Source organism: Epinephelus moara, chromosome 14, assembly GCF_006386435.1.
Source record: "Epinephelus moara isolate mb chromosome 14, YSFRI_EMoa_1.0, whole genome shotgun sequence".
Lineage (NCBI taxonomy): Eukaryota > Metazoa > Chordata > Actinopteri > Perciformes > Serranidae > Epinephelus > Epinephelus moara.
The window spans coordinates 16,044,287-16,116,375 of record NC_065519.1 but is presented as its reverse complement, the minus strand read 5'-3'; the positions used below and the strand labels follow the sequence as shown (position 1 = coordinate 16,116,375).

At 41.7% G+C, this 72,089-nt stretch overlaps 1 protein-coding gene across 1 annotated transcript; it reads left to right on the top strand.

The window, feature by feature from the left end:
• Positions 1-20,352: 20,352 nt before the first annotated feature.
• LOC126401530 (uncharacterized protein C14orf132) lies at positions 20,353-61,206 on the top strand. Its single transcript, XM_050062868.1, has 2 exons — positions 20,353-20,680; positions 60,808-61,206. The coding sequence occupies exons 1-2, from the start codon at positions 20,654-20,656 to the stop codon at positions 61,042-61,044; spliced, it is 264 nt and encodes an 87-aa protein (XP_049918825.1). The 5' UTR covers positions 20,353-20,653; the 3' UTR covers positions 61,045-61,206.
• The last annotated feature ends 10,883 nt before the right edge of the window (positions 61,207-72,089 follow it).

Genomic DNA, 72,089 nt, shown 5'->3' with positions numbered 1-72,089 from the left:
TAAATTATATATTGCAAGTTAGACAGTGTGCGGGAGTCCTTTTGCAACCCCCATAGTATTAAAAAAGGTTTTTGATATCTTTTTTCAAGGTTAGAAGTTAAAAATTCCAATATCTGGACAACACTTGGTTCTTTGGTTTTATACGGCGATGACTCCTCACTCCTCATACCCAGCCATCAGGAGCCGCAAGTAAACAACTGCCTCAGCTCATTTTAGGGACAACCTCGCTGTCAAGAGGGAGAACTTACGTGGTGGTCAAATAGATGTTTGAAGAAAATTTTGCTGCCATATCGCTTAAAATTTACATTTTATATTGCTGGCTTTTAGGAATTATTCCTGTCCAGATTTTCACACCTAAGAAAACTGTGGTTTGTAATCATTCAATCAAACATTACAGCAGTGGTCCTTAAAACATTTACAGTAATAATGGTAAATGGAATGGACCTGCATTTGTATAGTGCCTTTCTAGTCATCTAGTGACCACTCAAAGCGCTTTTTACACTACGAGTCACGTTCACCCATTCACACACACATTCATACACTGGTGGCCGAGGCTACCATACAAGGTGCCACCTGCATCAGTTTTAACACACTCACACACCGATGGAACAGCCATCGGGAGCAATTTGGGGTTCAGTATCTTGCTCAAGGATACTTCAACAAGCGGGATTGAACCTCTGATCTTTCGATTGGTGGACGACCCGCTCTACCTCTGAGCCACAGCCGCCCCATGTCAGCCAGCTGATGAAATGCCTTTGTCAGGTAACTCATCACTTATGTGGGTGATACACTGGGCAACTTTTTGGTCAGCATGACACAGCAATGTTCTTGCCGACAGTAATTATTGTACAATAAATACCCACATGCTCCCAGACACACCTGACGGATATCTGCACTCTAGTTCACTTTTTTAGTTGGACAGTATACTGCAATAGTCCTGCAGTGTTGTTGTGGAACTGTGGATTTTCAGTTGAAATGACCCATGTCAAATGACAAAAAAATTATGAATTAAAAAAGCTATACCACATGCAATACACACCCAGGAATGTATATGATTCATCTGGTCCTCAGTTTGACTTGAAGTTTTTCAATTTTTCAACTTTTTATTCATTTATTGCCAGCAGGCTGGTGGATTTCTTATCTCTACTTCTCCTACAGTAAAATAAATTATGTACTGGTCTATAATGGCACAAACAAAACCCCAACACCCTTACAACAGCCACTCGTGGTTTTTAACGACACGCTGGATGTTTCTGCATAAAATGCTTTTGTAATCTGGATGGTACAAAACTGTGGCTGGCACCATGGAAACCTCCAGAAGAGAGGGCTCTTTTTAGAGGAGTTAGACAAGTCACTTGTAACACCTCATTTACCGCTGACTCACTGACTATATTTACATGCACAAAATATCCTGTTTTTCCCTTGTTCAGAAAAAAGACAATATTCCTACTAAGCCGTTTGCATGGCTTGTGAAAAATGAATATTCTGCTAATACTTCTGTTTGCATGCAGTTGTGCATACTAAAATTAACATGCTGTTTATCATGTCAAAATGCAGAGAAGTGAAACAGCTGGATCCACATGTGCTGTTTGCTTCTTTGCATCAATATAGGAATTTCTCAAAGTTTCCACTGGTGGCAACTTGCTCGATGATGCAGCTCAGCCTCCCTCTTTCATACCTTTATTTTTACAGCCTATGATTTAACCACCTTGAAAAGGTCGTCGCTGCAATATCTGTGCATATTCAAAAACCTGGTGATCTCCAGGTCTTTCATTTAAGTAGGTATGTTTCTTCTTTCAACCAGAAACAGGCTTTTAATTTGGATGCGATTTCTACCCCGGCCTTGCAAACTGTTGACTAGTTTATTTGTGTATATCGTATCCATGACAATGCACAGAGCTGACCATAAACAGGTGAGAGGTTGAGTGTCACAAACTGCAGTAAAAACCCCAGATGAGATACATATTCTAAATGTGCTGTGTACATGTCCAAAGAATGCCCCCAAAACCTGAATAACACCAGCATATCCCACGACTGGAAAATATGGAAGATCTACATGAAGCTCAATTGGGAATCAGGAAGACGTTCTTTATGCTATATTCATTCACAATTCTCTCTCTATCCCACTCCCACCGCTTCCTCAAATCAGCTGCCAAAAAGTCTGTTCCCCTCTGTGCTCCTGTCAGCTGTCATTTTAGGCACAACTGTCTCACCCTCCTCCACCCCATTCACTTCCAGTCACCCTATCCAGAGCCCAAGACAAGCTTATCAAAGGCCGACTCCTCTTCACTTCCAAATCCTCAGCTCCCTCTTAATCTCATCTCGTCACATGAACACCATTTCCACCACCAGTGTCATAGACTTCATAGTGGGGGTTCCCTAATCTACTGCGTCTTTACTATGACATCACAATGGGGTCTAATCACCAAAGACTTTTCCCATTTCTCATACTTATGTGCACATGTAAATATATATATTCTTCTCTCTCAGAAAGAGTCGCTCCTGACTGAAATGGAATATGATGTTTACATGACTGGTATCAAATTCAGAATACTGTCATATAGGAATGGCAGTAGCTCAGTCTGTGGGGACTTGGCTTGGGAATCGGAGGGTCGTGGTTCAAAGTCTCCATATGGACTAAACATGGAGTGAAGGCTAGCTGCTGGAGAGGTGCCAGTTCGCCCCCTGGGCACTGCCGCCTTGAGCAATTATCCCCGAAACTGCTCCAGGGGCGCTGAATAATGGCTGACCCTGCGCTACCCCTCTGCTGTAATTGCATGTGTGTGTGTTGTGTGTAATAAGAGGGATATGTGAAAGTCATATTTCAACCGCCAACTGTCTCGTGTGGACAGACATAAAAAAAAAAAAACGGTGGAATATTAGTGTGCATGTTAATGATGTCAGTGTCATTTGTTGGTTTGTTATTAATAAATAAAAAAAATGTTCTATGTAATTTCTGTACTGACTTAAAATGCCAGTCATGTCCTGGTTCAATGTGACCCAAAGAGAGTCCAAAAAAGTCAATACCACACAAGCGTAGTAATTTTTGAGGGTGTAGTTTGTTGTATATTTTTTATTGTTATTACATTACAGTGTAAGGGGCTGTTTTACAGTGCCCACCCCTTTTTCAGTGGCTTTATTGGATATTTCATTGTAGAGATAAAACGAGGGGGTAGAGAAGGTGGGGGGGGGGGTGAAGAGGTGACATGCAACAATGATGCAAGGCCAGATCCACACGCCAAACATTCCAGCTACATGACATGCACCTGAGCCGACCGAGCCTCCAAGCTGTCTCAGTTGTCCAGTGTTCGGCGTTGCTCTCATTTCACACTTAAAAACGTTGTAAACACACGTACTGACATCCACAGAGGGAGGGAGGGAGGGAGGCAGGGAGGGAAAGCCAAAAAGGTCAGGGAGCTTTGCCCTGTATGTGCCGCAACAGTAAAAGTCAAACACATCGCCGCACACGAGCAGAGTGGCCCAGCAGAGTGGCAGAGTGGTTTTGGCATTCAAGCATGAGAGACTGTCTGAGTGGAGTGTTTGTGCGTCTGTGCACGCAACTGAACCTGTTGCAAAGCTTGTTGTCCTAATTTGTTTTGGTCCACTTTGGTTTGAATATATTACCACAAAGGACAAAAACAGTGAGTGCCAGGAAGAGCAGAAAAATGACGAGGACATTTGAAAGTCAATTTCAGTTGGGGGGGGGGGGGGGGGGGGGTGAGTTATGGCCTTGGGCTAAGATGAATGTCCCAGACGGACAAACCCAAAATTAATCAGGTGATCATGGAAGTAGGTTTTAGAGAGGCAGCTCATTTCAATTCATTTAGGATGGGTAAGAGCACATGGAGGACGAGGGAAGACAGCCAGGCCACAAAAAATAAAATAAAATAAATGAGTTTTGCTATGTCACATGGTTTCCCCAGGGTGAATATGTCATGAGCCGTGCATTACATGGAAGCAGATACTGTTTTAAATAATACACCAGGGGAAACGGGCAGATATTTCCCAAATGGCACGACAAAGATACACAGGTCAAAAGGGAGACATCCCCTCAAGCTGTGTTGATAGTTGGGTAATGGATCAATATTTATTGTCAGAGGGATATCACACAACATGCACAACGCAACATTTATTAAGTTATACTTTATTGATCCCCTGGAGGATTATTTTTCCTGCAGTTGATCCCTTTAAACAGTGTTTTAAAGCAATTTAGGGGGAGGAGGCAGCCACAGCACAACATCTTGGGGGCAGCTGCAGTGCTGAATCTTCAGCTGTTTGTTCTTCTTTTCACCAACAAAGATGGCATTTAAAGGCTTTTAAAAGGTCCAGTGTGTGAGATTTAGGGGGATATATTAGCAGAACTGGGATATAACATGTTTTCGTTGGTGTGTAATCACCTCAAAATAAGACTCATTGTGTTTTCGTCACCTTAGAATGAGCCATTTACATCTACGTAAAGAGTGGGTCCTTGTCCACAGAGTCCGCCATGTTTCTACAGAAGCCTAGAATGGACAAACCAAATACTAGCTCAAGAAAGGGTCATTCCTGTTTCACTTTAGCTACCGTAGTTAGCAGCCCCTCTATGATGAAAGCCTAGGAAAAACAATGTTTTTCGTGAAACTGCTTCATTCAGTGTTTTTTTTTTTTTTTTTTTTTTTTTTTTTTTACTGCTTTATATCACCAGGTCTGTTTGTTTGACAGAGACCTTGCACACTGATTCTGATGCGTTTTATTGTCCTGTTCATTGTAAAAATACGTGACAAAATTGAAAGACATATATCCAGTAGCGGATCCTGATATGGGCCTAATGGGCGGTTCGGCCCACTTGTCATGCTGCTGTGTTGTGCTATGGCCTATTTAAGTGCTGGAATTTGTTATTTACGTGACAACGCCTGAACGCAACACACACTCCACTCCATAGACTGTGTGCATAGTGCCGTGCTGCACTGCTGTGCGAGCAACGTGTTACACACTGTCCATAACAATAACTATGTCAGGGTTAGGCACCATAGGGGGGTGTTGCCCAGGGCGCCATATCGGCTAGAACCGCCACTGCATATATCCTCCTTTGCCTCTCTAAACTGGAGTTACCTATCTGGCTGTCACCACTCTCTCCCTGTCAAGCACAGACTCACTCCGAAGTCGTTGAAATCTGGCGCTTGGGCAGTGACTTGCGGCATCAGAAACCAGCAAAAAAAGGCATCATTAAACAGCGGCATAATACATTTCCCTTAAAGCTACAGTTGGTAATCCTGTTCAGAAACACTTCTTGTTATATTGGGTGAAATGGTCCTTCCATCCTGAGAGTAGTCAATACATAATGTGGCAGCTGCAGGCCTGTAAAAACTCTGACCAATCCCTGCCATTCGGTGCGAATGGAAAGAACCAATCAGATGCCTTCTTGTCTCGTCCTGCCCGAGCCCCCCTCTGTCCCTCCCTCCCTCCTCCCTGCGTGCACTCATCACGTGTCACCGTTGCCGGAAATATTCAGCACACTCCTCAGCAGAAATACCGAGTTAGCAGGAGTTTGCTGAACAATGGCAGAGAAAATGCAGCCAAAAGTATCACTTCCAGCGTTATTTGTAACGGCTCGCCCTGCTAAACAGGCTGAGAAAAGAAAGTCGGAGGCAGAAAAGGCTGCGACGAAAAAGGCTTTGGATAAAGTGAGAGGACAAACCAGATGTCAACATCGGTGCAGCTTTTGAACGGTGGAGACAACTGAGGGAGCTGAAGGGCCTGAAAAGTGATGCAGAGGTTGCTGTCTTTCTGTTGGACAGGTAATTATTTGTTTGCTTCAGGGGGATTTGTTATTTTATTCGGCTCTCCTCTGCCCTGCTGACTCCTACTGCAGGATGCGCATTCAAGTTCGTGTGGGGCCGTGGCTTTGGACGGAGCACTGACGGGAGGGGGAGGAGGGGGTGGAGCTTAGAGGAGGTGCCGCTTTCAAATCTTGCTAGCTCTCCAACATTACCAACTATAGCTTTAAGGGGGCGAAAGTCCGGGTGGGGTGGGTGGGAGGGGGAATGGATTGGTCCAACAATTGGTATTGATAACGACTGGTATGTAAACGTTAAATTTCCTGTGAAAACAGAAGTGTATCTCGAAAGAAGAGAACTTGACATGGTGTCCCAGAACGTTACGGTACCTTGCACGTCCTATGTGGACGTTGAAAGTCCATGACCAAAATGTCAGAATGTGACGAGGTTGAGGTGAGAAAGTGTTGCCCTGTTCTTCATTTGGCACCGTAGCTACATGAAGGGGCGGAGCTGTCCACCCTCTCAGTCTTCTGTGTGCGGTCCACATCCTCCTCCTCTTCATCATCATCCACCTGAATACTACTATCTGACCTGTTGAAAGTGAGCTATCTGAGTTATGAAATGATTCTGTGTGCCCCGTTCCTATGTCTTGTCGCAGCTGTGTCCTGCCACCACATTTTCTTCAGATTTCTTTCTGATTCTCGGTCAAACGTCTCTAAAGGCTGATGAAAGTGTGACTCAGCGTGCAGATGTGATTGACACAATGTGAAGTCATATTTATTTTTAGACGTGGAAATTTCTGATGAAAAAAACTGACTCAAAGACGTTTATACAAAGCTATATTCAATGTTCATTCATCTCCCAAAAACCTCCTGAACTATGAACACTAAACAAATTCTCACCAGGTGAAGTTTCAGCTGGTTGCAGTCTGCACTCCTCATTGCTAGATGCCACTAAATCCCCCTTAATGTTACAGACTGTTCCTTTGAGTGAGCAAATTAGTACATTATTAGGTGTGAAGGATGATGAAGGAAGGTCAAGGGGTGTGATGAAATGAGGTCAAGCATGAAATGCTGAACGGCAGGTCAAATGGGAATCAATGATGTGTCGGGAGGTGTAGTGGTGAGGAACCCAGGGAGTGAGACTTTCATCGTGCCCCCTGTGGTCCCTGTAATGAAAGAAGAAGAGAGGAAGTAGAAAAGGGGTTTGGACATGCCTAGGCATGGAAGATTGGATTAGAGTAGGGCACTGCCTTTGTTCCTGAACCTAAATTATAATGAGTTTCATTTGATGTGGCCTCAACGAGAGCACCCAAAGGACAACCAGAGAAGCAGAGAAAACAGGCAAACTCGCAGAGAGTGCTTTCGCTCTCTATCCACAAAGCCATTGAGCTGCCCAAGGCTGTTATACCTGAGCTATGAATATAACATACAGCCACATGAGCAGAAGCTAAAAGTGAGGAGTGACATGTTTGCCATGGGCTGCTTTTTCATATACTGTATTTGTTCATGATATATACCCATGGGCTTATTAGTCACAATAACAGGGAATGGATTCATTCTACTGCTACGAAATCGTCAGCGAACCATGCTTGACATCTTCAGGTCCTTTATGATGAAGTGACGGTGACAGTTCAAGCACGTGGTAGCACTTTTATGCGCACCGATTGGTCCGCTACCTGTCACCTCAGGGCTTTACAACTACAAAGACTGTCAAATCATCCTCTGCCTACTTTATCACTCACCTACTGTAGGGCAAAAAAAGGCTGAATGTGGGATAACAGATACAATCACCTGTAAAAATACTGTTTAAATGTGACAGAATAAGAACAGACGGACAGATTAGAAGCCAAGCTGCAATAATGGCGGCTGTTAGTTTGCTCCCAAATGGCTCAACTTGACATTTCCACCCCAGTCAGCTGAACCTTTTTCTGAAGGTTAGTAAAACAAATAATTGAATTTCCATGGATGCTGCAAACCCTTTCACATCAGCCTCTGTTGGAATGAATTCAAATCTATGTCTGTATCCGACCTTCTCGTCTTTGTGTAGTTGACAGGTTTGATTTTAGTTGATGGTGATGTACACAACCCATATTTCCAGCAGATTAAAGGCTAAAAGAGGTTTTAAACCACAATCTCACCCAGGTCAGGAATGTTTATGGGCGTTCTTGACCGTGAGTGCTTGTGTGTGTGTGTTCCTTATTCCAGCTGTCAAAGGCCATGGCTATACATATGGGACCTTGATTTTGTTGCAGCAGCAAAAGGAGTGTTTCTGGCAGGACTGATGCAATGAGAGCTGAAGGGTGAACGGACAGGGGTCAAACCACTCCTCCATCTAGATCTCAAGGAAATGAACACAAACATACATGCCCTTTCCACCAAGGCTTACTTAAGCGGTGTATATATAGACAGCAGGAAGTGTATTGGCCCTTGGCATAAACATTCAATTGCCCTGTAAAGCATCATGACTGTTATGAAGTTCCACGTAATAACTAATGGCGGAAATGACAAACCAATCGCTTCCCATTTCCCCCAGAGCCTAGCAGCTACCAACAACACAGGACACACTGGATGTTGTTTTCCACAGTTGCATCAGTTATTCCGCCGTCCACCATTTCCACTGCTGGGGATTGTAACCGATAGTTACGGTAGAAAACAAAAGCACAATTCTGGTTGACACACTTCCTTTGTGCTGTAAAATCGAAGCTTCATTTTCCCGTGACATCGTACTCTGTGGCAGACAGACTTGCATAGTGAAAGCAGGGCTTATTTGGAACCAATCTATACGCCAATGCTGTCATTATTATATAGTCTTTACAATGTGCAACCAATAATGACAAGTTAAAGCCAAAAAAAAAAAAGTCTATTTCAACTTTAAAATATACTTTCAAAAACTGCATTATGTTGTGCCACATAAATAAGTATTCTGGTCACATATGCATGTGGAAAGTTAAAGGATTCCCAGAGGTAATCCTCTAAGTAAAAGGGGAGAAACTCTGCTGCTCCCATCAGGTTGAGATTGGCAGTTGGGTCTTTTGATGTGACTGGTAATCTTCCCCATGCCTGAGAAGTTGCCTGGTAGCATTAAAGCGAAACAAAGCAGCAGTGGCACACAGGGTGCTCGGCTCACGGTGTTACGCAGATTCATTTTCTTCTAAAGTGAAAAAGGGCACAAAGTGTCTGCTCTCTTAGGACTCTACATACAACCTGAAACTAAAACATTTAGTCAGGATAGGTGCAGTAAGGACGCTCTGGACAAACACCGGCAGGATAGCTGTTGAATGGATTGTTGATATAGTATTAACATATGTCTGACAAAATTATAAAATGTGTTTGTTATTGTTAACAAATACAAAAATTACAGAAACTGTTTTGCTTTTTGTATTCATGACCTGTTTTCAAAGACTCCTATCTTTAGTGGGAACCAATGGGTTTGAGGCTGAGTGCCACCAGTGGGTTGGAGTTGATGAAAAATATTAAGGAAATAATTAAAGCACAGTTGCTTCTGGGGCAGTATTCACAAAGCTTCCTAGTACAAAGAGTTTCTCCAGGTGACAAAATTCTAAGAAAATTCTTAGAATTTATCCTTAAAGTTAAGACTAGGTCCTTGTAAAGATAAGTTATTCACTGAGCTTCTTAAGCCTTAAAAGAGCTCCTAAAGTGAAAAACTTTTAGGAGTAGGGAGGAGGACTTTTAAGAGGCTTAGGAGTTTCTTAATCAGAGGAAAAAAATGGCAAAAAAAAAAGAGGTTGGGGAAATATTCTCCAAACGCTGGATGACATTGAGTAAATTAAATGCTACACATTAGATCATGCAGGGATAATATGTGTGGTTGATGTCATTAGGGATACGCACACATTTCCCACCCAACGCTTTAACGCCAGAAATTAAATGATCACAACACAAATGCAACAGTGCAGCAGTAATGACTTGGGTCTGTCTCAACCTTCCATCAGCTGATTGACAACACTAACAATGACATCACTTTCACAGTAAGCATTTCATTTCATTTCCACTGGGTGTCCACACCTCGTAGGTTCACAAAAAGGGCGCAAATAGAATAGACAAGAATGCAACACGCCTAGCAACAGGGCCAAACACACCTCCTCACTAAGGTAAAAGTTTCTGTCCCTTCCTCGCTCCGAGTTGAGAACTTTCCTAAATCACTCCTAAGCTAGGACTCCTCGGCTCAGTTAGGAGCTCCCTGACAGTATTTTTGGTATGTCTGTGAATATGGCCCATTGTCTTTTAATGTGATTTTATTTATTTTTATTTTATTTTTTTTAACAATAACACAAATATAGAGTGACGCTATAGCCTAATTCTTTACAAGCATTTATGCTTCTCACTCTTGACTGTGCAGGATCCTCAAAAAAAGTTAATACTTGCTTATATTGTGGAAAAGAACTGCACGGCTGACTTGGATCTTTGAAGGAGAAACATTTTTTACTTTTGAGTCTCTCAATAGTAGGGTCAGAATTACAGACCGTCTTGCGATGGGATCAAACCAGCCGAAGTGCTGTGCTGCGACCTTTAAACAACTGTGGGCCAGGGGCATAAAGTGAACTTCCTACTTCCGGAGCCTTTGCTTTGACCACACCCATCTTCAAATTGGCCCTCATTGTGATCTCAGCTACACATCTGTACAGATTCGTGACTGCATCTTGCGTGGTTGTGACATTGTCGCAATGATAACATCTCTCTACAGACAGACAGACATGTAAACACCATGTGAAAACAGCTTCTGTGGTAGTTCTCACCACAATAGATGCTGCAAGACCACATTTTGCCACACACACACACACACTCCCAAGGTGAAAACAATACCAACCCTGCTGACAGCAGAATAAAAGGCCTAAAGCAACACATGAATGCCGACAAGTGTTTTTCGACATACAAAAAAAATATGTGATGTGGATATTTCAAGATGAAGGTATAATCACACACACTCTACATAGAGTAGATTTAGATAACACACACAAATATTGTGGAAATATACCCTGGCTTTCATTTACACACATCATATATGCATGAGTGCCACACACACACACACACACACACACACACACACACACACACACCTCTCTGTCACCTGTGGGCATTGAGAAATGTGCTTTATCACATCTGACTGCTCTATAACAGCCACAGTCAGAGACACAAAGCCAAAGAGGCTATTGCAATTTTGGACTGTAATATGGCTGAGATGCATTAATTTAGCCAGAGCAGATGTGGTGCGCAGATGCACAGAGAGGCTTCTCCATTTGCACCGTGGCTTGATGAAAATCAAACAGACTTGGCCAAGTGGAAACACAAAAAAAGGCACCTTGGTGATAGATGACTCTGGTCACATAGGGTGCAAGTAGAAAAACAACAACTCATAAGCTATCAGTTTCAAACGAGGGAGCGAAACTTGACTGAATGTCTGAAATATGAACTCGCAGGCGGCTCATGTGAGAAACGTGGAGAGAGGCATGGTGTGTAAAGCAATGTTAAGACTGCATCCCTGTGGATTACCCATGGTCAAACACACACATGATGAACTGATATATTCAGCTGAGCATTAATTATAAATCACCTGCCTTGTTGGCTATGCATCAGTTGAGGAGAGGCAAACTAAGGCGTACTGTACGGTGAGTGCATGAAGCCGAGAAAAAAAGAGCTTATACAGCACATAAAACGTGTGTGTTGCATGTTGTGGGAGGAGGAGCATGCATTTACTCACATCTCCTTTGACAAATAATAAACAGGTGTGTGTGTGTGGGAGGGATGTAGGGATCTCATTATATAATGTTTCGCTTGTGGTTTTGGCTCAAAATCCTCCTGCTTGATGCTCGATAGGTTGCTTTTTGATTGATTACACATACTGCTGTAATGCTATTCATAGGTTCTGACACGCAGCTGTCACAGCCAAAATTACAACAAAAGATTCAGGATATTTAGGATTAATCAAAGAGCATGACCGACCTCCCATGAATCCACAAACACACTCACACAGGGTATACATAAATACATAAAATCACACACATACAAACACGCACATTCTGGGCAATGTAGGTCCGGGTGACAGACCACATCAATCACACCACAGGCATTCATAAATGTTGAGCAGGCCAGCCTAGTAGGTGGCGTGGCATTATTCCAACTCATTACCATCAACCTGGAATATTGTAACATGACAAGACCCAGTTTGATGCTTGTTAATAATCTATTTTTACCGGGATTATACGTCTGTGAATTGGGGCCAGTGCATGCCCAGTGGCATGTCCATCACAAAATGAAAGAGGTTGCAGAACAAACAAGGTTTGTTACAGAGTATAGAACCACAGCGATGCACATCAGACTAAACTAAGTGTTACTGTAGCTGCAGTGTTCTTGCATTCAAAGCACATCAGTGGTGATGGAGCATGGCTGTGATGCTGTGTTTGAAGTCTTGTTTTTGTTGGTAGTTACAATATGCAGCAATATGTCGACTTATCCAGGCAACATGAACCTGAATGTAACATTTACCGATGTGATAAAGTGAAACCACATTGGCATGTCAACAGGTGAGACACACCTGAACCACACTTTTTCCTCTCGCAATGTTTTTAGTATTTTACCTCATGTTACTGTACAAATGGATATTCAATTTAAAAGGAACAGTGTGTAAGATTCAGGAGGGATTTAGTGGCATCTGGCAGCAAGGATTGCAGATTGGCACCAGCTGAATTCATTTAGAATTTTGTCAGTGTTCATTGTTCAGGAGGTTTTAACTAGGAGCCAAGTTATCAGAGGTCTCTTCCTTTCCAAAAATAAACCGACACAATGATTTAAACAGGTAAAAACACTGAATAAAGCAGTTCTGCGTTAAAAATAATCAGTGTTTTTCTGACACTCTTGTCATGAAGGGGCTGCTTACTACGGTGGCTGATCAAAAATGAGAATAGTCCTCTCCCGAGTTTGGTTTGTCCATTCTGAGCTACTTTGGAGGCATGACAGAGCAACATGGTGATCTCTGTGGACGAGGACCCACTGCCTGCAACCAACTGAAACTTCTTCAATGTGCCAAGCGTGTTGGAGAACTACAGTGGCTAATATAAAAATGCGAATAGCCCTACCTAGTGCCAGTGTTTGGTTTGTCAGTTCTGGGCTACAGCAGAAACAACATGGCAGACTCCTGTCCTTTTTTTAAATTTAACCCCTTTTTTTTTTTTTTTACCAGATAAGTCAACCATCTCTTTTTCAAGGGAGACCAGGCCAGGACAGAAGCGTATAAAAAACTTACAGCCAAGCAACACAATAAAAAACACAGGATATAACATGTAGATATATTAGAACACCTACGCACAATGACAAGAACCAAACTAATGATTCATCCTTGTACTTATGAGAGTGTTAAAATCAGACAGAGAGACCAATTCATGTGGATTAAACTCTTTTCAAAACATCATATCCTTCATTTGACGCATTAAAGAGACACTGTTTACTATGGTGTATTACAATTTAGTAACATGACGACTCAATATTAAATAAAATTTCTCAACACATTTCAAATAGCCTAACAACTGTGGTGAAAACTCAGACTCAAATGCAGAGAACACACAGGAGGCAGAGCAGGGTTGAAAAGAAGTACAGTCTTTACTTTAGTCCAAAAAGTATACACTAACAAGGAGTCCTAAAAAGCTAACAAAACAAACAGGAAGTAGGCAAAAATCATTAAATCCAAAACAGGCAAAGTCATAAAAAAATCCCGGCAATCACACGGAGATTACCAGAAAGCTATGGCACAAAGGAGCAAAGACAACCTGGCAGAGACATGATGAGCTGGTGGGTATATTACACAGGGATGGCTAAGAGGATAATCAGGGGCAGGTGAGTAAGTGGCAGCAGGTGTGGTTAATGAAAGGCAGGAAAACACAGGAAACTGCGATGACACATGAGGATAGTACTTCAAAATAAATACAGGAAATATCAGAACAAAATCCAGAATGTTACAACTTAATTCTCAAAATCTCAGGTGTCTTTTCCTAACCATGGCTCTATTATTCCATCAAAAAATAAAATATTTTACAAGTAAAGGTGCTAAAAAGCTTCTTTTGCTTCCATATCATTATTCACAAACTTGAACCGCCTAATTTTTTTTTTACTTTTAATGGTATATTTTGCAGGAATTGTCAGTTATTGGTCTTAAACAGTATCACCAGTGAATGTGGAAGCCAACCCCAGATTCACTTTCATTTGGGAACGTTCGCTTAAGCGGGGTACACACATAAGGATTTTATAAACCTTAAGAGATTTTTTTATCTGTGAGAGACCCCACACATGAAGATAAAAAATCATGGATTGAACAGTTTTGATCGTACTGTGTGTGGTGTGCTCCGATATTCTCAACACAGCACACCACACAGATAATGATTCTGTCCCACGACCGATCTAGAATTTGGAGTAGAGTTTGATGGAACAGGGAGATTACGCCTGTGTGGACGTATAGCTAGCAAGCTAGCTTTCTAGCTGGTTTAACGTTAGCTACTATGATTACACCACTGGCTGGAACAAGACTAGCTGTTAGCTAGCTAGCTAGCTATTAGCTTACCTGATAACTCCATGGCACTGGCAATTTCTTGCCAACTCTTGTCCTTGTCGTTCCTGTTGTGATAAAACTTGGCGGAGACATTATATTAGGGTGACCATATTTTGATTTCCAAAAAAGAGGACACTCGGCCCGGCCACGACATAGCCTACTTAAATGATACTCGCAGTTTACTCAAAGATGCCTTATAATTTTAATATATTTAAAATATATATGTATGGATAGAAAATTCAGTTATATTACAAAATAATATCTCTCAAAGACAGAAATTCAGATAGGCCCCAATAGGGGACACATAGCCTACACACACTAGACAAATAAATAAAATCCTATTGTCTGTCCTGTTTATTGCTTGGGCACTGTTATTTACGTGACAACACCTGAACATAACACACACAGACACACATTGGCTGTTTGTTTCTATCTCTCCCCTCGCTGCCCGCCAGCCTCCGCCTTGATTAAACGCTGAAAATGAAATTAAAGAGGGAGACAGGTTTTTCCTATTTTATCTTATTTTGTTTTATTTCTCCCTCTCCTCTCGCTAGAAGCATTGGACCTCCCGCCTCCCGCTCCCGTCTCAAACACGGAGGTCTCCCTCTCCGCTGAGCACACCCGGCCTGTTAAATAGCCTGTAACCGTAACAACTGTGTGACACAAAGTCAGTGTTTTGGTCATTAAATAATGTCGGGCTCGGTTCGGGTTCGGACAGAAATATGCGGCTCGTGCCGCACTCTAATACACACACACACACACAAACACACGGAAAACCGGACATTATCATCAGTTTATAAAAACCCCCCGGATGGGACGTGAAAAGTGGACATGTCCGGGCAAAAGAGAACGTTTGGTCAGCCTACATTATATAAACACTCTACTCTACGAGCTGGTCCTCCATTTCCGACGTCCACCTGACTTTGTGCTTCGGGTCGGCCATGCTTACTTCTTCATTTAGTATGTCTGCTTCCTTGTTCCTCAGTCAGCTCGCTTCTTGATTGGCTACATTCCGTTCCACGTCACAATTCACGGAGTCAGGACTCGGGAGTCATCGGCTTTCCTCACACACATGAGGATTTTTGATCGTAAATATTGAACAAGTTTAATATTTACGATTGTCAGCCCCAACCCTTTTCCGAGCAGATTATTGGGACAAATTGATTCTTAACACACCTTAACACACAGGATAATCTTATAGGATAATCTTATGAGACATAAGATAATCGGGTGTTTGCCACCCTTGGTCAGGAAGGGGGAAAATCGGGACAAAAGCAGCCCGATTATTTTTATGTGTGTACCCTGCTTTAGTGTTCACCTCACTGTATTTTTGTTTATTTTGGTGGTGTCTGCGATCTTTGAAGCTTCCTCTCAGATGCATGCGGCTACTGCCTGGTCAATACCTTGTTTATAAGGTCATGACCTCACCTGCGCACTAAGTCCAGGAAGGTCCTGAACCCAGTAAAATAAGAAGAAAATAAGAAAATACAGGCAGACTGCAAAGCTTCTGCAGATAAACACAGAGCCACACACTTCTGGTGGGTCATTAGTGATGACTGAGAGGGTTTATTTTTGTACGAGTCTATACATTGTTTTTAGAAAACCCCTACATAGTTTACCTTTTAAGTACTGTTGGAAAACTGCAAGTTTGGCTTAATGATCAGGTAATGATTTAGAAAAACAGACTCCACCATGCATTACACCAGTGCTGGATCATTATTCAGTCTAATTTCTATAAATAATTTTGCCGGTAAACTCAATCCCACAATACGTCTGCTAGTAATAAATCACAGCGTCAGTGGGGAATGTGGGTATGTGCTCTTTGCTAACTGGATGACTGAGTCACTCGAGGCGAAGTGTTCCACCGTCTGGTTCTAAGAAATCTGACAGTCCTCAAAGTGACACAGTATTACTGAGAACTCAACATCAGAATTCCTTGTCGGCTGAAACCTAAATGTCTGTTTTTCCGAGCAGAGCTATCTAAATGTTCCCCCATCATCTTGACTGCCTGTGTAACACAATGACAGTTTCTCAAAACCTATTGCAGCTTCCTGACACAGCTCAATTTTAAGCCCCCAACAATTATTTCCCAACATGGGAAGTGCACATGCCTTTCTGTTCTTCCAATAAAAAGGATCACAAACTTTGCTTTTCACAGTGTTCAGCTGACTTTAATTTAATACACAACTTGCTGCTCTCAGCGAGGATGTAGATGCAGTCATAAAACCGTATAAAGCGCTACTTTCCCTGGTAGCACATATAAAACATGTCTGTTGACTCTGTGAGCTTCCTGTTTGTGAAAAGAAGATTTATCCTTGTTTTTTGGAAAGCCTCAACGATTTCCCTTTTGGACTCTATTTAATCTCCGTGAGAAGCTGCAACACAGCACTAAGTTTATTGAGGTCGTGCTATGCAGGATTTTAAATGGTGGGAAACAACATTTTTAATAAGATCTTGGTTGAAAAACATTGAACCTAAGGGCTAATTTATGGTAACTGGGTGCTTAGAACTAAGCATGTTAACTGTGGAAGTCCCAGGAATTACAGTAATAACCCACTAAGTCATTTATATATTGTGTTTTCTTTGGAGAAAAAAAAAATGGCAAAAGGAACTGAAAATATCACCCTTAATGTAAGATCAACATAAATGTACTGATGCATGACAAACTAGAGGATGTGACGCAACTTATTTATGCTCTTTAATACAGACAGATTTCTTCTAAAGGAGCTGGAAGTGAAGCTGTGAACTGGAGCGAAGTGAAATCCCCCACACTGGAGGATCGGACTGGCTGTTATGTATGCCTGCTCAGCACAAAAAGTATCAGGAGGATGGAGTCTTAACTGCTGATCTAGGAGATCTGCTTCATCCCCTCAGTGGCAGAGGTTATGGTAAACCAACACGGGATCAAGCAAAGGATGTTAACATCCATCAGTGACTCCAGGGACACTCATCTTACTTGTTGCCAAATATTGTTTAATTTTAAGATTAAACAAATATTCTGAAATGTGTCTGTGATATCTGACCCTAAGAAAATTTAAGTTCAAGCTGCCTGACCAGCTCTTTGAGACTGCTTTGTATGTAGACTGTGGCGTTATTCAACCGAGGAATACGTTTTAGTATTCACAGTGAAGGCCGGGTCACCATTAAATGAATCACTCCACATACTGTAAGTAGAGCTTGTTAACTGGCTTTTTGAAGATACTCTCCAGTGAATAATAGCAGCATCCTTTACTCTGCAGGCCCAGTTAATTCAAGAATGTGTCATTAGTTTTAGGTCACAGGTTTTAAAGCCTCTGGAAGGGCTGCAGAGAGTGAAAACTCGAGTGCACACGCTCACAGCTTTGATATTTGTTCATCTATAGATTCAATTTACCCGTGGATGTCACAGTCACACACCTGTTGTGTTCCTGGGTGACTTTGGTGACCCGAGTGGGTTTAATTCTGCCTGTTAGTTGAGGTCAGGGACTGATGTTGGGTGAACAGCCCTGCTTTCACTCAGCATCAGTAACTTGATTTCAAAAGGCCAGTGATACACCATTGGATGGATTTTACACAGGCAAAAATGTCTTTTGCTCATAGGTCTACAGAAGTTTTGAATTTTTTCTTGCTATTTATCGAGCATTGGCAAGCAAGCAGAAAAAACAAATGAACAAAAAAATAAACTATCGCTCCTTTGACCTTTCCAGATGCACCCTGCCTCTATACCTACCTGGCTACTTTTATAAACCCAAGGTGCTTATATCGCTGCACAACTCTTACAAAGAAAACAAAGCCCTAGCAAAAGCAGATAAATAAATAAAACCCTAAAAAGAAATAATAAATGAGTGTTACAGGGACTAATGGACCTCAAACTTTTCTAACCATCTGGACAGGCTGTTCTCAGGCACTGTTCGCACATGTACAAACAAAAAGGTAATGCACCACAGTTCTTATATAACCCACCTAGTCATGAGCAAGTAATTTGTGTGTAACTCATGATGAAGGTAAAAAGATAAGTAATGTTAAGAGTGAAAGTCCGCGTAAGGAGGCAGGTTGCAGTGGTGGAGGGGTACAGCAACACCCACCCAGTCTCACTCCAAAGTCATCGATTTCGACACTTGTTGAGTGACTTCTGGTGTCAGACACCAACTAAAAAAGCCGTCCTTTCACATCGGCATGATACACGGCTGGTTGACATTATAGTTTAATGGTGCCCAGCAGTGTCAGGGGGAAACGCCACGGGACAAGAATGAAAGTTAAGGTGGCAAAGGTCCAAAAAGGGTGGACGGGAGAGGTGGTGGATGGGTCCAACAACCACCGACTTTCACCCGGGAGGAAGTGTTTGCTTCCTCGTTATGCATGTAACAGGCAGAACTTGACACGGTGTACCAGAACATCAATAACCAACGCATCCAGGGTACCTTTCACATCGTATCTAGAAGCGGCAAGTCCATGACCAAACGTCGATATATGACGAGGTCGGAGTGAAAATGCATTGACAGCACAGGACTTTCCCCAGGACACTGCTGTTCATAACAAGTGTGAAACCAAGCCAACCTTGAGTTATTTAAAGTAGGTCTTCACCATGTTTCGTTTGCTAAACCTAACCTACATAGCTTTACCTTCAGTATGTAACTTTACGTTTATAACATCTTTCTTTGAGTGCTATTTTGCAACTTATACAAACTGTTGTATATGCATCTTTGTAAGATATCCTACTGACCCTTGTATTGGGATACATTAATCTGTGGATGCTTTCAGACCTAGAGTTGTCTTGCTTTGGTCCGAATCAGGGACTAATTTTGTTACAAAGTTGTATAATTGCCTAGAGTTGGTTCATGTTCTCACGGCAGCATTTACAAGCGGACCAGATAAAATGCATTGTGCGAGAAAGCTGCTCTTGATTGGTCAGAATTTCCATGCGGGAAAAATCCTGGAAGTAAACAAAGCGTTGAAGAAGAGTACACTTGCAAGATAAATGTGACACTTTCTAATGTCACAATGGAGGGACAACTACGCAGGTTGATTTTAGCGCTGCTCATCGTGGACTATATTGCTGTCATTGTTCATTTTAGTCAAACCATACAGTTTGAAAACGAGGCGCGGCTCCAACTAGAAAACAATGTTTTGATGCATTGGATGTGCTGAATGTGCATATTAAGGCAGTACAGGAGGAGGTGCACATTAATAATCCTCCAGGACTGTAACATGCTCATGTTTAACCCAAACAATGTGTCATGTGACTGCAGTTGGTTCAGATCGAGGTCGGAACACGTTCTCACCACAAATGAACCACACCAGAGTTCGTTTGTAACCGGACTGAGTCCACCTCTTCAAGAAGGTCTCAATCCGGTTGTTTTGGTGCGCATTAGAATGTGAATGCTGTGTTCACATCTGCCCTAACGAACTGTACTTAGGGGGCAAATGAACTTGAGTTTGCTTGAAACAAACCAAACAGGGCAGGTGTGAAAGCACCCTGTATGAAAAATATTTAACTGGTTTCTAAAGTCACGTGTCTATTTTCGTAATTAAAAACAAACGGAGGCTGGAAATGACATATGTGCAGGCTTAATTTGTATTGTTAGCTTATGATTACTTATTAATACCGATGGTGATTTCTATTATTTTATATTTTCTTGCATAGATGTATTTATCTTAAATATTTTGCTCGTGCCATACCTTCAAGGCTACTTATTTTTTATTAACAAACAAAATAGACAGAAACAAAGAAAACAAATGCTCTGTGACTTGAATGTAGTAATGACAATAAAACATGACAGGCACAAATTGGGGCTGACTCAAAACTATGAAAAGCAGTACATGTGAGTACTTGTACATAAGTGTACACTGCATGTACCTCAAAATATAAGCAGTCTGTGAATGTAAAAAAAAAAAAAAAGCAGGTAGAATAGAGTAAAAGATGCTCAAGCAAAGAAGGAAGGAAATGCAAACAGAGAGAGAGAGAGAGAGACTTGCACCTCCTTCGTTACATGTGACAGTCCAGCAGCTCCACAGCCTCCTCCTCCGCCTCCCTCTCCGACTCTCATGCTGTCTCTCGCATCCACATCTCTTCATTTCTCCGTCTGCTCAGCTTCTGTTCCTGCTTCTTTTTTTGTCACATCCCTTCATTTTCTCCTCCTCCTTCCTTCTCTCTCCTTTTAAAAAAAAAAAAAAAAAAAAAATTGATTCTTCATCTGCGACATGCTCCTCACGTGAAGTCCGTCAACTTGCAGAGCACTGTGGATGCCCAGTTAAAAAACAAAACATAGAAAAGAAGGCAAATGCTCTGTCGGGGAATAAGAGGAAAAGCGCACGTTTGCATCTTTCACTGAGTGCCTTGGCTTGAACGGAGCAACAGTATGGATCTGTCATTCATGGCTGCGCAGGTGAGACGTCTTTCCTCTAATTTGCACACAGATGTTTGTCTCGACCGAACTTTCTTTTCCGTTTGTCCATCGATTTCATGGGCGTGGCCGGTCAACAAGTTCATGTGGCGCTTTGACAATATTACATTATCCATACGTCTCAACACTAATAATCAAGATGGATTACATAATAAATTTAGTTCCCTGCACTGCATAAATCAATACATATTTCCATAATATTGCTAATGGGAGTTTATGGTATTTATTTCCCTCCTACTGTGTGGTAATATTATTTTAGCAGTCTTTTAATTGAGAGCTGATGTAGTTACCCTTTGAGTTTATTAGGTTTAAGGTTTGTTGTAGTTAATAAGGTTATGTCTGACTTGGACATGTTGTACTTTTGTGGGACTGTGTGTTAGAGCCTAAAGCAAGGACTGTGTGTTACAAAATAACACCATTAAAACTCATTTCATTTTTATTCTAATTTACTGTGTTTTTGCGGTTAAATAACACCAGTTTGTCAGATCAAGCATCAGTTTGGACCCAGACCCTGTGGCATATTGCATTACTTGCACTCTGCATAGTAATACATTGGAAAATGTCAATTGATTTCGTCCTCATAGAGAACATGTGTTATCGCGCATCTTTACATGGACATGTGGTTTGTTTTCATTAGGAGCTGATATGGCAGGCTCCTCTTCCCTCCCCTCATCTCAGTGTCTGGCTGCTTATGGTTTGTCTGGCGCCATCTACTTTGCCATTTTCTGTGCAACTGCTATTAAAAGGGTTCAGAGCGTTATCTTTGCTGCCAGTGGCTGTTCTGCAGGCCAGACTATGAGCCAAATGCTCCCAAATCTTTTTAAATCAAGAACCCCCTAAATAGAAACGCATCGGAGCATGGAGCCATCCGAGAATACATTTTTTGTTCAATATGCCTGAAAGAAAGGTGGAGTAATAACAGCGGAAGGCATGAGACCTATCAATCAAACAGTCAGCATTGTTCTCTTTATCATCGGGAGAACTTTTAGAGAGGGAAGTGATCAAAAATCGGTGTGATAATTCACATCACACTGGTGAAACACTGTGTTCAAAGATGTGCTTATGTGTTTCAAGAAACTTTGGTTGGGTAGCAGTGTACAGGAATGAGGCTGACAGCAGCCGAGTGAAGGAGACAGACCACTATGAGCCTTTTATGTGGGCAGTCGGTTACTCATATTCACAACTGGGAATGGTTGAATAGCACAGTGTTTGAAACCACTCAGCTGGAGCTGGGGACTTTGCTGCAAATGTAGTATGTTTCTTCTGCCCCGGCTGTGAAGACGCACAGATGTGCAGCGAGCCTTACACTGTCAGTAAAGGTGACAGACGAAGAGCTGTCTTTGAAGTCATCACAAATCCGAAAAAGTAGATACCACAAACAAGATTTAGACCAAATGTGTTTTTAAAAAATAGTGCAGTAACAGTGAAACAACAGTTGGTTATCAAGATAAATGCAACACAACATGTAATGAATTGAGTAAACATGGAGTCAGCTACCAGTTATACTCTTGACTGATTCATTGTCTAGTCTATAAAACTAAATTATGAAACAGTTGCCAGTCTGAATCCTTCATAAGAAAACCAGAAAATGTCAAGTCGTAGTGAGATGGACTGAGAAAATGTTTGTCATTTTTACTATAAAAAAAATGGCTTCAATGACCAGTTTGTCGGATTTAGTGGGCTGTTGGCAGATATGGAATACAATATTCATAACCATGTTTTCATTAGAGTCAAATCACCCGAAACTGGGAATCATTGTGCTTTTGTAACCTTAGATCAAACCGTTTATATCTACAAAGAGAGTGGGTCCTTTTCCACAGAGTCCGCCATGTTGCACGGCTATGTTTCTACAGTAGTCCAGAATGAATAAATCAAACACTGGCCTCATGTTTTTATGTTAAAGTGGCAGCTTCACCTGCACCTGAAGCCACCATAGGTTCTCCTACAGGCTTGGAATGGAGGAGTATTAAGTTGGTTGCAATATATTGCTAACTGGACATGACAGATGGTTGTCTTGCTTTGGTCCGAATCAGGGACTAATTTTGTTACGAAGTTGCATAGCTGCCTAGAGTTGGTTCGTGTTCTCACGACAGCATTTAGAAGTGGACCAGATAAAATGCCTCACGTGAGAAAGCTGCTCTTGATTGGTCAGAATTTCCATGTGGTAAAAATCCAGGAAGTAAACAAAACGTTGAAGAAGAGTACACTTGCAAGATAAATGTGACACTTTCTAATGTCACAATGGAGGGACAACTACGCAGGTTGATTTTAGCGCTGCTCATCGTGGACTATATTGCTGTCATTGTTCATTTTAGTCAAACCATACAGTTTGAAAACGAGGCGCGGCTCCAACTAGAAAACAATGTTTTGATGCATTGGATGTGCTGAATGTGCATATTAAGGCAGTACAGGAGGAGGTGCACATTAATAATCCTCCAGGACTGTAACATGCTCATGTTTAACCCAAACAATGTGTCATGTGACTGCAGTTGGTTTGGATCGAGGTTGGAACAAGTTCTCACCACAAACGAATCGCACCAGAGTGCAATTATAACCGGACTGAGACCACCTCAGGGGGCAAACAAACTAGAGTTCGATTGAACTGAACCAAACAAGTGCAGGTGTGAAAGCACCCTGAGAAGCCGTCATGTAAACTGTCTGAATAACTGCGGACACTTTCAAAAATATTTGGCAGGTGATTGGACGAACCATCTGTCTTTCAATGTCTATCATGGACCAGTCAGGAGAGCCTTCACTGCTGTTCTTCGCTCTTCTTTCAAGCAGAAATACTCTCCAGTTCTGATGAAACTGATGCCATTGCAGCATATGCGTGATTCCTCAACCCTGCACGTCTTTGGTGAAACTGCTTTTAAAGTTTTTGCTCCCTCACCTTGGTGTCAGCTTCATAGTCAGCTTAACCTAGATTTCATTACAAGCACGTTTTTCATTACAAGCACGTTTGTTTGTGAATTTTTTATGCTGTTTGTTTTGACCTTTTGCTGCTGCTTTCTTAGTTTGTTTGTTCTTTATTGCTGTTCTCTTGGTCAGGACTCGCTTGCAAAAGAGATTTTAAATCTCAATGAAAACAATTCTGGTAAAATAAAGGGCAGGTATAATTTAACAACAACAACAACAACAACAACAACAACAACAACCTCTTTAGGAGACGCCATTGTTGTTTTGAACGGACACACACCTAAACCATGCATGTAGCTGCCACTAGCTCCTCATGGGATGCTGATTGGTCTACGCTACTGGTGGTGCAAACACAGATGCATTACTTAAAGCCTCACAATAGATTTTTGTCTAGTCCGTGTTCCAGTGATTCTCGCGTGATCTTGTGATATCCCGAAAATCCAGCAGCCATGCAGGGTAGATTACATTGCAACCCAGTGTTTATTGAATTGAAAGTTTGTTGGTTGATTGATTGAATAAACATACCATTGTAGCTCTACATGTAACCTTAGAATTCAGTGGACCAAAGGTAGAAAGAAGGAATGCACAACAGCAGGAAATAAACAGTGATTCAGGATCTTATCCTCAGGCAGCTATTTTAATGAGTTAATTAAGCAGTCAAAGTAATCCTATTAAATTACAAATAACAAACAAGTCTCAAATGAAAAAGGAGTACCTTCAGATAAAGCCCAACAAAGGCATTTTGAGAGTAGATTATTGCTGATATTTGTTTGGTCACAGATTTATAATAAAGGGTGGATGTACCAGAGTGTTTAACTGAAAATATCCACTGGTGGCAAAAAATGTAAAGAGTTAGCGCAGAGGGTGACAACGACTTAGCGCAGGGAGTCCTAATCAGGCTTAAATAAGGCTTTACTTCCAGTTCCCCATGGCCCCATTACATCATACTTATTTCCTGCTACTCTTCCTGTTCACCTTTTTTTCCCAAGGATCCATGCACCTCCTCTTCAAGAGTGCAGCCCTGTGAAAAAGCTAATGGCTAATTTTACTGAGGTGAAATTCATTCCAGTGCCCTGAGTCACTCTGTAATGGTGACTGTGAACGAAGTCAGGCAAATGTCCCTGGAGTCTTGAAGATTGACTTCACAATGGATGATTTTTTGCCCATCCATCTCAGCGTAGCTCTGCCGCCTGCAAATCATTGGACCTTCGCCATCACTTTGTCTCTAGAAGATGACGGATGCTGCCATAACTGTTCCCTCCTAAAGACAGGGAAAGTTTTTTAAAGAAGTCCAACTCAGATTAGCTGGTCAGATTTTTCTCCATGTGGCAAAGGATGAGGAATCAGCAGTTTGGAGGATGTAGTGGTTGGTAATGTTGCTGTGTATTTAAGGAGAGAACTCATTAAACTCATTTCTTTCACAGTATAATTTCCTGAAAAACCTAAGCCTGGCAATCAGCAAGGGCACTTACTCTAGGACAAGAACATGCATCATATGTGTACCATTACACAGAATACCACTCAGACTGGTAACATAATTGGCCATTGTATCTAATTATAGAATGGTTTTGTAGGATATCACAGAAACATGCTAAATAGCTCTCTTAAAACAATGTGTGCGCTTTTGTGTTCGGCGAATGATTTGCATTTGGCAGAGATGCCTCACTGGTTTGGAATGAAAAAGGGCATACTTCATTAGGCTGAAAGTGGTGGCATCCTCAAGCATTGCAAAACATGGATTAATAGGTGACAATCACAGTGAAGCTTCTGAATACTAAGCTGAGGGCAATGAGGCGATTCGTTCTTTTCACTTAGACTGAATTGAGAAATGTTTCAGATAACGTCCCTTAGCTCCTTAGGTATGGGCATTAAGTTTTATTTTTAATTTGCATTCACTCTCACTTCTTCTTCCAGACCAACTACCGTGATTGTTAATCACACCGTGTACATCTTTGCACCTTGTGCAGGTTTTCACTGTCGTAATTATTAAAATGGCAGATGTTAAGGCATAAAAAATGAGCCAGTGTGCTCCCTGGTTACTAACTGATGTTGAGGTCAAGTTTGATGTGTAACAGACAGGCTCCAGAGCCATCCCAGGCAATTTGCCAGTCTCAGACTTGCTTCAGCTGACAGATTTGCCACACAGGGCAGCAAAACCCTTAAGGCTCTGTCTATCCAGTACACAGTGACCCAGTGGCCTTGGCCTTTTACTCAATTTTGCATGTACACACGTTCATGCATGCCGAGACCTTTTTAAAAATTTACTACAATGGCAAAATTTGATCCCCATGCATAAGACAAAGGCCAACCCAAAAGCTACAGAAAATGTTGTCAGTACATCTCTGCATACCACAGATACACTGTATTTGCACATTATTTTTTAGCAGATACATTGACTTTTCATGTTTCAACAACCCTGTTGTTAATGTGGTTAGGTTTGGGCACAAAACCCACTTGGTTATGGTTAGGAAAAGTTTTGGCTTAAAATACCCAGTTTTCAGGGCACAATCACAGCAGGAAATACAGCAATGTCTTGGTAAAAAACAACAGCTTTTGTTGCACTTACTCTGCTGGAAACAACGATGGGTTGCCACAGAACACCCTTATTTGAACCATAAAAAGTCACTACAAACACACTAACTGGTTTCTACAAAACACCCATGTTTGGAGTCTAAAAAGCTGCTGGAAAAACAGACAGGTTGCTACAAAACACCCACATTTGGAACCTAAGAAGCAACTGAAAACACACTGACTGGTTGCTACAAAGCGATCACATTTTTAGCCCAAAAGGCCATTGGAGAAATACGCTATAACACACCTACATTTGGAACCTAAAAACCCAGTAGAAACACACTGACTGGTTGCTACAAAAAAAACCACCCAAAAGCTGCTGGAAAAACAGACAGGTCACTACAAAACACCCACATTTTGGAGCCTAAAAAGCCACCGGAAACACACTGGCTGGTTGCTACACAACACCTATTTTTGGAGCCTAAAAAGTTACTATACAAATAGACAGATCAGTCGGTTGCTACAAAAAACATACATGTTTGGAGCTTAAAATGCCACTGGAAACATATTGACTGGTTGCTATAAAATCACCCATGTTTGGAGCCTAAAAAGCTACTATACAAATAGACAGATCAGTCACTACAAAACACCTCCATTTTGGAGCCTTAAAAACCACTTGAAACACATTGACTGGTTGCTACAAAATCACCTGTGTTTGGAGCCTAAAGGGCAGCTGGAAAAACAGACCGGTCGCTACAAAACACCTCCATTTTGGAGCCTAAAAAGCCACTGGAAATACACTGACTGGTTGATACAAAAACACACATGTTTGGAGCCTAAAAAACTGTTAACTCACTTAAAAACACAACCGGTTTTGTTGTTTGGTCTTGAAAAGTGGTCTGCACGTTGGCAGGCATCTCGCTTAGACAGCATGTCATTCACTATCCCCTCCACCTCCCACTGACAAAGGCAGCTTATATATTACATCACCTGAGAAACATTGATTTGCATAAAATTTTAAGATGTAGCGTATTCATGTTCTGCAGAAATGCACTATGCCAACATTTTCCTTTGGCGACTGGACTGAAAAGGCACTGAAGGAATGTCAACACAGCAATCTGTACATGTATTTCCTCTCCATTATGTACATGTCTAGACAATTAACCCTTAGATGAAATGCTATAGGTGTGTTTCCATAGCCTCACCCCAGATTTATCTTTTCATGACAGGCCACCAGCAGTTCGCATTACTCGATTACTTATTCAGTGAGGCTGTGGCTCTGAGTCATTCTACCTGACAGGGTTGTCAATCTCTGCTCCTGTTACAGAGGACGGATGAGAGTGAATGGATGAGAATGGAGGGAGTGGTTTACAGCCTCGACACAAACAGAGCCATCTGTATTTACCCACAGCACCAGGACCAGGAACAGACAGGACTGGCAAATAGACATTTGGTTTACTTTGGTGCCAAGTGCTAGGACAATACAACAAGTGCCAGAAAGTCAATACAATCAGAGTAGATGATTTTAAAGTCGGTCAGTGTGTTCAACTGAATAGTCCTGATGCAGTCAGATCCACACGCTCTTATGCGGGTTACAACCAGCATTTATTTGTAATTATTTGCAAAAGCTACATCGATCACCACATCAAAATAAAACGATTGGACCAAATTAACTGTCATACAAGTGACGTGTGATCATAAAAAGACTGGCTGGAGGCGTAGTGAGAAGACACTGCCCTCTGTGCACCACCATCCCCTGATATGAAGCCAGATATGGGAAATCCAAGTTGAATAGTTCACAGATGTGGTTATTTTCCTATTAGACACATTTTGCGCAATAGCACCCGCCACAAGGCCTATATCAAGACCATCTTTGATCTCGATTGCATAAAAAATTCAATTACATAATCATGTTATCTCGCTGTGCATTCTTCACACCCGGACCGTCCCCTTTAAAGAATAAATCTCCTGGTCTCTATAGTGGATGCTTATTTGAAGTGTGTAATAATGGCACAGCAGCCTTTTCATCTCTAGGAGTTCATTTCCCCTCTGGTGTTTTGTCTGCCTTTTCAGCAATTGGTTTTATATGAAAGCTGTAGTCTTGAGATAGTGAAAACTTGCAGCAGCCCCAAATTTCAACTGTCTTCCACTTTTATGACCCTGCAGCGTTGTAAACAGGTTGAGAAAACAACAATCACCTAATTAAAGAAGGAGGCGTATGCACACGAATAATCAATGCTTTAAGTGCATGAAAGCAGGCGACTTTGTCTTTGCTAGGTCTGATGTCTATTTTTAGCAACTTTCGCAGGAAGAGCTATTGGAGGGTTTGAAGCCCTTTTCATTTTAGTGTCGTTCATACTTTTTTCCTGCATAGTTTTTCCTTCGTGTCTATATTCTATCATTGTTAATATAAATCAAACCTGAAATTGGCAGAATAATGTTAAAAAAGCAAACCACTGTGAGTTTAAATTAGTTTTTTTTTTGTGCATCTCTGTGTGCACAATATGAATGTGTGACTTCACACAGCCAGCAGGAGCATTCAAAGACATTTATAGGCTGCGAAGGGCCAGTGTGCAATGTTAAAAAGTAGACCCTTTTAATGAGGAGATCGGAGCAAAAGCCTTAAAGTGATGAAGATGTAACCTTGCTTTTCACAGCAGGGCCACTTCATGGCTTACTCTCACTTGATGGATGTACCGCATGCAGAGAGAGAACATAGAATACACTGGAGGCAGGAACATTCAGAACAAACAGAATGTGCTACATTTTGGTTGGAGGTTTGCTTTGGCTCAATGATTTTTACATCATCCTCCCCACAATCAAACCAAATACTCATAAAAAAAAATAAAATAATGATTCATGTTTTCTAGCTGGTCCTGATAGTGGTGAGAGTTGCTGTAGCTGCAGGTGGTCGTGTTAAATGAGCAGCCCACAGGTTCACTCTCCTCCTGTTAAAGTGAGAAATCTTAATGCTCTCATTGGGAACAATTGCCTAACCACCAGGAAGCTGCAGGTCTCTATTTTTGGCTCCAATAACTGTTGAAGCAGGCACCACACAGCCTTGTAAACAAATTGAACATTTGCTAAACCCCTCCCTGGAGTAGCAATTGTCCAATCATAACTTAGCAACCGTAACTAGGCACGGCAGGCCTGTCAAGCTTTAGATCTCTCTGAAAGTTGAAGCAAGGCACATGGGGTTGTTTGAACTTTGTATGTAAAAAATTTTGATGATGGTTTATTTCAGAATGTATTTTCCTCTCCAAATCCAAAAGTACAAAAGACAATGGATTAAACAGTGTTTGTCTTGTCATGTTAGCTGGAACCATACTTTAAAGGCTTACTCAGGCAGGGACAATATGTTCATCTCACGATTTGATACTGTCACAAGAAGAGGTCAACCGATTAATCTGCACTGATAACACTTTATATGATCTATTGTTAATGGTGGAACGGGGCGATAGTGTCCGATGGCTGTAACCTCCGCTTGTCGTGTGGGTACTGCCATAAGGCTTTTGCATAGAGTACCCCACATGCAAAGCCAAGATTACTTTATAGGGTTGTTGGTTATAGAATGAAATTATGTGCTTCTCTTTTTCGCTAGCAAGCATGGTCGGTATAATTTCACTAGAATTAAGTAGCAAGCCTAGCACTGGGAATGTGTGTGAAATTAATTTCTGATAATCTAAACGACCGTTAACTCATAATTACTTAGAGACCAGGAGGGGCCGGCACTCAGTGTGCTCCAGCCAATCACATTTTTCACCCTACATCAGATATAGTTCTCTCAGAAAGCAATCCCCACATTTCTCTGGTGATACAGAATGTGACTTTGTCCCAGGGAACAGCTGATTTTACCGTAAGGCTCTTTAGTGGCATTCATGTCATAACAGACCCGTAGTCAGTCACTTTCTCCCCACAGTAGTTGTGTCAGGTGTTATCGGCCAGTTAATCTGTGATTGTTTGTTTCCCTTCTTCAAATTATCGTTATTGTATCAGCCATTAAAATCCGATATCGGCCGACCTCTAGATACAAGACTTGGGTGCCGATTTGATATGTATTGCGATTATGTTTTTGGGTTGTAGACTGTCCGTACATGTACATCCCATACTCGTGAACACAATATCTCAAGACGGCCTTGAAGGTTTTCCTGAAATTTGGCACAAACATCCACTTTGAATTAAAGATCAAAGGTCACTGTGCCCTCACAAAAAGCCCTCACACAAATATCTCACAGAATAGAATTATGAAATGAAGTTATTTTGTATTCAAAGGGTCAAAGGTTACCTTGACACCATGATGTTCTGCAAGAACACTTACCTGGTCGTTGTTGATCGTCATATCTCAGGAACAGGAGGGAAGACATTTGGTCAGATACTGAATTGATGACACTAATTGTAGATGTCCATCTTTAAACTGTACTGATTGTATAGATTTATGTGCTGCAGGTTGAAGATGTGTGTGAAGCATCATGTTGTAGAATATGTAGCATCTTTGAAGCTACATCAATAATTCAAGCATTGTCTGCCATGGCTACATATGAATCTAGACAGACATGGGTGTAAATGTAACTACAACTTAGATGGTTTGTGGAGGCATGCAACCATGAGGTGGTAATTCCAGTTACTATTTGAAATGGTGAAATTCTCAAATCTTATTCAATTGTTGAGCCGCGTACAACGCAATGCTTCCCGCAGCCCCTCGCCCCTTTCTTTCTCTCTGTTTATCAGACCACAAATGACACAAAAGTTAGCGAGCTAGTGCACCCTGCATTCCCTCGGCCCCTTCCTGAAGACAACCTTCTGGAGCAGCTGTAGCAGCACCATGGGTCACAGTAGGCTGGGTCAAACCTGTGTTAAGGCAGCAACATAAAGTTTGCTGATGTGGCAAAGAGTTTGTCTTGACTGATTTCGAGTTGCTACAGCCACTATAGAAGGTTTGTGTCCTTGGATGATCTGCATTTCTCACTTTGACTTTGTTTTTCTTAAAATTTGATGTCATGTTACTCATTACCACAATATAAGAAGCAACTTCTTTCAGCTGCCTCATTTGAATTAAACTGATTTGGCATTAAGAAAACAATGTTTTTAATCATTTACGGGGTGCCCAGTAGCTCAGTGGATAGAGCAGGCGCCCCATGCACAAAGGCAATGTCCTTGCCGCAGCAGCCGTGGATTCAATTCCAGCATGTGGCTCCTTGCTTTATGTCGTCCTCCTTCATGCTTCAAACTATCCTGTCATTAAAGACAAAAAGCCCCCCAAAAAATAATTTGAAAAAAAAAATCTTGACACTTGAATCCATTTTTTTCCAACCCCTATAGCTTACTGATATTTCAGTCACTTGTTACTGGGGAGCAGCTGACAGAATACAGTGATTGAGGAAAATAATGCCACTCAGCTGCCATGTTACTGTACGTCATTTCCCAGTGTCTCTGTGCCATCGTAGCTTACGTGTTTGCACTGTAGACACAAACATCTCCCAGCTGTTTTGCACCTGAAGTGAGTGATTGCATATTGAAAGAAGTCCTGGGGAGAATGAAAGGGAGACTTAATGGGCTGTGACAGCCAAGTATGAAGTAATAACATCTTTTCCTGATAGACCTAACCCCCCTAACTGCATGATGCTTCCTATTTAACTGTGCCTCTGATATTCAGCAGGTATGAATTATGCATTCCTATATAAATAATCTATTCTTCACTCATCCTGAGATCATTTCAAAGCAGCTATATCCCGTGTATTGATATGCTTCCAAATAAAACCGCGCTATGATTTGGGGTGAAACTTTGATGAATATTGACTCAGCTTGTTCAACTTTAAAAAAAAAAGAAAAAAGCTCCACAGGGACATTTTTGCCATTGAAGCACGCATAAAATTAAAATCTGAATTCAGCTCATGAGCAGTTCTTGTAATGAAAAGGAAATATGGGCGAAAATTATGGGAGTTAAACAGTGTGTGGCTGCTTAGCTTTGGTGAAGGCTGGCAAAATGCTGAATGGCAGCAGCTGATTACACACCATCAAGGAGGAAGCAGAGATGAATTATGATTGTGGTTAATCATCACCACGGCTGCTGTAATTTATTTGGCTCATTATGATTTTTTTTTTCCAATCATTAGCATGCTAAACATAAAGTAATAAAACTATATGATCATGTTATGGAAAGAGTAAGTGTCAATTAAAATGTTTTCACCCCTGGGTGCAATTTTAGTAAATTACCCCTGTGCATATAAACAAAAGGAGCAAAGAAAGGATTATTTCTTCTTGGTTTATACACAAATTTCTCAGGCATAAGTGTTTTCCATTTTTGGACAGCAAAATATCTGGTGCAGCGTTTTCACAGTTTTCACCCCGAGCTTTAAAACCCTAGTGACTTCAAACAGAGCCTCTGTAAGAACACCAACAGCAAAACCTGCTTTTGATTTGATCTGTTTCACTGGGCCTTACTCTTTGAGTCTGACCTTGGGGTTTGTTCAAAGAAAGCTGCCCTGAAACTAATGACACAGTGTTCAGACAGGCCTTTCTCTCCTACTTTCCCTCTCACTCTCCTGTTGTTCAATCTGCAAAGCAGCTGAGGTAATAGCACACATAATGTACCTTCACTTCAATAAATGCTGTTGCCCTAAGAGAAAAATCTTTTAAGAAGTTTTTCTACTGCTGGAAAGATGGGGGGGGGGTTCAGCTTTTCATAAAACTGGGCTGTCTATGCAGTACAGAGATGCAAATGCTTTTGAAATTGGTGCTAAATGAACAGAGGAAATGGGCTTTGGCATTTGTCTTTACACGAAAGGTAGAAAGCCCATGGAGCCGTCACCCTGCGCGTCCATCACCTGCTGGGACAGGAAGCAGGGTTCTGTGCATTGTGTGCCAGGTGGCAGTCAGGATTGGGGCCCTGGAAGTGCTGATCCCTGGCATTTCGGTCGTGGGTGTTGGCCTCTGCCAGGGTTGTCCTTTGTCACCGATCCAGTTTGTGATATTCATGGACAGGATCTAGAGGCGCAGCTGGGGGTAGGAAGAAGTCCGGTTTGGGGTCCTCAGAATTGCATCTCTGCTTTTTGCAGATGATATGGTTCTGTTGGTTTCATAACACCGTGACCTCCAGCATGCACTGGGGCGGTTTGCAGCCGAGTGTGAAGCAGGTGGGATGAGAGTCAGCATTTCCAAATCTGAGGCCATGGTTCTCTGCCAGAAACCAGTGGATTTCCCCCTCCAGGTTGGGAGAGAATTACTGCCTCAGGCGAGGAAGTTCAAGTATCTCGGGGTCTTGTTCACGAGTGAGGGTAGAAAAGAGTGTGAGATGGATTGGCAGCGTGGTGTGTTTTCTGCAGTGATGCGGATGCTGCGTCGGACCATTGTGATGAAGAGTGAGCTGAGCGGATGCTGCGTCGGACCATTGTGATGAAGAGTGAGCTGAGCCAGAAGGCAAAGCTTTCGATTTACTGGTCCATCTACGTCCCAACCCTCACCTATGATCATGAATTCTAGGGAATGACCTAAATAATGAGCGGCTGAAATGAGTTTCCTTCATGGGATGGCTGGGCTCAGCCTTATAGATAGGGTAAGGGGCTTGGACATCCGTAGGGAGTTTGGAGTGGAGCCGCCTTAGTGTCAAAAGGGGTGAGTTGAGGTGGTTCGGGCATCTGATCAGGATGCCTCCTGGGCGCCTCTCGTTGGAGGTGTTCCAGGCACGTCCCACTGGTAGGAGGCCCTTGGGGGGAGCCAGAACACGCCGGAGGGATTACATACCTTGTCTGGCCTTGGAATGCCTTGGGGTCCCCCAGGAGGAGCTGGAAAGCGTCGCTGGAGAGAGGAACGTCTGGGGTACTTTGCTTGGCCTGCTGCCCCTGGAACCAGGGGATGGATGGATGGATGGATGGATGGATGGATGGATGGATGGATGGATGGAAACCTACAACCACCAGCATGCGCTGCGACACACTGGACCTATAAACTCTTCCACTGGTGACATAATGCAAGCTTGACGGTTTTTCCACAGGGAACGATATGTCGGGTGGCCGGTGTCAAACAATCTTGAAATACAGTACCTACTTCTTGTTCAATTTTAGTTCTTGTATATCAGCCAGGGTTTGAGAGAGAGCAAGAGGGAAAGAGAGAGAGGCGGATCTCTACCTTGATCCGCTTCTATATTCTTTGTGTCTGTGGTGGCAGACATACAAAAATGCAGAAGCACAATCTGTTGTTTGTGCAACAGCCTTAGAACCAGCAAAAATCTGCTGGTGGATGGAATTTGAGTTGGGAGATGAGCAGGGAGGTCTGGGCGTGAGGTCTGGGCGTAAGGTCTGGTAAGAGAGGGACGTTCGCCATAGTTAATTTACAAATACTACATACATTATTATGTTACACAGCTGATTGAAAATCAAAGTATCCCTTTAAGTTTGGATTCCAAGGCAGCTTTAAGGTCTCAGTATGTAGCCACAGCTCAGGAACAATCTGACTGTATCTACACAGTATCTCATTATCCTGGATTATGCGACACCCTTCCTATTAGAACTCAATTACTGTATTTCAGTCTCATAGCTCATTTGTGTCATATGCATCTGATTATTAGGCCACAAATGGACTAGTTTCAATTTCCCTGCTGATGGACTCCCCTCCTCTGTGCTGAACTACAATGTGTTGCTGCTGATATTTCACATCAGATTTATAGCAGCTATTTTTGTCATACAATACAAGCCTCGCTTAATGCTCCACGGCTCTTATTATGTTTTATATGAAGCACATCTGACTGCGACCTTCTCATTCCGGGTTCATGCAACTTTAATGCCCAGATGATGAATCAGGCACTTACGGTACAGTCAGTTGTATTACGTATGGAAATCATTTGGAATGCCCGCTGGTATGCATGAGTGGTGGAGAAGAACACTAACTTAGATTTTTCTTAAAATGTTGAATTTTTTATGGCACTTGCACAGAGTTGTGAATCAATTCGCAGCCAGAGCTTCAAGCTATTCTTTGCAGACGCTGTGATGTGTTTGAGCTAAATACCATACTGTTGTATTCACCAGAGTTTCAGTCTTAACACACCGATCTCAGTAGTGCATATGGATCTATGCTGTCTTTGTCTACCCCTGGGCTGTTTACAACACATCACTTTAAGATTTTTACTATGACCTTAGGCACTTTGCTGCAGTCAAAATGAGTATTAAGCTTCTCTGTGTTGCAACCTGCAGTGCAACCCTGGTGTGCAGTATGTATGTCACATTCATTTGGGCTTACAGCTACTCTGTAGGCATTACACAGCCCCTACAGGGTCGATGCCGTGTGGGATCACTTTACCCACCCGTGTCGGTGTGGGAAAAAAAACACATTCAACACTTGTATCATTTGGAAGCAATGATATTGTTTATTGGTGCAATTACTAATCAAAGGCTGTAAACACATTGTAATTGATTAATTTCACACCTGAGAGTCTTGTTGGCTTTTATGTGATGCTCCCAGTTTACACACAAACACACACATGCACAGGCAAGGCTGTGTGTCCTGACACCCACCTCATTGCCCCCTGTGATATATAGCTATCTCAGAGTGTGAGAGACACAGAAATCTATTTATTTATAGCTGTGATTTATGGACAGAAGGCCCCAAACAATGAATGCACCGCCTTAAAGAGCAAGTGTGTGTACGTGTAAATGCATGTAATCAGATGAATTCAGTTTTTTTTTCTTTGCAAAAGGAATAAATCAAGTTATTTGGCTGTTGCGTGCATGTGCTTTGTCACATTATCCATAAACTAACAAATACATCTTTCCTTGATGCCTCAAACTGAACGTGCACACATACATAAATACATGGACACACACATATTGCACACATCGTATTAATTCAAGACTGCGGGCATGCAGAGTGAGGGAGCACTCCCGACTGTTACAGTATCTGAAAACACTGTAACTAGGCCAACATGGCACTCGCGTGACAAATTCATAACACCCCCCACCCACCCCCTCATCCCACGGGGAAAATATATACAGCATCCATTCATAAATGCTGATGCCAACCTGGAGCGGTATATACAGTACTGTAGCAGCGACATCTCTTTTCATTTTACAGCAGTTGTGTCGTTGTGCTGAAGGCAATTAACACTAGAAACAATGCAGTTGATTGTGGCATCAACAAAGACAGAGGGCCTAATGCAAGACAGTTATTTACTCTTCTTATCCGAAACCTCTCACTTTGTTTCTGTGAGGTTCTTAGTCGGATTAAGGAGTAAATTTTTAACTGGATTCGTTGTTAGTTTCAGTGACTTTTTCATAAGGAGATGCGGGTTAGCAAGATTTTCCCCCTAAAACACAGTGAGCTTCAAGTCCTGCTTTTGAAAACCTGCAGACAAATGCTTAAGTAAGGTCTTTGTAAAGCAAAGCAGTTCATGACTTATACAGTACGAGAGGTAGTCATGTGACAAATATGAGAAGAGAGGGAATATTTTAGCCTACAGTAGGTGATGTTAACACTGTTGGTGCAGCAGAATGACACTGGACAGCAACCTGCATAAAGAAGACCCTGAGGCAGCTGTCAAAGTGAGAGAATTTCCCTAACTACTACTGAGAAAAGTATGTTTGTGCCAGAATATGGCAATAAAAATGATGAAATCTGAAAAATCCTCTCAGCAATTTGGCAAACCACAATGATCATGATATGGTGAATAGAATACTAATTTTGTTTTAAATTAAATTGCTTTTGTCAAAGACGCCCAGAGCATTTTCCTCCAAGCTCAGCAACGAGATGTTACCGGCTCAGCCTTTTAAGGGCGGTGGCCTCGTGGGTAACCTGTGAGCATGTCATGTGTGCTCCATGGTGTGTATGTGCAGGGAAGCAGCTCTTTCAGGGTGTCATGGTGAAGACAGCAGGTGGCAAAGAGTGATGATAGCAGTAGAATGAAGCATCTAGATGAGCTCAGGGCTACTGTTCAACCTCATGAGAAAGCCATGTTTATTGTTTTGTGGTGAAGACTGCAATAAAGCCTTTGTCATGAACGGCGCCCGAATGCCTCGCCATCCTTCCTTCTGTAGAATGGACCGCTAGAAAGCTAGTTACAAGCTAATAACAAGCGAACTAAAATTAATGTTCATAAGCCCACATGTTCCCAGCTTACGGTTCAGAGCCGGTAAGCTGTCATCAAGAGAGGTAACGGCTTATTTTTCTTTTGCCAGATCTCCACAGTTACTTTGGCTCTTCCACCATCCAAATGTGTCTATCTCCACTTTAAGTTACTGGTACATGGCGTGTACAGTAAGTCAGTGGTTCCTAACTGGACCTGCCATGGGGTCCAGATTTCTCCTTAGTCATTAGTTCAAGGTCCACACAGTCTAATATATCATACTTGCGTTTGGCCATGTTGTCCAGCTAGTTTGCTGTCTCTTTCAAGGACCTTTCCGGTAGTCACTCCCTCTACAGCAGGAAACAGCACTTCAAAATAAAAGCTTTGTTCCAGAAATTCACTGTATAAACCTGACACGTTGGTGAGTCACTTGCGGTCCATTCAGAATGGACTTGTGACCCACGTTCCCAGTTGGGAAGCATTGCACTAAGGGCTCATTTATACTACATGTTCGGACTCAGATGGAGCCTTCTGTAAGCTTATGGATATGGACAAAACAGCAGTACCATGGAAAATCATGAGGGCAGTGTAGCGTAGTTCAAGCGACATATGACTGTAGAACATGACAAAGACATTGTAGAAGTGGTGGAACAGAATAATTCTTTAATATAATGACAAGAATTTGCCGTCCACATGTCGCCATGTATCTAATGGCCTCAGAGACAGCATTCTACAATGCCAACACGTTCTCAGTGTCGTCACATATTGCTGCTTTATCAGTGGCCTTTCACATCTTCTTATGTGCTAGGTATCCTCCTGCGTCTGCCGTTGACGTTCCAGGACGCTGCTACCAATGGTAGGATGTCAACAAAAGCATATGGTTGGGTTTAGAAAAAAACTTCATGGTTTGACTTTACAAACAGGAAGCGAACACCAGGCTCCCGGGTGCAAGTCCAGGGTTTGTTGGACCCATCCAGCACCCCTTCCACCTGCCCTATAGGGACTTTCTAGCTCCTTATACTGCGTTGTTACCGGCAGCGTTTCAACCTTATGCCATCCAATGGCGTATCATACCACCGCAACAGATGCTGTCCAGTCGACTGGCTGCTAATATCACCGTGTAAGGTTATGTCTGACCACGTTACCAACTTGGGTTGCCCGGTGATGTATCATACGGCCATGAATGGTGGCTTTTAGCGCCAGGTGTCGGACACTGAAGTCTCTGACAAAGCAGCAGTACTCGACAATGTAATGAAAACGGGCTGACAGTGGTACCTCAGTTAAAAAGGTACAGTATTGCAACCTCCTCCACCGTTGCCATGTTTGTTGTTGTCAGAAAACTTTTGACTTTGCCCTTTAGTGCCATCTAGTGGATATATCTATGCCAACATAAAGGACACAGAAGTATGTGGGCAATTATGGTCACAATGTTTGAAATAATTTATTTACGCATGCACAGGGAGTCTTAAGAAGAAAGTATAGTGGGACAGTCGTAGACTAAAAGGAACTTTAACATCATAGAGGCTGCGTATATATAAACAGCCAGTGGGGGGAAAAAAAAAACACTGTTGCCTTTTAGTTTTGATTCGCTTCAAGTTTACATTACAAATGTACCAAGAGGAGTAGACATGACTTAATGTGGATTGACAGGCAACTCACTCATTGGACAGATGCATTTCATCCGGCATCAAATTAAGGAGTCTTTAGTATGAAAAATAACTTTTGTATTTGTCTCTTACAAAAACCTCCTCAGAATTAGTATGGAACTGGGATACAACTTTAGCAGAGGGGATAATTAATCATGTTTCTCCATTAGATTGACAGTTTGTGGGAGCAGCTTGCAGGCTATTACACAGGAGAGCAACAGAACAAGGGAAAATAATTGTAAGGGTGCTTTTATATGTAAAAATAGAGCAAAAAGCAAACAAACAGCGCAGGGATGAAGTCTCTGAGGACCTGAAACGTGTTATGCCTAATTTATATTTGACAGGAAAAGTGGTGGTTCAGAGGGGTCTGCAGCAATAGCTGAGGGTTGCAGAACAAGAAAGACTGGTGTTTGATTGGCTGGTCAGAAAATTGGTTGGATTTCCATTAATATCAAACCCACAGTACATCCATACTGGTGATATATTCCTCACACGCAGGATTATAACGGTGTAAGGAGAAGTTATGGGAGGGAGTTTGCTGATACTGCTCTTGTAGGTGCACTAAAATGTCCGCTCTGTGTTTGAATCAAAGTTTGTGCTTTTGTAATTATTATACGTCTGTTAAACAATGGCAAATACTGAGCAGCACAGTAAGCACATAATTGTGTCTACATACAGTATGTGCATGTTTACTTCAGTGCATACTGTATGTGCAAGTTACAGTGAAAGAAATTCCCTCCATCTGGCTATCATTTCTGATGAACTCCTGCTACCTTTTAGTCACATTTCCCGGTGGAGTTATCTTACAGTGCAGAAAGACACAGCACTACAGTGTTAGTCGCCGTGGTTAAGAGCATCTGCCAAATGCTATAAATGTAAATGTAAATATTTCATGGTATACCGGGTCATGCAGATCACTTTAGCTCTGGAATAAAGAAATTAATCAGGGAGGATTTTAAGGAGAAATCTAAAGAATTGTGTGAATATTAATATGTACAAATGTTGCAGAAAAAAGGAAGAATCTGAGGAATATGCAGATGCTGTCAGACAAGAGTGATTTACAGTGACTGTAGCACTGTAATCATACATATTATATGCATGCTATAAGAAGGTGCAAGAGTCAGCAGTCAGGTTTCCTTTAAATTAATTAATATGAGAGCTAAAAAGGGATCTGAGAACAAATGGAGTGAGTAGATATGATACTAGATGTAATTCAGAGAAGAGAAGATGAGCATGAGGTGTAATACTTCTGGAGATGACTTTTCGGCCTACATGAGATGAGGAGTAACTCCACTGTTCTCAAGTCGTGGCAGCCTTGGGGAGCCAGGAGGGAGGCCAGCCATAACAAGGTCGGGGCAGAGAGAGCTAAAAAAGAGACAGGAGATGACGGAGTGAAGTCTGGCGTCCAGGACTGAACCGTGACCTGAAGGCTTGGCTGGGGTTAGAGGGGAGCGCAGATGTCTTCTCGGCCTTGTGGAGTTTTAGAGTAAGATTTTGAGGAAGTTTGGCTTTAACATGTTGTCTGCCAGTCTGTTAAATAGTTTTATTATAACTGATAATTCAACAATGAGCAAGGCAAACTGTAATTTTAATCCTACTTGTAGTTCAACTCACAAATGTACTCCCAGAAAGTCAGGTGACACAGTATAAAGAGCAGCAAAGTCTGCAGAGGGAGAAAGTTGTGATGGATAAATGGGTCAAACACAGGACTTGCACCCAGCAGACTGGTGTGTGTGTCATGTTAGAGTCAGTGTAGGCCCTGTCCCTGCCTGCTGCCTGGCACACGATGCACCCAACCCTGATTCCTGTCCTTGTGGGAGGTGGCTCCATGTTACTTATTCTTGGAGCCAATGTGAACTGTGATCCAGATTTAAAATGATATAAATGTGGCAGTTTTATATCAAAAACAAGAGATATATTCGATAGTTGAGCCAAAATGTGAGCTCCCCATCTCCCACCAGCTTGCTTCTACTCGCTCTGTATATTAACAGTGGTTGCAAAGCAGGGCCGCCCCTGCTGCACCTCACCCCGAGCCAAGTCTTACATGAGTGGAGATTCAATTAAGGGCTTCCATCTCTACGCCTGAAATTTCTCTGTGCTGCACAGTGAATGAGCAGGCATGGATGGAGCCGTAGGGGAGGCTGATGCCAGCAACAGATACACAAAGAGCGTGATGATCTTTCCCCCCCTGCTCCACTCAGCCAGCTTTCTTACACAACCTGTGAAAAGCTCCCCAGGTACACGACCTCCCTCAGGTGTGAGAATACAATGAGTTGACTGGGTTTTTGCTACAGAACAAATCTTCTGCTTTACAAAGTGCTTTACATTTTGTCTTTATGCACACTGTTAGTTTATATTTCTACAGCAATGCTTGTTTTCATGAAGTCGCGCTCATTATTTTCAATGCAAAGTGTTGCAACAAGTGCTAAATATAGAGCACTGCAGTCATTTGCAGCAGAAATTCAGGAAGGAGCTTTAGTTTATTTTTCCAACTTGCTTTCAGGACATCATTTTTGACTTTTCAATGAAAAAAAAAAGCCAATATTCTTTGACACAGATTTCTTTAGTCATATGTTTGCTTCTTTTGTCTAAGCAGTCTTAAAAGGGCAGATCACACTCTAACCTCTGGTGCAATATTTTTATTTTCTCCTCGGTATGATCTAAAGAATGTGTAGGACTTAGTGTTAGTTTGACTTGGACTTAGCACAGTAGTCTTTCACAAAACTGAGAGAAAAGTGAAAGACAACCAAAATAAAAGCAAACAAAAGGGTGTAAGGCTGGAGACAAACAGAGACAGACTGACGGCCACAAGCTTATATAGTGTTGTGTGTGATCAGCACAGGTGAGCTGAATCTTACTGATGAGCATCAACTCCAACCTCAGACACCTGCAGGGAGACGCTCTCCACAGAGTGGGGGTGCAAGCCAATTACCTTAACTACATCCACCTTTTGCACCCACGCTGAACACACATGAGCCATTTCTACTGGAAGAATGTGGGTTTTTTATTTATTGTAATGATAATGTGTGCCTACATTCATTGATATTATGCTTGTAAAGTCATGATTTCATAATACAGGCTATGATTAGAATGTTTTATAATTTGAAGAAATTATTTTTCAGCCCAAAAGTCTAATGAATGAAGGCAGTTGTGGTTGTTTTTGGAAATTAGAATTAGATTCAGGCCATTATTTTTAACTAGATGGTGAACAGGAAAATATGAATGCTAAAACCTATGAGTATTATACTTAAGTTGGTTTTATTATCAAGTCTGTCCACTTTGGTATAAAACTGAAGTGATGAGATCAGCAAACAAACTTGATTCTTCCCTGAATAAATTCTGTTTGTGAACATGCAAGAGGTAACACATGACTCCAACGGGTGTGTTTTAATTAAAATCGTTCACAATGTAAAATACATGAGCTCTGCACAGAGATTTGGAGGTGGTGTGCGACATGGCACAGCCAAGAAATCTCTGTCTCTATACCATGATGTGTTCTTTGGTGTAAACTGTAGCATAAAACACATGCTGCACATAATCTCATTTATGCATATTTAAAATATCTGCTCCAGTAAATAATAAATGGCCCTTAGGCTTTGGTGAAAAAGCATTTTTCTGTAGATTTTGAAAAGCAACTCAAAATGAAGGTGTGAATGGTTAATAAATCAAGTTTAAATATGTCAAAAAGAAAAACAGTGATGTATTTTAGTGCAGGGATTTGGCAGTGCACGAGAAGCATTTTCATGATTAATCAACCTGTAAATTGAGTTGTACTCTGTAGTTTATTTTAAAAAATAAAGGTGCCAAGGGAAATGTGTTATGTATCATATTTCTGACACTCCTGTAATATATGTACATGCATTAAGTCGGTAACCTTATGTTAAAAAGCCTGAATGATTATAACTCTTTCAAGCACTCTGAGAGAGAGCTACATTTTACCTCTGCTGAACTCGTCTTCTGTCTTAACAAACACAGTCGAGCAGACAAAGAGAGAAGACGATGATTCCCATCTGATTTGGTCTGATCGCTCCAATTTACAATTCAAAGGATTCCAGAAGAGACAGAGAAATGTGAGAAGTTTTTTTTAAGGCTTGTTGGAGACTTGATTTTTAAAACAAAACTTAAGATCCAGGGCAGAATGAGTCAGGATAAGACTGTGTTCAATAAGTTCAACTCTGACAGAAATAGAAATAAATGAATTCAAATGTGTTGCATCACTGATAAATAAAGCATGAGCAGAATTTCAGCACCGCAAAGCCTAGAGAGGTATTCACCACAATAATCATCTAAATAATAGAGCAGAATACTTGTGGAAAAGACTTTCAAAGCTGAGTTTATTACCAGTGTTGTCTGTGATCTGAGCTTCCTTGTTTTGGGGAGGAAATGTGGGTGTAGTTAGTGGATCTTCTGCAAGATTAAAGAGGAAATCTTGACTCGTCGTCAAAATGTTTTTTTAACTTTCCAGCTCCACATGTTCCTCCTCTTGTCTACCTATGTTGTCTGTTACGCTGGCCTCACACCAACGACTTTTCAGGTGATTTCACTGTTGCAGATAAATTTCCAATGTTGGAATAGAATCATGAGAGTGTGGTCTTGATCATTTTGTGTAAGGTGGTTGTAAAACTCAGTCCAAGCTGTCTTAAGTCCTCATCCTGATGTTACGTTAAAATCAAACATGTTTAAAGGAACAGTGTGTGGGATTTAGGCCTTGTTTACACGGATACCGATACAAATAAAAACAGATTTTTATTAATCCTGTATAAAAAAAATTCCGGGTTTACATTATCAGTTGTGAAAACGATATCCCTGTTTACACGAAAAAGCAGAAACGGCAGTTTTTTGCTGCAATTAGCATGCCAGGCCAGTAGGTGGCGATACGCCATATGTCAAACACCATAGAAGAACGTTTTGCGCATGCACAGTGATTTGTTTTCCTCTTGGCGCTAGTGATAAAAACAATGATAAACTACATTTTATGTAGCATAGTTAGCTGCTGTTCACTTACTAATATTGGGCAGAGCAGACGTCTTTGTGCACCGATGTAGCGGTGATATTGATGCAGCAGTGCTAAGTTCATTTGTAAGCTCGTAAGTACTCCCAAAAGTGCTAACAAAATGTAAACAACCCGGCATATATCAGCCATTGTTGATGTGGTTCCCGGGCACGTAATGGGCATGCGTAAACTGGGTTGCAACATCATTGTTTTCCAAAATCTCTGTCTATCCTGTTTACATGTCTCCATAGACACATTTTTTAAAACTTTCACTTTGGAAGCCATTTTTGAAAATCTCAGTTTTCATCGAGAAAAACGCCAGTTACGTGTAAATAGGTGCAAACGCAAAGATAAATACCCGTTTTCAGAAATATACGGAACTGTATAAACAGGCCCTAAAGGTTCCCGAGATGCCAGGTCAGGTGATGCATTAGAGAGCCTCAAAAAACAATAGAAAACTAGGACTTGCTAGAAATGGCTCTAACATACATATTATATTCCATCTCTGCACATATGTTCACCTAAATCCTACACACTTGACCTTTAATATTATCAGAAGTTTTTAGTCTTGGCTGACTCTCTTCAGCACTAAACAAGAAGCAGCAAATCAGGTGGACAGTTAAGATGGAGGAGACTACAGGGGAGGCAGGAATGTGACCTAGTCTTGGTTCTCTTGTACTGTGGAAAAGGAAGAGAAACTGGTAGAGTTGTGGAGTGAACAAGAGTTGGGCTTTAATTGTGTCTCTGGTCCACCAATCAGCATTTATATAAGGGAGAAATCTTAATGTTTGAAACTGTTTGTTTCTCTGTGTTTGGTCTCCTCCCACTAAAATAGTGCTGGTAACCAACAGAAGCTGGTGGCGAGATGAGGAGACATATTACAAAATGTTAAGCTTGTATGCAAATACAGTTTATCTTCTATAGATTATACTGATGCCAAATTGACAGCAATACCATTGACAGATGACGCCTTTCATCTTGTGTTTCTAGAGTGATGTGTTCTTGCAAGGGAGTTTGGTGTAATATTTTCCACCAGGAGCAGGATGGGAAGTAATATTAAAAGGAATCTAGTTGTAGTCTTGCTAATAGTGACCCCTGCAAGTGAGAGGGTGTCAGACTTCAGTCTTTAAAAAGTCTTTTCAAAGTCTCCTAATGTACACTTGTTATGTGTGGTTTAAAGATTTCTTTCTTTATTCCTGGATGATCTGAGTCTGTGCAGCTTTGGGAGTCAAAGACCAAAGCACTAGAAACTCAGGCATACACTTACACATGTCAAGAGTCAGACACTAGGACAATAGAAACCTGTGTAATGTACATATTTAGACACACATACACTCACAGCCTGTGTCTGATTCAGTCTTCTCGTCACTTAAATCTTGCCCGTGTGATTATCTGGCGCGGCGTCTCAGTTCTCATCTGGCAGGAATAGGAAATCACTCTTTGTTTGCGGTGCATTTTAATGTTTCATAGCTGATGAGTTAAGTTTCATCTCAAATCTCAAGGCATCACGCAACTGCTAATTAGCAGCATATATCAGTGAGCAACAGCTCCAGATGTGAACATGCATTATTTCCTCCACTTGTCATGAGGTTTTTTACTGCTACAAGTGCAGGTACAAAAACCTATAGCATTGAGCTCAGGTACAGCAGTGAGTACAGAAACATGAAGGTGATAAATTTATCATTCATAATATCAAACAGGTATAATAAACTTCCCCCTGTGCTGCACAATTTCCACTGAGCTGACAGATTGACCAGGGTGTCAAGCGAGGATCACTTGGGCTACACTTGTTCTACTGAATTATAAGATTTATTGAAAAATGCTGCTGGGATGCTGAGACAGGGAAAATCAATGAATGTGCAGCTGTAAATCTGACCAGCAGGAACCAGGCCTGAAACTAGAAGTCTCACCACTTCTGCGCGGGTGAACAAGCCTCCCTAAAACCTCTGTAAATCTCCCTCCAGATTCATGGCAAGACTAGGTGTAAAGTATAGTACAGACCGCATCTATTATGTTCAGTAAGTGGCTGCTATTGTATAGAAGTATCACGTATAAGAGATTAATCCTCTGATTTATTTCAATGCTGTCCCAATCCCAATCCCATTTTATTTATTTCCCTGTGTCCTGACTTGTGTGTGCAGTAGGTTATAGATAACACCACCTGTCAAAAAAACTGTCACTATTTTTTATCCTTCCTGTGGGAAATTTGCAGTCTAGTCTCACTCCTAGAAGGTCAAAATATATATACCAGGCTTTCGACCTACTCCAGTGTAAACCCATCCACGTGAGTAGTAGATGGTCAGAGCAGCGCATGTGATATAAACAATGCAAAAGTCCACTTTGTGTGGGTGGAAGCTGCGGCAAATGAGTCCAATGAGCACAGGACTTTGACCCAAGAGGCCCATGTTTGTGTCCCATGTGAACCTAAAAGGCATCGTTGAGCCTCACCTGACTACCATCAATCACAATCTTGTCCTAACCTTAACCAAGTTGTCTAAATCTCTTACTTACGCCGACCTCATCTGCGTCGCAATCCACAAAGTGCCATCGGCTGCCCAAGTGTCAAAATGTGACAAGTAGTAATTAAATTACAAAATTTGAGGTGCTGTAACTTTGTACAGTAAAGCAAGGCCTAAACTAAACAAAAATTTAAATTTACTTTGAAAAGTACACTTTGGCTGTCAGAATTATGGCAAGAAAGCAGTATGTTTTTCATTTTTACACTTTGGGTCCATCCCAATACTCACACTTCCCCTCAAAATTGTCCCTAGCCCTTGTTTTTGCGCATTCCCGCAAAGGGCTAGGGTGTCCCAAACTTTAGGGGAGTGCTTTTTAGCCCTTAAAATCCCCACTTAATTTGAAGGGCCGTGCGATGCACACTTAGGGCCCATCCCAATACCCCCCTTAGCCCTACCCCTTGGCCCTACCCCTACATTTGCGCGTTCCCGCGAGGGGTAGGGGTGTCCCAATTCCTTTTTGTGTGTAGGGGTAGGGGGCATAACGAGGGGTAGTGGGTATGAAACTAGCCCTTCGTAGCGAGGGATTTCAGATGCTGACTTGCCAGCGAGGGGTAGATGTTGCCATAGCTACCACTGAGCAAGAGACAGGGAAAAAGTTCATACATAGCTTAGGTTACCGTTGTCAGGTTGCTTGTTAGCTAGCTAGCTAGCTCGCACTTTCTGGCATCTGTCATCTGTCCTGTTCTGCAAAATTGTCAGACTTTTCACATTAGGATAACACACCAGCTAGTATAACTATGCTGCCTCATAATGTTAGCTGGTTAGCTAGCTAGCAGAAGTCCCCTGTCGTCTGTCGTTCATCAAACGAAGCATGATGAATGCGGCAAACGTGATCAGTAGGATGAATGAGACTCCATTGTAGATGCCGGTTGGAAATGTAGATGGCTCACAGCTTCCTGTTTAAAATAGTTAGGTATGCGTGAACGTAGTGCTGGGCGGTATACCGGTTCGTACCGAAAACCGGTATTTATTTTCGTTATGATATGAATTTTTCATATACTGCAATACCGGTGAATAGCCCAAACAAAGTCCAGAATGTGCGCGGCGGGAAAGTGTTTCAGCGGGGACCCATTTCACCGCTGCACACCACAGGCACGCTTGAGCAGGTGAGAGTGAGAGCGACGTTTAGAGGCAAGAATGGCTGCTGGAGAGAGTCCTGAAAGTGAAGCAACTGTACACGATGACCCAGAAGAACTCATACCAAAAAGAGCAGTGTTTCCCCTATATGCAACTAGCAGCGGCGCACCACCGTTTACAATTCTCCTCTGCCCTCTGTATCGCGCACGGCGGAGTTTCGCCCCGATGCACACACACCCACACAGACAAAGCGCACACACAGTTTGAGTTGAGTTGAGTTGAGGTGAGCACACTAGAGCACGGCTCGGGCCGCATTTTCCTGACCGAAGGCAACCCGTCCCGAGTCCGAGACAGTTATAACCGAGCACAGCACTAATTAGAGCTTAGATCGGGCCCACAAAATTCAGCCTGGGACCGGCCGGCCCGTGCAATTAACTGTAATTAACGGCCAGAGCCCGATTTAAACCCGACATTTTTCAATAAGTTGGCTGTTATAATTAACGCTAAGGACACATTTTTCAATAAGTTGGCTGTTATAATTAACGCTAAGGACACACCTAACGCGCTGTTAGTGCAGCGGAAGTCCTGCGAGTGTACTTGCCGGCGCTTGACTGTCCACACAGGCAGCACATTTCTCCTGCGCTCTCCGCGCCGGTTAAACATCGACTCCACTCGTTCCCGTCAGTACTCGTTTTTTCACTTCAACAGGTCATTTTAAACATGGGTACGTCCATATTTTCATCGTTTTTTATAACGTAATAAGTTAATGACAATTTGTCATTGCATGTCTATGTATTGAGCGTGTTGGGTAAAGACTGAATGAATAGGGCATATTTTTTGGAGGCACGGAAAGCCGCTGTCCCTCCCACTTATCTCTACCACCCCCCTCTCTCTCTCTCTCTCTCTCTCTCTCTCTCTCTCTCTCTCTCTCTCTCTCTCTCTCTCATATATGACCGGGCCCGTCAGAGGGGTGGGGGGTCCCGGCCTGACCCGGCTTGGGCCAGGTCGGGCCAGGCTCGGGCTTGGGCAGAGAATCTAAGCTCCAGCACTAATGGAGCAGAGCGTGTGTTGCGTTCAGGTGTTGTCAGATAAATAACAAATTCCGGCACTTGAATAGGCCATAGCACAACACAGCAGCATGTCAAGTTGACCAAACCTGAGCAAAATACCGTGAAATACCGTGAAACCGATATGATTTTTTCTTAAAACTGTGATATGAACATTTTGCCATACCGCCCAGCCCTACGTGAACGTAACCGATGCGGTGACATAGTGAATGGTGTCCCAATTCCTAGGGAAAGATTTCTACCCCTCGTTCATTTCGAGGGCCAAGGTGTAGTGGGCAAGGGCTAGGGGTAGTGGACAAGGGGGGGTATTGGGATTGGGCCTTACGAACCCATCTCAACTGAGGGGAAGATTGAATTTCCCAGTTTGCATTGCAAAACTATCCAGCTAGCGAGTTTTCCAGGAAGACGGCAGCCTCCATGAGAAAGCCATCACACAATTTAAGTACTATTTTCGCAAATAAGCATGCAAAAATTCCAAACTATGTCGGAATGTGTTATGTTTCTGCATATGCATTATCTGTAAGTGTTGAGTTAGAATATGAACGCTTGAAAATCGCTAATTCACGATGTAGCTGTCATGAATATCTACAGAGTTCTCCGTGCAAAAGGCCTACGTTGACGATATGTGTGATGTAGGCGAACACGTCTGTTATGCTAATTTGCATGAAGTGCGTCCCAATTCGTAGGTAAAATTTCCTCCCCCTCAACACTACCCCTTCGTAGTTGAGGGGAATCTATCTGGCGAGTGCACTTGAAACCAAGGGGTAAGGTTAAGGGAAGAGAATTGGGATTGGCCGTTAGTCCACCAAGTAGGTCTACAGAAGTGTAATGCATTCACTGTAGTGAAAAAAACCTAATCTGTGTTTCTGAATTAACAAGATTATTATCTCAGAATTGCCAGAAAGGTTTTCATGGGAGAAATTCTTTCTTTTTTTTCCTGAATTACCAAAACAATAATCTTGTTAATCCAAAAAAAATGAGAATTTTTGGAATCATAAGTTCTGATATAGTAATCTTGTTTATTTAGAAAAACAGGACAAGTATTTTTTATGTCTCAGGTGAATTCTTTACACTTCCATTTAAGTCTTCTGAAACATTTGTGTTGCCTCCATCTCAAAAAACTTTCATGAAATTAGTAAATAGAGAAAATTCAAAACAAGAAAATTATAAATAATAATAATTAAAAAAAAGTCAAAAAACAAATAAAGAAGGTGATGACCTGGAAAAAGTACTTTAAAAAATATAATAATTATGTATCTTATGTATATAATTTATAGTTTTGCCCTAGCTTTTCTCTGGTGTTTATTTATTTTTATTTTTTTTAATACTTTTCTGATTCTTTTATTTATTTATTTATTTTTGCAATTTGTGGGACATTCCTTACCAAGTTGCTCGTTGCCTTTTTTTCCCATGTTTTTGAAAGAAATCGCACCAATTTGCTCAGGGTTCAAAGGTTTAAATACTTAGTAAAGGCATCAAAAAGCAGCACAAGAAAAGTGATGCCACTCCAGGTTTCAAAGGGTTAAATAGATGAGCTTGTTGTGATTGTCACACCATAAAGAGTTTTCAATGTGCATAATCACAGCAAGTTTAACTTCATATTTTAATGCCCATGTTGTCACGCACCTGTGGCAGCAGGGTGGTGATTGAGGCAGTGAGAGGCTCGTCAGAACAACAAGTCACATCTGTGTGTGTGAGTGTGTGTGTGTGTGTGCGTGTGTGTTTTTGGAGCTGCTGTTGGGTGTGCTCTTTCAGTTGGCTGTTTGGACAGGGTGGGGCTTTTTATTTTTACAGGAGGCATTTTGACATGTCACAGTATGAAAAGAAAGCACAGGCATAGATAATCAAACTAATGATGATTGTGCAGGCAGGCTGGCTCACTTTCACACTGTCATGACTCACTGAGACACACACTCTCACACACTGTGAGTGACACCTGTGCTTTTCCTGCCTGGGACTGTATTGATATGGTGTCAAAAAAAGAAGATGCAAGAAAAACCATTGAAATTATGCTTAAACACACATTATTTGAATAACTGCAGCAATCTCAAAACATTTTAAAATCAAGCTGTAGCTCAGAAAGTTGAGCAAAAACTCGAGGGGTATGCATTTTTCAAAGCGCTGCAGCTGTGCTTAAAAATGTGCTCTAACATGCATTAGCTACAGTTAATCTCCCAGTCTGTGAAAACACGGAGATCCCTTCACAGAGGAGCCTCGACAGACATGCCCAAGCTGTACGGCATTAATAGCGTTGTGTAGTGTACTGCTACGAGGACTAAAACTTTGTGACCTGCCCTCGAGAGAGAAGTCCTCTCTGTATTCTGTCTTTAAAAGGCTTTTCTTTCACATACACTGAAGCTTTTTCTGTATAATAGCTGTGGGTTGTGTTTATGTCAAAACCAAATAAATCCAGAAGCAAAGTCTTTGAATTCAGCTTCACTTCTCTTTAAGTGCAATCTTGTGTGTCCTACAGTGATGTGTATTAACGTCATGGCTGAAGAGTGATTTCAAAACAATGTGTCAGATACAAATCCAGAAAAACAATGACATCATATGAGGACAGGTGAAGGCCACAGCAACACTGGAAACCAACAGCTATGCGTGCAATGTCGAACACACAGTCCATTCTTTGCCCAGCAGGGGTCCGCCTCCATGCCTGTCTTCTCCGATACAGTTTGTTCCCCCTGGTACACCTTGAAGTTTGTTCTCCACAAGGACACAAGTATCGACTCTTTGATTTGACCTCATATTTTGCCTGAGTGCAGAAAACCGACTCGTTGTCTCTGTTTCTGTCTTAACAGCCACACTTGAGTGCTTTTGTGGTTAGGTATATGTTTTGGTTCCCCCACTACCCAAAGACATTTATTTGGGTTTTGCTTGTTTGTTCCAAAGCCATTTCACTGAGCACTTACTGGTGGCGACATCCCACAGGAGGCAATTACAGTCCATTCTATTTCACAATTACTGCGATCAGCCGTGTAGGATGGCACAGCTCTAGGAACAGCTGGGACAAATAAATCAAAGCTGTGAGAGCAGAGCAGGTGGAAGCGTGCTGTGAAAGGAGCTGCGCCGTACCGTCTACCACAGATTGGGGTTTTCCTGTGCCGAGTATTGCACAGGTGGAGGCATCACTCAGAGCCAAAGAGGTGTGAAATATGCAAGTCAGGAGATTTCTCCAGTGTTGGTTAATGGAGGGGCGTTGTTTTCCACATGGTGTCACACTATTGAATGAAACAGTTGCTTACCTGCAATCCCATTCATTTCACTCATCATTTATAGCATCAAATCCAAGATGTAAGCAGCAAATGGTGGTTTTAAAGGATGAGACCTACTTTCCTTTGCTGAAAAATTCTCTTTTCAAAGCTTTTTAAAATCAGCGTCTGTGCCAGTGTTACCCTCTTCTTTTTGAAGAACATTTTACATATCTGACATGCAAGTTTTGGCAATCAGTCTTGTGTTTATCTCGCTGGAGATTAACCCATCTACACTTAATTTCTTGTGTCTTGGAGGGATTGGTTAGCTGGTGGATGTCCAAGAAGGTAAATGCATCCAAAAAGCCTTCGAGACAGATTCAAATCAAATTCTTTAAACCACCTTGGGAGCTAGTTTAACTGTCATAGTTGTAACTGAACTGCTAATCTGAAGAAGTCATGCTTCCTCTGTTGTTTTTTTGGCACTTTCCAAACAGCTTTAGGTGCATTACCACCACCGTCTTGACTGGAGTAAGGCCAACCCTGATTCACAGGGAAAACACTGATTGCAATTAGATTTGTGACACAGACTCATGTGTAAATGGAAATCCATTAAATCTTATCTTGGTTTCATCAGGATATGAGACACTTGAAGTGACAAGTGTGAATGGGGCCCTCTGTGGAATAAGTTTCTATCATACCTCCACTTATCAGACGACCATAATTAGTCACAGTGACTGATCGCGAGAAGCAAGTGTGGATTGTTTTCAGATAGGAGCATAATTATTTTTTTTTTAAATGTGGAATTGTCATTTTTCCATTTTGTTAATGTGGGGCATTTAAACCATTAAAAGCAAGTAAAGACCCTGTTACATGTCCACATGGTGTTTTGTATGCTACAAGACACATTATGAGGCAAATGATGAACCAATGTCATGGCTGAACTGAAGTGTACCAATGACAGTCTCAAGGACGAGGACTCAGACTTTGGGTTTGTTACGTGACAAACCTGAGGAGCCAGGTTTGCAGGATGGACCTTTCTAAAATGCTACAGCAAAATAAGGAGAAACAAAGTGTAGCTATGTATTGAATTTTGCAAGTTAAGTTTCCCACACATTCTCACTGCGACCTCGTCACATATGGACGTTTGGTCATGGACTTTCCACGTCCAGATAAGATGTGAAAGGTACCCTGGGCGTGTTGGTTGTTGACGTTCTGGGACACCGTGTCAAGTTCTGCCTGTTACATGCATTGTCTTCTTTCAAAATACACTACCACGTTCACAGGAAATATACAGTTTGCATACAGTTTCTTTCAAAATAAACGCACTACATTGGTACAACACCTCAAATTATGTCTTTTTTCTTTCAACAACAAATGCACATGGTTGGGAAAAAAAGAACAGGGTTCGGCTTTAGAATCTCACAGGATGCAAATACCGCTCTCCCAAGCGAAAGTCGGTCTTGTTGCACCCAACTCGGACTTTCACTGCCTTAATTTCGTTTTCGTTCTGCCGTGTTTCCCCCTAACGCCGCTGGGTGCCGTTGAACTATAACAGCAACCAGCCGCATATCATGTCAGCGTTAGAAGAAGAAGACTTTGGAGTGAGACCGTGTTGAAGTGTGTGCAACATTAGCAACATGTGACTTGTTGATTTATAACAGACTAAAGCCAAAGGCTCAGGCTATGTATTACTTACAAGCAGAGATTTGTGTCTTGCTGCAGACGAGTGACTAAGGGTCTGGGGTTAATTTGCATATGTACAGACAGCAAATACTAAATTATGCACAAGTGTTGAGTCACATCTTAGTTATTTTGAGGCATGAAGGGATGCTTTTTATGAGAAAAAATTTTAAATATGTAATTTTGATGACTAAATATGAGTTTAGGGGGTTTAATTAATGCCCAGGGATTAACTCTAACATTAGTAAAAAACAATTGTCTGCCGCCTCTTAATTCTTTCATAATGCAAAGGAGTATAACAAACACAAACTTGGTGACAAACCAATGCCTTTCAGAGTTGGCACACTGAGGCACAAATGCATTAAAAGAATAAAGATACAGTAACTTTAAACTTCAAGAGACATTTCCTTAGTGTGAGTGTGTGAACCACTTCACCTTCAGTTTTAATCTAAAGGTTAAAAGAAACGACTTCATAAAACAACCTGGGCAGTGAGACCACGTTAATCTTTGCCAGGGGAATATTTGTGGAGCGTTTAAACTGTGGATCCAGGAAGTTCAAATTTAACACACTTTAATTTAGTACCAAACACTCTGCACTCTAAAAAATGACTATTTTAACTTATTTTTTGACATTTTTTAGGTGGGATAGGCTCCAGCCCCGCCGTGACCCCGAACAGGATAAGGGGTTATGGAAAATGAAGATGAAGACATTTTTGAGTAGGATAGAACTCAAATAAATAAGTTAAAGTATCTTAAATGCAATTATTTGACCTCTAAACATCACCACAACATCTGGATAAATATAAAGTTGGTTCGGGCTTAAATAAGCTCTTCAAGGTCAAAGCAAATCATGCTGGTTGCACTGGACTAATGGGTTTTGTTGTGGAAAGCCACTAGTTTACTATTATGTTGGAGAGTGGGTACGTTTCCCTGGAAACCTTGGTCAGTAGTACTACTTAATTACTGACGTCATTCATATATGTCAACAAGCGTGGGTTTCCTGGCAGCAATGCTTAGGGGATGACCTCCATTGCCCACATAAGTGCTTTGAGATGCTCCTTCTCAAGGTTTCCTTCTCCCTCCTTTCCATTAGTGCTTAACCGCTCACTACGCTAACCTCATGTGCATTATCCACATGGGAGTTGTGGGCTTGGATGAATGGATGGAGGAGCATATCCCTTGAAAAACGATGATATACTAGTGACATGTAATAGAAACGCCCATCCACATGTCCTGTGTGCACCATCTCTGCCAAAAATAGTGAGCAATCAAATATTTAGTTTCAGGCTTACTACTGGAATATCTTTTGCACACGCTCCCGGTATCCGCTTCATTTTATTCGGTACACTTCCCCATTTATGCAAACAGCTCACTCCTGTGGACAATGAGTTACTCATGAATAAAACATAAATATAAAGAATGCAGACAGGGTTGAGAGCTTCAGTTATCGTCCGACTGAACGTTGGATTAGGCTAGATGCAGCTTTGAATACAGGATAAGGTTTTAAACATTGTGGTGTCTGGAGATCGCAGTGTGGTGGGGGTTTTATTTTTTTGTTCTTGCTGTTTTCTCTAAATAAGAAATCAAATCATCAGCATGCTGATGAGAGAGGTCAGATGAGCTTCTTAAAATTGACAGCTGATCTTGCCAGCTTGAGTTCCTCTTGCAGATCACTGTATTTGTCAGAAAAATAAAACATTACTGTCAGCACTTCTTGAAGTTGGCCAACTCCTTTGTGAGCTGTGTACGTCTAGAAATGTGTTAATTACTAGTTGTTTTCAAAAGTTTATCACCCTGGGGAGGTTGCATGGTTAACCACACCTGTCATCACAAAGCCTGTAAATATGGGTGTAAAATATTGTATTGTTTAAATAAATCTGTGGTTTGGAATCAGTGTGCACATGTTACCCTTCTCATTAATGCTCACTCTCAATAACATACCCTTTACATATGATTTGTGCACAACTGCTCATACTATAAAAAGAAATCTTAAAATGCATAAAAGGTATATTTGAGATGTTGTAAGATAACATCTACTTTATTGTCCCCAGAGGAAAACTTTGCTCGGACAAAAGTGCTACAGCCAACTGCAATCTACTTGATGCAATACATAGTCAACATGACGGTACAGTGGTTCACCACAGGCTGTAATAAATAATAATAAATGTATTTATACAGCACAAAGTGCTTCACAAGACTATAAACACAGTTAAATGAAGCTTGAGTATAAACAATGAGGTATCTGCAAGTAGTTGAGTGGTAAAACAAAGTGATTAAAACACATAAATGTACATAAATGTGTCTAAATATGTACATACATCCACACATAATAGATCATATCTTAACAGGAAGTGAATTCCAGGGTTTGGGGGCCCTGACAGCAAAAACCTGATCCCCTCTAGTTTCAAAATTTGTCTGGGAACAGCAAGAAGTAGCTGACTAGGGCACGTTTGGGATCATAGGGTATTAAGAGATCCATTATATACGTAGGAGCTAGTCCAAGTCATGATTTGAGGGTGAGTAATAAAATGTTAAAATTAATTCTAAAATGGAGAGGAAGCCAGTGCAAAATGCTACAACATGTAATGTGCTCCCTACATACATACAATCAAAATAAAAACAGAGAATGTCTAAAGTATCACACATGCCTGGAGTAAGATATAAATCCATAGGCACTGTCGAAATGAGAAGTCATGAAAACCACAAAACATTATCTGTAAAACAAAGTGCAAAGTGCTTACTTGCTAGCTGAATGCATGAGTATGGATTAACCAGCATCAGGACTGTAGTCACTGGTATTTAACTTTGAGGGGGACCATTTTAAATCGACAGTTTCTGTGGACCAACCCCTCCAGAGACATCTCTCCCAGGAGAAATTTTAGAAACTTAGTAGCTAGGCTGACCATTTTAGAGCAATTTGAAACAAAAATCTTAGATCATGGGTTTTCAAAGTTTTGATGACTGAGTGCCATTTTAGAGAGATAGCATATGATTGAGAGCCGCACAAGAAAAGTGCAAACACTGACTTTTTTTATGACATATTATACTCTGACATTTTTAATGACTTTTTAAATGACATACTATACTATTACTTTTTTATTACTTTTTTTAATGACATTTCTATGTCTTTTTTTATGTCATTTTAAATGCCACACTACCAATTTACAAACACTATAACAAATGACAGTGATATAGCCCACATAACACTCATATGTCATTCTAGTTTTACACTTCTTGATACATCTGAAACCAATGAAAATAAAAAAGTACAGTACATCGATTTACCTGCCTATAGCAGTCTAAATGTGTGAGATTAAGGATTATACAAGATTCGGTGCAGAGCATATATAACTCCTGTTAGATTATCCAAGATGGATGACAAACATCAAGATTTAGGCTGGCATAATTTATTCCACTTGCTCTGGGACTGTCCAGCTGTTCATACACTCTGGTTAGAAGTGATATCTCTTATGTCAGAGTTTTCTAATGTTAATTTCCCAGCGTGTCCGAAAGTACTGTATGCTCGCTGGGCTTGAAGCTGGACAATAATGTTGGAGTAACAGTCAAGTGTCTATGGACGTCTATGTACTATCTACTAAGAGACTAATTCTTCTCAACTGGAAGAAGCGTTAAGCAGCCTCTTCCTGGCCGAAGGAATACCTGGGCTTACTAAACATGGAATGGGCAGCCTGCCTGTTGAAACACTTCTATAAGGGGCTGGAGGACCACTGAGACACTGTCTGTACACTTTTAACAGTAGCCCCAGTTTAAAAAGCTTGTATACAATGGAGATATGAGATCCAATGTATGCTACATTATGCTACTTGAACATCAACCTTGCATCCTCCCCACATTCCTTTTTTTTAATTACTATTTGCTTTGTACTGTTTTGTTTCTGCAGAGCTGCAATACACTGTGATACTAGAACTGGTAGTAATAATAATGAGAATTTGCTAGGATTATGATTCATGCACTAATGATTATTTCAGGTGGTGGTGCGTGGTTGCCTTTGTAGCACAACAATTATTTTTCTTTAACGTCTTTAACAATGTATTGGGGGTTATGTGTCACCCTGTATATATTATAATTACTGCCTGGACCAGCTTCCTTGTTGAGTCGTGTTATACAGTAGATGTTGGTAAGAAGGAAAGTGAAGTGGTTTTGTTTACATTTCCTGGGTCAGTAACATGTACCTGAAGGCAGTAGTTTGTATTCAGGAAACAGAATGTGAGACCGGTCCTTCTGAATTCTGTGTGCATGTCGTCTCATAGATATTGTGAAGGGACGAGAGCTCTTTGTTTCCCATCACTTTTATTGCAGTCCTTACCATGTTTGCCGATGTAGCAGGAGGAATCAGCAGTTGCTGGGTGGTTGTGGGGGGAGGGCAGGGAGACCCAGGTTGCTGGACTTCATGTATGCCTGTCTGGCTCCATCATGCTCATGTGAACAGCAGGCGCTCCACAGGATGTGTCATGTCATTATTCACCACCAGGGGCCAATGAACACAGAGCAGCAGCAGAATGCTTTCTAAACAGTGTTTTCCCCTGTGCGAGGGAAGACCCGTGTTTGTGTTTGTGTGTGTGTGTGTGTGTGTGTGTGTGTGTCTATAACGTCTTTGTGCATTAGCCTGTGTACATGAGGGAGAGTGGGAATGAGTGGGAGTGTGAAGGTGAGCAAATGAGCGAGCAAAAGAGAATTTCTGTGTATGCGAGCGCTCAACATTCCTCCGAGGTATTTTTAGCATTGTTTTTCAACATCTTAAGCAGTCTGTTTTCCGGTCTGAGCGTGGTATGGGTCTCTCATGCATTTCTCAATCATATACCCCGCTTTGGAGACACACACACACACACACACACACACACACACACACACACACACACATGTGAAATACTCTCACACAAACACACACACACATGAAAGCATTCCGTTGCTTTTGCTTTAATGGCTAACCTTCACGGGGCTCCAATTGTCCCGAGCAATAAATCATTTTCACTTGCCACATCTGAAATATTTATTCCATGTTAATCAAGCATTGCTTCCTAAATACACACACACGCAGAGGCACACACACACTTAGCAATGTGTGTGAGAGAGTGGGACCCTGCATGCCTGTGTGGGAAACCTTGTAACCATTTACTAATGATGTCGTGATGCCACTACCTCTCATTTCTTTGAACATAGCACTCACACTTGCTAATGCATGACCAATAGGAAAAAAATCTGCCGTGCCATGATTTTTCTTTCCTCTGCTAGGACTGTAAAGTGGTTTGTTTTTATCGAATTTAAATGATAATTTCTTTTTAAGTAAACTGACACTGTGAAAAAATGCAAAGTCATTTAAAACATTAACTATGCTAGTGCCTCTGTGCAGCCACAAAAGCTGTAGTTAGCAACTTTTATATAAAAAGATACTTTTCATATTTTCTGAAACTGTCTTTACTGCCTTTTAGCACTTCTAACAGCCCTACCACCAGTGAATGTAAACAACCAATCAGAGCGGACGGCTCTCTAAAGCCCAGTTAAGACCAAAGATACGCAACGAGACGAGTTGAAACAGGCAACTACGGCTATGCCGTTCTGCAACAGTATAAAAACCTGCCGGTTCACACCAATGCAACTAGATGAGATGGTGGATCATCTCTATGCAACACCTCTCTGTACTTCTGTTCTGGTTTTCAGCTTTTCAGGTTTATTTTGTGGCTGAATATAATTTGTAGCTTCTTGATATATGAATGAGGATAGTGATAGCAAGATACTGGATACAGCTGCAGCCAGTTTACAGCTGAAAAACAGAAATGAAGTGAGCATCAGATGGACTGTATTCATAATCAATACGTCACATTACTATAAGTAAGCAGCGCCAGTTAATCAGTCAATTAGAATGTGTGTGTGAGGGGGCATAAGCATATACAGCGAGCAGCAGCAGCGACCCATCGTCCGACACCGGCACACCGTCAGGACAGAAACAGAGGGCTTAGTGAGGACAGAGCACCTGCCGCAGCAAGCAACCACGCCATCTGTAGTCATTTTGTCTTGACCAGCCAACCCGGTCTTACTCTAAAGTCATTGAAATTCAACGCTTGGGCAGTGAATGGCGGCGCCAGACACTGAAGAAAAAAGCCACCATTTAACGTCAGCATGACACGCGGCCGATTGCTGTTATAGTTAAATCATGGCAGCAGGGGGAAACGCAACGTGACGAATGACGGTTAAGGCGGCGAAAGTCTGAGCAGTGTAGGTGGGAGGGTCCAACAAACACTGACTTTCACCCAGAAAACGGTGTTTGCATCCCATAAGATTCTAAAGCCAAACCCTGTTCTTTTTTCCCAAACGGTAAATTTCCTGTAAAAACGGAAGTATATTTTGAAAGAAGATAATGCATGTAACAGGCAGAACTTGACATGGCGTCCCAGAACATCAACAACCAACACACCCAGGGTAGCTTTCACGTTATATCTGGACATGGAAGGTCCGTGACCAAACGTCGAAATGGGATGAGGCCTGAGTGAGAATGTGTTGGGCTAGCCTACTTCACTACAAGCTGACTGATGACGTGCTTTACATTCTAAAACCAGCCGCCGCCGGTTTGATCAACGGACTTGCAGGTGACACCATCACATGGCTTGAGTTGAACTCAGACCAGCCAGTTCACACCACTGCAACTTTTCTCTGCAACATTCTAAACTGGTTTAGTCTCATTGAGAATCTTTGGTATGAACTGGGCTTGACGCAGCTGTCAATCAATTCGATTGCTCCGTGAACTGTAATCAAACTGTCAAACTCTGCAGCGCTGATCAAATATGAACCAAGATTCTGTTACTGCATTGCCTGTTTCTTGCCTGAAACATATTTTAGTGCACTGTTTAGCTGTAAAATGAGAAAGGTGGTCCATCTGGTAGAAAGTGCTTGGTACTTGACTGTTACCAACATGGTGGCCAGGTCTCTATATACTGCCATGAACAGCTCCCTGATGAAGATATCCTTTATTTTGCTGGCCTAAAATTAGTCAAATTCATTTTTTTTATGTTGTTATTTAATATAGAAGTGCTAGAATTGGAATCAATAATACCTACCAAAAGTTTTTAACTAGGCTCTGACATATATTAATAATCAGTCAGTTGATTTAAATGTTGAAGTGACTCAGTGATGAATCACCCTCATGCATGAATCAGACATCATATATGGAAAAAGATACAGAAAAAATAGAATTGCATGGCAAATATTGAATATTGTAGAGACCCTCACAAAATTTTACACATCATGTTTTCAGGGGAGGTCATGTCTTATTAACAGAAACTCCCCCTGGCTCCCCTGGAGTTCACACCATGGCTCCAGTAGCCAGAGATTGGAAAAGCAAAACCTGAATTAAACATCGGATTTCAAATGCTTCACTACTCTTTCCTAGAATCGAAATATATTCTAACCCTTCTCTGTATTTGCCCACCTCCCCTCCTAGATCCCAGTTATGACGGGAGCCTTCATGGACTCCTCGCCCAACGACGACTACAGCGGCGAGCACTCCCTCTTTAACTCCTCGGCCAGCGTCCATGCCGCTGCCTCTGCCGCCTCGGTACACGGCCAACAGGATGAGCAGCAGTCCATGTCCAGCGATGCCATCTGGCTCTGGATCGCCATCATCGCCACCATAGGAAACATTGTGGTGGTTGGCGTCGTCTATGCCTGCACTTTCTGATGAACATATGCTGACAAAGACAAACACACGCACGCACACACACACACACACACACACACACACACACACACACACACACACACACACACACACACACACACATCCTGCTTTTTCCGGATATCTGGACCCCTGAGCGAGGCCACGCTTTGTAGACAGACACTCTCTCNCACACACACACACACACACAAACACACACATCCTGCTTTTTCCGGATATCTGGACCCCTGAGCGAGGCCACGCTTTGTAGACAGACACTCTCTCTCTCTCTATGTCTCTCTCTATCTTCCTCTGTCCCCCTCGCACTTGGCTTTTGGATCAGATTGAGTCCCTTAGGGTGTGGAAGTTGTGATACTAGACAATGACATATAGACTCCTCTATTTCTTCATCAGAGGAGAAGACTGGGACTTGGCTGCAGTCGTCGGCATGGAGCATTTTTGGATGCTACAACTGTTAGTTTGAAAAAAAGCTTTTGTGTTCAACAGCTCTTTAGTTAAAAACAGAAACATCAGACCTGCGCTCTCAAACAAGAATCAAAGGAACACTGTTGTTTTTTTTTTTTCTGCTTAAGTTTGTTTCCATGTTTCTCCTCAGACAACATCCTCACTTATAATGCAGAGACGAGAATGGAGATTAAATGGGGCTTAAGATCCAGGTTGATCCGGGCCATCTTAAACATCCACCAGATAGTTTCTTAGCAATTTAGAGCAGTGCTGTTTAATTATGCGGCTGAACAGAGATGGTGAATGTTAAAACATTTAGAAAGTGCTGGGATTATTTTCATGCCAGGCAGCCCTGAGGCCCAAAACACTGGAGCTCATTTAAGGACTAATTTGTGGATGAAACGTGGTGTATATAGTATCTAAACAATTTTACTGACAGGAAACAAAGAACAGACACATTTAAAATCTTATAAGAATGGTTTCCGCAGTGCTAACTGAATTATACGCAGTGAACGATGGCTGTATGATTAGATGAGTAGAGTAAAACTAAGTCAGCCCCTTTGAAATGAATGATCCTGTTGTCAAATACCTACAGCAATATTCACCAGGGGTTATTAGAAATCTAATTGTATTGTCATGGTCTGTTCAGGCATGTTTAGATATTATCTACAGATGTCAACAAATACAATTAAAAGCACAAATTGAATCGCAAGATGACGTAGCCTACTTTGCTTACTGCACCTAATTATTTTGTACTTCTTTTTTTTCTTAAAGGAACAGGGTGTAAGATTTAGAGGGGGTTAGGATTGCAGATTGCAACCATTAGAAACTTCTCCTGGTTGGAATTCTTTCAGTGTTCAGGAGGTTTTTACCAGGAGCCGAATTATCCACAGAGGTCTCCTGGTACTTGACTGTACCAGGAGAGAGGTGATTAAAAACAGTAAAAACACTAAATAAAGCAGCTTCATTTTACAAATCAGTGCTTCTCCTACGCTGTTCAGCACGTCATAAATGGTCCACTCGCCAGCATCGGCTCTTGTACGCTCACCTATTTTCTCTGATAACTTAATGTGTGCTCACTTATTTCTGATCCAGGAGGTTTTTACCATGAGCCACATTTTCCACAGAAATCACCTCATCTCCAAAACAGACCACGGGTCTCATTTATAAACATTGCGTATGCACAAAATGAGGCCTGAAAGAGGCGTACGCCACTTCCAACACAAAAGTTGTGATGAATAAAAACTTTGACTCATGCTTATGAACATATTGGAGACGGAAATTGGCAAAGCAGATGGTGAGGTGGAAGCCTGAATGTGGGAATTGTTGAATATTTTTGCAGCCTACTATTTTTGGCTTTTGTCCATATGTACATTTTAAGTATGGATCCTACGCATTGTTTTGTAAATGGGACGTCAGGCCGAGGGAGGCTCAGGTGAAGTTTTAGAGTCCTCACAACACTTGCGGAGATCCCAGGGGAGAGGGGGTGGCAGCACGACCCCACCTAATGGTGGCTTACCGCGCTCACGTGTGTGCGCTTGCGCACGAGACCAGCGAAAGCACGTGAACACACAAGCGCGCACACATCAGAGAGGCAGTTAGAGCTGCAGGCTACAATGAGGCTAAAAACAGAGTTCAAATGACGTTTTTCCAAACAAATTTTTATGTCAGGGCTTCAGGACACTTGGATCACTACGGACGAGCAGTATGGAGACATTTTGTGGTTTCAGTTATGTGTTTTTGTTTGAACCTGGGGCACCGTAAGCCTCCATTAGGTGGAGTTGTGTTGCTACCTCCTCTTCCCTTGGATCTCCGCAAGTGTTGTGAGGACTCTAAAACTTCACCTGAGTCTCCCTCGGCATATGGGTGAGTAGATAATGGCTGAATTTTCATTTTTGGGTGCACTATCCTTTTAAGAGTCTCTTAAGTTATCATTGTCTCTTCCTTTCCAAAACAAACAGATCAGGGATCTGATTTATAAAACAATGCATAGGATCCATACTAAAAATGTATGTACGGGCAAAAACCAAAAATGGTGTGCGCCAAAAAATATCTATCAATATCAATGTCTATAAATATCTAACAATTTCTACAATCAGGCTTCCACCTCACCATCTGTGTCGCCGGTTTTCAGTCTCCGAAATGTTTGTAAGCATGGGTCAAAGTAGCTCCCATCAAGTCTATTTTTAGAGATCACAATCCCACTTTTGCATGGGAAGTGGCGTACACCTCTTTCAGGCCTTGATTTGTGCATACGCAATGTTTTTAAATGAGACCCCTGGTGATTAAAAGCAGTAAAAACACTGAAAAAAAGTAGTTTCCTAAAAAAAAACAACGTGTTATTCTAACGCTGCTAACTACAGTGGCTGACACAAAATCGCTAAAATGCCACTGCCTATCAAGAGTCAGTGTTTGTCCATTCTGCACCACTGCAAACATGATGATCTCCATAGATGGAGACCCACTACCTATGTAAATATGAATGGCTCATTCTAAGGTAACAAAAACAGGAATCATATTTTTAGGTGATTACACACCAAAGAAAGCATACTTATTATATTCCATTTCTGCAAATATATCCTCACTAACTCCTACACACTGGACCTTTAAAGTACAGCTTGTATTTCTTGTCACTCAGAGTTAATCTTGTCAGCAGGACAGAGCAGATGTGGAAAACTGGTAAATGTATGTTTTTTAAAAGTGATTTAACACCCATCAGATCTGTGGTGAACTTTGTGGTAACTGTATACTAACGTGAGGAGGGAAAGGATGCCTCAGTTCGAAATGAAATGTTGTCAAGCTGTCCCTCTAAATTCGTCACTGTTCAGTAAATTAGCTTTTGTGTTACTGTGGAATCTGGAGGCAGCAGTCTCCATGGCAACTAATCCTCGTCCTAATTGGGGAACAACAGCTGTACTCTGAGACTCGAGCGTTAACCTGCAGCCACTGATGCCATTTATGCTTTTTATTCGGAGCATTTAATAACCGCTCGCACACAAAGACCATCACAGGAAGCATTGCACTGAGTTTAAACAAATGTAACATCTGGTAACCTTGATTTTTTAATTTACTTGTGCATTGCTTTACACTGTTTTATTTCCATTTCTTAAGACAGTGAGCTACTATAGGAGAACTGATAGAAATGTTAGTAATTTTGTTTTTCTGAATGTCACTTTAAAGTCAGTGAGTAGTTTTATTCTTTATTGACAAACTGACTGATCTATATATTTAGACAGAGAGAGAAATAGAAAGAGACTACTCCTTTTTTCAGTAAACATATATTTTTTCTGGGATTTCGGGGATAATGTCAACATGCTTTAGGTTAAAAGATACAAACCTGTCTTGTAAACACCATACTGTACATGTTCAGATGTTCATACACTGCGAACTACAATACTAGCTGTATCAACTGTACCGATGTGAAGGGAAATTCAGACACTGTTATTATACTTCTACAATGTTCAAAGAAGGACTTTTCAAGCCTGTTATTTTTAATAAATGGTTGATGTAGAAATACTGTATTTAGACATGTTGTAAACCACATACACAATGCTCCTTTTGTAAAGACATATGCTACTATTAAAATTTCTGTATTAATGCATTTTGTTTTTCCTCTGTTGAAAAATAAGAAATAGTTCATCTGGAAGTTCAGTGTCAAGTGCAGAATGATTCACTCACAGGAAACATCGCTGGCTAAATGCAAACTCTCGGTTGCCTGCGCACAGCGTGATCATGCGAGAAGGTTTTAGCTCCATCTTTTCTCTGCCTCAATCACCTGGCGTTGTTCCTGGGGAAGCCAACCCGTGCTGACAGACATCACCAGTCGCTGCTGAGCCATCAGGTGAGATTGATGCTAAGCTTAGATGGCGCCATCTGTCATTTTGACACAGGCACAGGTTGTTTAGACACCAGCTGGATTCACTCCTCTGTGGACCTCTGCACCCCGCCATCTCTCTCTGTCTTCACACTGGTTTTGCTGAACCAACAGACTGTGCAGGAAGTTACAAAAACATACAACGTGAAAACAATGCTCTGGCCTACATAAAGAAAGGCAGGATATTTACCCAAAAAAAAAGAAATGCTTTAAAGTTTTTCTGCCTGCAGCTGATATCTTTATTGAAATCCCAAGAGCTGCAATTAATTTTATTTTACAAAGTGAGCTAACTTTTTACTGAAACAACAAGACTAAAGTCTAAAGCCATGCTAGCTGTTCCATGAGGCTTTATGAAAGCATATGCTCCCAGGGTCCTTTACGACTCATTAAGGAGACCCTTCAAAGGGTTTTATGTTCTCAGCAATGTTTTTGCCCTGGGTCAAATGGTCAGTGTATGTTTTCCAAAGGCAATATGTTGTATTCACCCACCTACAGCTTATAGCCTACATATGTTACACTCTTTGAAACATTTTCCCTCAAGTTTGTGGTCAAGATTGTTTTCTTGACATTGACATCTCCACGTTTTTACCTTTCAATCTCAATATGAAATGTCATCTTCCCTTCAGTTTTTTGCCATTTGAACTGCAAAGACAGCCATTACCAATCTTTTACTATCTTAGTCTATACCAAGAGATTTATAGAACCCTGAGAACATAATGATGAGCCCAGCTGTGGCCTACTTAAAGGAATACTTCACCTGCAAAACCACCATTTGTTTATCAGTTATGCACCATGTGTTACTTTGAATTCATGAAGAAAACTTCATTTTTCCCACCTCTCCACGGGGAACGAAGAATAAAAAAAAATAAAAAAAGTATTCTTCATTAATTGAAGTCAATGGGGTCCACGTTTAACAACAACAAAACTATATCAAAACATCTGTTCACAAACTCTCACAACTCGTGTAGTAAAATCCAGGTCTCATTATCCAGTTGTATGTACAGTACAACCCAAACATATAGAATATTTTTACTCAAACAAAAACACTTCTCACTCCGACCTCGTCACATATTGACGTTTGGTCATGGACTTTCCACGTCCAGATACAAGGTGAAAGGTACCCTGGGTGCGTTGGTTGTTGATGATCTAGGACACTATGTCAAGTTTTGCCTGTTACATTGTCTTCTTTCAAATACACTTCTGTTTTCACAGGAAATTCACAGTTTACATACAGTCTCTTTCAAAATAAACGCACGTCGGTACAACATCGTGAGTTATTGTTTTTTTCCTTCAACAACAAACGCACGTGGTTGGGGTTAGGCAACAAAAGCATGTGGTTGGGTTTAGGAAAAAAGAACAGTGTTTGGATTTCTAGTCTTACGGGACGCGAACACAGCTCTCCCAGGTGAAGGTTGGTCCAAGGTTGTTGGATCCATCTGTCATTTTTTCCTGAAATTCAAGGCAACACTCAATGAGTAGACTAACTGATACACAATGGTCATTTTGTGGGTGAAGTATTATTTTAAGTGCTAACACCGGCATGCTATCATACTCATGATGACAATCATGCTAACAAAACTACATTCAACCTGTTCACCATCTTAGTTTAGCATGTTAGCATGCTAACACTAGGTAAGTAGCATCAAACACAAAGTACAGCTGAGGTTGATGGGAATGTCATAATCGCAGGTATATGGTCATGTTTTGACTTGATGGTGGCACTAGATAGAAAGTTAAGGGATCACCAGATTTAAGACAATTTATCCTGACGAGAATGTAAATGTCTTTACCAAATTATCTGATAATCCAGCCTGTTCTCATACCAAAGTCACCAAATACCGAAGTTTTGTCAGTTATCTGGGTGTTAGATACAGACGCACAAAGGCGTCTTTCACGGGGTTATGAAACACACTGGCAGGTGGCAGTTTGTAACGCTGCCAGTAACACCATAGGGTAGTTGGAAGAGATGGATGGATCCAACAAACCCTGGACTTTCCCCTAGGAGCTGACTGTTCGTTCTCCATGTGAATGTTGAGCCAAACCATGTTTTGTACTAATCCTAACCATATATTTGTGTTGCACAAGGAACTAAACATGGATATAGTAAGGGGTTTTACCGAGGCATGCATGTAACAAGCGTAAATTTACATGGCTTCCTGGAACGTCAACAACAGACACAGGAGGATACCTAACGCATCATATGCATACATGAAAGTCCACGGACAAAGACGCAATATTTAAGGAACTGGGATGAGAACGCCTTGGGTAATCCATGTGGTAGATGTCAGATGTAGGAAAAAAATAAGTCCGCACACCAGGCAGCTCCCATTTCGAAAGATTATAATGCAGAGTGACATTTAGAGCCCACAGCTCTTCCTCAGACTTCTGATGAATGACAGAAGGTCACTATCTTAAATAGCCATAGTGCCTGAGCCAGTCATGTGACATGCCGCACCTGTTGCCCATGTTCATAATAAAAATAAACCAAGAAAATATATATACATAGCTGTGTTCAGATGTTTCACAGAATAGATTTTGTCCTGCTGGTGGCAAAAGAGATAGGGGGTCACCAGAGTCAATAGGTCCCATTCACTGGGCACCATGGACAGGATCTGAGCCAGCTTTTGAGACATTTCACCAAAAACTAAAAGTGTCAACCTGGTGGGAGGAAGGGGAAGAGTCAGGGGATTATTGGGATCTCTGGGGACCAGTAATGTTATTGCAGTCGCTCAGTAGTTCTTGAGATACTTCAGTCTGGACCAAAGTGGTGGACTGTACAGCCAACAGTCTGACCAACCAACATTGCCTAGCTCTCTGGAGCATTGCCATCATTGGAGTCACGAGGCTAAAAATCTTCAATATACACAACGATGTAAGATTGTTTTGTCTACTATACAAAAAAGAAATGCTTCTTTACTTTTTATGGGTACAGTCGATGCATTTGTCCTTATAGTTTGAGATCCACTGCTAGCCAACATTACTGTTACCGGATGAATGATTAAGTAATATAACCTTTCTATCATGACTTCACACCCACACCTGAAATCCACAGCATCACAAGTGCCTCTATTACTGTAACAGTCATATCCAGGATGGCTTACTCCCAGAAGTTAGTGGTTGCAAATCCCTTTCACCCTGGGGAGAAGTGTTGTCAAAAACATTTAGAGATCACATTCATAATTCCATGAAAGGGTACCTACTGCTCAACCTTTACGCCGCCTTACAGACTGAATCAGCCCTTCCGACACTGAAAAGGCAGCTCGGTTTCATAACATGTGGATCAGCTCCCTTCAAATTCGCCACGGGCCTTTCTGATCCCCCTCAGCAGAGGAGATAGAGCTGGAAGTAAAGTCGGCTGCACACGATCTTTAAACAACCTTCACATTGCTTCCTCTGCTTGTTGTGCCTCTCCTCTTTATCCGATCAAGCGACTCAGTTGTGGGAAGAAAAAAATAAAGTCCCAGGAGCCTCACAGCACCGCAGCCGCCGACTCCTAGAGGCGAGGGAGTTTAAAAAAAATCCCCCAGAAAGAGCAAGATGAAATGGATAACCATTGACCTTGGCTGAGCTAATCTATGCTAATGCATGGTAATTACTAGACTTTCAGGTGAGAAATCCACAGTGGCTAAGACTTAATTTATATGGTCTGCGTGAGGTGAGACCGGCTTTGCCTGTGAATAATAGATAATGTCGTTAACTTAAAGCCAGGATGAGATTAATCGGTGTTAAAAATATGAGGAAAGGAAAGGGAAGGAGAGGAAAGCAAAGGGTGTGAAACAGGAAAAGGAAAGGAGAGGTTGTCTCTCTCCTCCTGTGTTGCCCTTAAGTCTCACAGGATGTAACACTTCAGTCCAACTCCTGTCCAGTCGAGAGTGACAGCCTGGTGATGAGGTGCCGGGTATGCTAATATATGCCAAGCCGCTTAGACACATCTTGTCAAACTGTCACTTCAGAGACACATGAGAACGTACAGTATAGGTCAATAATTATCCCATGCCGTAACAAAGCTATACATGACCATCTCTATAATGTGCCACATTAATAAGTCACAAATTGTTATTTGTGACAAAAGATTGCAGCTGTAAGAGAAGAGGCAGGAGAGGCTGTCTGCCAAAGTGTGCAAGTGTCTGGGCTCACAGTATGTGGGGGTGTAAGGGAGTGAGTAATACTGGAGCTCCTCAGTTTCATCAGGAGCCTGCATGTACACTTATCCATCATTGAAGATAGAATTGTACAGGAATGGAAAAAACACAAATACACAATAGTATTTGCTCACCTTGTTTTTATTAGCTCCTACTTTACAGTAATTTGTTTTGTTGAAGGCCAATTAGCTTTAAAGTTTCATTTCTTTTGACCACTTATGAAGTCAACTCTGATTTCTGGGTTAACCAAAGTGGTCATGTGAAAGGATAAAATGGTTCTCTAATGCATTTTATAAATTATTAATGTTTATTCGACAGTCAATTGTTAGGGCAGCTAATTATTGGTTAAAAAAATGTGAAATGTGCCTCCCTAATAGGAGACATCATAGATGTTCACTGTACACTAAAGATAAACTTTGCCCACAGTCAGTATGTTTATATGACAAAAGAGAAAATCAATTTATTGTGTTAGTCCGACTAAAACTGGACTTTTAAAACGCATGTAAACATGTTAGTCCAACTGAAATTGTACTAAATTGAAATTCTCAAAGTCAGACTAACACACTGAAATAATGCGACTGGGAGTCGAATTACTCTTGCATGTATACAGTCAGGTGGACCCAAACTGGTCGAGGCGCTCTGCTCATGCTCCACAGTGTCCGCCCCAGGTTTTGACCCGGAAGTCGAAGCAATAAATGTGTAAAAGAAGAAGAAGCCGGTAACAACATGGCAAAATCTACATCCAGGGCCGTGCATTTTTGGATGGACGAAATCTACAGAGTCTACCATGGTGCCAGTTTGCTGCTAGCTAACCGTAACTAACTCGTTCGTCAGCTGTTTGGTCTGTGACATAGTAGGTCAACCAGAAAAAGGTCCAATACTACCAAGCTGAAAAGGGGCATATTGCCACCTATCGTAGCAGCGTCAGACATACTTCGGTCAATAACTCGATTCCCCTCTTGTGCTTGTGGGGCAAGGACAGGAGTATGCTTAAATGGCCTAGTCAAGCTCTAACTGTAGTTCGACTTAACTGTGCATGTAAATGTACTGACTGTGACGACACAAAGCTGGTTGAAAATGAGCAAAGTTTGCCTTTTTTATAAACACTTAAAAATGTTAATGCTACAGTAAAGTTTTTCCCATTTTGTTTTAAAGTTCATAGTGTCGGATTTAGGGGCATCTATTGGCAGAATCCGTCTGTGCGGAGTTTGCATGTTCTTCCTGTGTCACTGTGGGTTTTCTCCAGGTACTCCAGCTTCCTCCCACAGTCCAAAGACATGCAGGTTAATTGGTCACTCTAAATTGCCCATAGTTCTGAATGTGAGCATGAATGGTTGTCTGTCTCTATGTGTCAGCCCTGTGATAGTCTGGTTACCTGTCTAGGGTGTACCCTGCCTCTCACCCAATGTCAGCTGGGATAGGCTCCCCCTCACAACCCCTACCAGGATAAGCTTTTACGGAAAATGAATGAATGAATGAAAATCGGCAGAGATGGTATGTTCATAACTATGTTTTCATTAGCACATGATCACCTGGCAATAATAGTTTTCATTACCTTAGAATGAGCTGTTTATAGCTACATATGGAGCGGGTCCTCTTCCACGGCGTCTGTGATGTTGCCTGGTAGCCAAGAATTAAAAAAATATTCTCTGGTCGTCAAACATTGCTGGAGTTCTCACCTGTTACCATTATTTCCTTTTCTTCACCTTGGAAGAAGGTAATGTTGTGCCACAAATTGTTACTCTGACTTTTGGATGGTTTCAAACTTTATCATACTTTCTATCATTACTACAAGTGTTAGCATGTTTCAGCTTTCTACAGCCTACTGTCGCAGAAGTTGACAAACTGGACCCAACTCGTAAAAAGTTTTCTTTGTTGCCTTAGGCCTCAGAATGATTGTAGTTTTCTAACTTCTGCACTTCACCAGATGCATTAGGCTCATAACTTTATAATGATATAACAAGCACTCAGGACTTGAAGACATGGGTTTGGTCATGCAGCAGGGACCTGAGGTCAGAAGTTTAATGGCTTTCCCCAGGTGAACGAGCTCATAACAGCAGATCTCAATAGAAGGAGGATAATGGAGATACATTAGTTTCCCTCAGGTTAATTAATTTGATTTTGTGACTCATAGGTTATTATCGGAATCAATAATGGGCTTTCGATCACAGTGTTTCCTGCTCAAGGTCCCTTTACAGGACTAAGAGAGTGCTTGCTCCATCAGATCAACAGCCTGCCTCAACTCTACGACGTGTTTGTTAAAGTCTTATCAAAAGAGGCACTGATACGGCACAAGGTAACAGAGCATTACATGAATTGTGCTGTGTTTGCATCGTCTGTAATCGACTCTGACGTTGCAATGATGGATGATTTTGATGGTAACTGCTTGAGCGCACAAGCAGGATGGAGTTTTATCCTTCGCTCGGATGGCAACATGAGTAACTGACAGCTGTCATCACGCTAACAGAGATTTCACAGAGATTTCACCAGCTGGCACCGTGTGCCTCTTGAAAACATACAAGAGGGAAGAAAGGTTGGCGAGAAAATGATTTTAGGTGGGCTGCTACCATGGCAACAGCAGGCTGTAA

Excerpts from the sequence above, each read along its gene's own strand:
- LOC126401530 (XM_050062868.1), top strand. The coding sequence starts at position 20,654 with ATGGATCTGTCATTCATGGCTGCGCAG. Across the intron at positions 20,681-60,807 it reads TGTCATTCATGGCTGCGCAG|ATCCCAGTTATGACGGGAGC; the intron begins GTGAGACGTCTT and ends CTCCCCTCCTAG.